This window comes from Lolium perenne, chromosome 3 (genome assembly GCF_019359855.2).
Source record: "Lolium perenne isolate Kyuss_39 chromosome 3, Kyuss_2.0, whole genome shotgun sequence".
In the NCBI taxonomy this organism is placed as follows: domain Eukaryota; kingdom Viridiplantae; phylum Streptophyta; class Magnoliopsida; order Poales; family Poaceae; genus Lolium; species Lolium perenne.
In genome coordinates, this window is record NC_067246.2 from 201,011,691 (window position 1) to 201,082,970 (window position 71,280).

Consider the following 71,280-nt stretch of genomic DNA (forward strand, 5'->3'; position numbering starts at 1 on the left):
GCCCAGTTGGGAAGCCGGTCGGACCGGGGGCAGCGCCGGGCAGGCCGGTCACGGACCGGGCCTGCGACCGGACTTGGGCCAAAAGGCCCCGGGAGGTGGCCCGGATGGCACCAGCGCCGGACCCGGTCGCGGACCGGGTGGGCCGGTTGCTGGGCCGGTCGACCGGCCGGCTCCCACCCCTTTTTCCCTTTTTCTTTTTATTCTTTTCTCATCTTTCCTATTTCTTTAATAACTAATGCTCCCGAACTCCGATTGACATGAAACCAATTTTGTTGGAAAGATAACGACGAATAGAACCCCAACAAAAACTGGAAATATGGAGACTCCTCACATAACATTTTTAGATGATTTTAGAGAGGGAGTCTCCCACCGTCAGGAAACGGTAAAGACGTCCAAACTCGAAAACGCAATAGAAGATGCATGCGGATTCCGTTTTCGATGAACTTGGGCTTGTTGTAAAGCTAGCAACAAGCTCAAGAACCTTACACAGAGAAACACCAAGAAGCAATAGGGATATGCAAAGTATGCAAAGGATTGAGCTCCCTAAGACGATGCGATCAAGTTACCCAACCGAAAGCCCCTCTTGATAGTGCGGCTATTTATCCTATAATCCGGTCTCCCAACATCCACCTTGAGACCGGTAAAAGGAAAACCTAGCAAGGCCATACCTTTGCCTTGCGCATCCCGCTTGATCTTGATGATAACTCTTCAAGCTCTACACAAGCCGGAATGCCTCACTTGATCAATGTTGCTTCATGAAGACTCACAAATACTCCCCCATACACTATGATGGGAAAGCTCCATTGATGCACATCTTCACATGTCCACTATCACCAAATGGACGGCAAGCTTCAACCATGTGATCCACTTGAGATGCTCATCTTGAACTTGCCCAACTCAATCCTTGTATCTTCTCATACTCACATAAGATAGAGCATGGCTAATATTGAGTTCCACATAAGAACTCCATCTTCATTTCTTCTTCTTGATCATATCACATATGTATCTTCATACCGATGATCTTGATGCCAATACACAAGATATACCTTTATCTTCATGGCATCCATACTTGAATCCAACACATGGAGTACAAGTAGTACCTATGGAATATTCCTTCATATAAACTTCAATGAAAACATTAGTCCATAGGGGTTGTCATTAATTACCAAAACCACACATAGGGGCAATGTACCCTTACAATCTCCACCATTTTGGTAATTGATGACAACCACAATAAGAGGGTTTATATAATGAATATTAGAAACAAGTACTCAACTTATCCGAGAATAAGTTGTATACAAGAGGTTGTATTTGATATGGTCAAGTAACACAAAGCTACTAGCCCATATCAAAACCGTTTCTACTCACACAACTACAACAAATGCAATGGATGTGAGTAGAACCAATATATATAGAGAAAACTCCCCCACAATGTATGCACGTGTGATGAACATGAATTCATTGCATATATTGTCAAGATTAACCTTTGGGATAGTTTTCACTATATATATACAACCATGCAAGACATATAAATATGGAATGCATGAGAGGCAAAACACTTAAGCACAAACCAAGCTTAAGTATAAAACCATTCTCTTAAACCCTCTAAACTTCTCCCCCATTGGCATCGATTGTCAAAATGGGTGAAAATTTTAGAAGGCCAATATAATGTGAGTTCCTCCCCAAAGTGTGCACTTCTCATAATTTGAGTGGAATCAAGTGCACATATCCAATGATGAATACTTGAAGGAAATCAAACTATATTGAGGATCAAAGATTGCATAAAGATAATATGGTGAAGTGAGCTTCAACAAATAAAGGCAAGCAATCAAGGATCCAATTGGACAAACAAAGATATCATGATAAGAGAGATATGGTGCTCTAAAAATAAGAAAGCTCCCCAAGGTTCGTGCACAATTTATAATGTTTGCGTTTGAATACAATATGCACAAACATGGAATCCTCACTCCCTATATATCATTTAGAACACAACTAAGATAAAGAGAGTATGCTTATTAAGAACAAATTTAGTCCAACAATTACGAGATATGAGTGCATGAAGAAAATAAATAAACCAAGCACTCATAAATTTTCTTTACCAACCCACTAAAAACAAAAGGGGTAAAAGATGGTCGGCAAAGATCAAGGATATCAAGGTGATGGATTAACACTCTTATGTATATGAGTTTCTAAAGTGGACAAAGTGATCCATAAAGAAACATGCACACACAAGAGGTTAACAAAATAGATAAAACAAGATATCCAAGATGAAGTCATAAAATATACCAAAGGATGTTTGCTTAAGAAGCATATATAGCCTATGGCTCCAATTTTCACTTATGGTATATATGAATGAACTTCAACCAAGTTAAACCTCAAAAACATTACAACTAACAATAAGGGAAGTAGAGCTAGTTGGAGTGTTTTGAGAAAGGCAACAAGTATCACAAATACGGATTTATTTCACAAATTCATCAATATTGCACACAAGAGCTCTTTGAGGAATTGATATGCAATAAATTGCTAGAGGGCATATTTGTGATAGGTGAATCATAAAATATGTTATATATATAACCTATCATATGCATCTTCTCAAATTACTCAAATGTTCAATAAGAAGTTTTACTTTAAAAGGGTTTTTCAAGAACCGCAATATTTTCGAAATAAATAATTTCATGCCAAGATACAACCTACAAGAGGTTGGATGCTATATGAGAGTGCATGAATAAGATACTTGTTACCGAGATGGCAATGGCTTGATGTAGTAGATAAGAGTTCATCGATCATCCTAGCTTGACTCCAATCCTCATATGGTGACAACACCTTCCTTATAGATGAGACAAGCCTCCATTGCATCTCCAATGTACCTAAAACATCATTCAAGTACATCTTGGTCCCCAAACTTATTGGGTCCAACATGGTTAGACTAACCACAATATATAGGACACACTCCATATAAACATGTGCATATTTAGATGAAATTTGAATTTCATGCACATCTTAGCCATTTAGGATTTGATGGAGTATATCCTACATAATGGATCAAAAGAAAGCAAGCATGCTACAAGTATAAACAAATTACATATAAGCATGCACCAAAACCTTTAAAGATCCAAGAAAGATATACTTTGGACAAAACACCAAAAGAATTAGATAAGGCATAGAGGTGCCGCAAAACAAATTTGTTGTCCAAGTTATATCTAAGAAGCAAATCTCAAAAGATTTGTTCAACAAAGTTCAACAAATGAACTAAGAAGAAACCATTGAGCATAAAGGATAAAATAAAGCAAACATGCTCAAGGATTTATCTCATTCAAGCAAATAAATCATGTAAGAAAGAATGAGATAGCAAACTCCCCCAAAGAGCAAGGTTCAAACAAAATAAACCAAACCCTATACACTTTTCACAATGGCACAATGTACCGTAAGGAAAAGGTTTGTCTTCCAAAACAAACACTTGATATGAATCAAGAGAATTTATCAAAAGATTTTTCAAAGGGACAAGGAAGACACATGGGAGCAACAAGGATTTGTTGGAAATAAAATAAGGCAATAAGAAACAATCCAAGGTGAAGATGATCCAAAAATTCAACCACATACAAGGTTATCAATTGTCAAAGACAATGAGTATATTGGAAATAATTTCCGGTGGAGTATTCACAATGTTAGTAAGGATCAACTTCACAATAAAAGGCATAGGATAAGTATATAGAATTAAGCACTATGCACGGATGAAGATTCCTGATAACTTCAACTAGTCACACAATCACGCACGGCAATGATTAGAATAACTTGAAGCAAACGGTGTCCCAAATAAGATATAGAGATATGTATTTGAGGAAAAACCGCACCAAGAATTTCATATTCAAACAAGAAGCCCACAAGATGAGTAATAAAATATTTTTATTAGGAATGGAGCTTGTTTGAGCAAACATGCCACCTAGGAACAAGATAATTAAGAGCATCAACTCTAAGTGGCATAACCTCATATGTTCACATTTTCTAGGTTTGTGATATGTACAAAACATATTACTCCCCCATAATGTGATAAAACATTTCTTCTAAATAAGAGGCAACTAAAATTCAACTAGAGATGATTAATGGATATTTAGAATTTGAATTTCTCATGAGTATGGCACACCACATAGTGACTAAATAATCTTGCAATATCAATACTAAGTGGTGGTACCCATGTACACACATTTTAAAGAAAGAGAGATGCACAAAGCATATCACTCCCCCAAAATGGGATGTTCCATTAATCACTTCAAAGAGAGCCAAATAAGATATCATCAAGATGCATTAGGCTCAAAGTAATACACAAGTATATGGTGAGTCCAACAAACATACTTGAATACACAAATAAGCAAGTAAGACACAACACATACATACACATATTTGGTACAAAACCAAACATGCAAAGGGGCAAGTAACTTACAATAATTATGATGAGTTGAAGTATAAGTTACCGCAAAGAGGAACATTGGATATAAGATATAGACGATAATCCATATGACTTGGCTTGGTCAAAATATAATATATGAAGATCCCTTAATTCTTCATGAAGTAGCCAAGTCTCCAATGACCTCCAAATGCACCTATTGATCAAGTTTGAGATTGTTGGTCCCCAACCAAGTTGGGTCCTAAGAGATTAGTCACAATAGGCTTGGCAACCCAAATGGTTCTTTTCTTGAAACCACTTTGAGTTCCAACAAACTTGGCAAACACATTGCCATCCTTATCCTTCCCTAGAGAATAATCATTATCAACAATTATAGGGTTAGATAAGGTACCACCTAAGCAAGAAGAAGCAAAGTGCCCCTTCTTACGACATAAGTAGCAAGTGTTCCCCTTTCTCTTCTTTATTGATTTCTTCTCTTGGGGAACAATATCTTGATTCTTCTTGGGAAGTGGCCTATCTTCAACTTGAGGTCGAGCATGAGCTTGACCTTGACCTTGTGGCCGTTTCCCTTGTTGTTTCTCACTCAAGTGCTTCTTTTTCTTCAATGGGCATGATCTAACATGATGCCCTTCAACCTTGCACTTGAAGCAAACCAACTTGGCCGGATCCTTGACTTTGTCTTGGCCCTTCTTCTTGTTGCTCTTGCTCTTGGACTTGTTCTTGTTATTGGAGTTGAATCCAAGTCCACTCTTATCATTGGGGGATTGTTGCACACTTAGCATCTTGTCAAGTGCGGATTTCCCTTCATGACGCTTTTCCAAGTCTTTCTTCAAAGAAAGGACTTGAGCCTCGAGCTCTTTTATTTCCTCTACATGGTTAGTAGAAATACAAGTACTAGAGGAAGTAGAAGCTTCATTGTTAGAGCAACAAGGCAAAGTGAGTAATCCAACACAAGGTGTATCACTAGTTTGACTAGATGGATTACAAGGACTAGCACATGGCAATATAACATTTGTAGTATAGATTGTGCTAACATCCATATGAGGCTCACAAGATGTTACCTTAGTGATACTTGCCTCATGAGCTAACTTTAGCCCATCATAGGAAATTAGAAGATCATCATGAGAGCTTGAGAGCTTTTTATGACTTTCTTCCAATTCCCTATAATTGCTAGTTAGCAACTCAAGTTGAGCCCTTAGCTCAACATTCTCCTCTAAGGTAGATGCTTCACAAGAATTAGAGTTAGTAGCACAAGCATCAACAATAGTTTTCTCATTTTCATGCATATAGGATTCAATTTTTTGTGTAAGCATAAAATTAGCATGCTTCTCATCTTTTAGCTCATGCTTGAGGAGAGTGAATCTCATTTCCCCATTTTCAACATGGGACTCCAACTCCACTATGGTTTCCCTATATTTATTCAAGGTATCCATAGAGTGTTCGAGATAAGCACGAGCTTCTTTATTACCACGAAGAGAAGCATATACCATTGCCATATCATGCACCAAGGTATTATGTTCTTCATCATTATCATCATCATCACTCTCATCATTAGAGGATGTGTTAGGAGTCAAAGTAGGAGATACCTTTGGTCCATTTGCCATAAGGCACATGTGCATACCGGAGGATGAAGATGAAGATATTCTTGAATCCTCATTTGAAATCATGTCTTGATCCATAGAGTGTTCGGTTTCCTCTACAATGTTAGTCAACAAGCAACTAGAGGAAATAGAAACATTTTGATTATGGGAGCAAGACAAGGCAAGCATATCCTCATGAGATCTATGTAAGCAATTTACACATGATATGCAAGGACTATCAACACAAGCATGTAGATTATTTTCAATGCAAGATGTGTTTAAGTCCAAAGAGGAAACATTGCAATGAGATAGAGATGAAGAGTCATCACTATTGAGCACAATATCAACATTGCAATTTCCCTCACCACTCACCATATCATTACCTTGTGTCTTGCAACACGTTGGTGAAGTGGAAGAAGATGATATATCATCACGACCGGAGGTGGAAGCAACTTGGAGCTCTTCATGATGTGAAGGGGAAGAGAGCTCCTCGGAGTCACCACCGACCAATTGAGAAGTGGATCCACCAAACATTTCCTTAAGCTTGATCCACATCTCATGAGACGATTTTCGCTTTATATATATCAAGAACCTACGAAAATCGGGTCTCAAAGAGAATAAAAGCTCATTAGATACTTGAGCTTCAAGATGTAAGTTTTTCTCATCCTCTAAAGATAGATTTTGAGAATCCATCGGAGGAGAAAAACCGACATCTAGAAATTGCTCTATATGTGGACACAAGGTCCGAAGTTTACAAAGCAAGCAATTTCGCCACAAATGATAATTTGTGCCAACAAAGATAATTGTGTCATTGTGCACTAAATTACTAGCCGACATCTTTACTCTCAAGGCGGTGAAGCCTAAAACAAGGAGAGACCTTGCTCTGATACCAATTGAAAGATCGAGATGTCGCCTAGAGGGGGGGGGTGAATAGGCAATTACAAACTCTTGCGGATTTGTCTTGTAAGAATGCGGAATTAAACTATCGTTTAGTTTACAAGCACAAACCCTAAATATGCTAAGCTCAACTAAGTGTAACAATAGCAACTAGAGCTAAGCAAGATAGGCACAAGATATATGTAGCACAAGTGGTAGCAAGATATATGTACTTCAAGCACGATGGCTATCACAAGGAAAGAGAGCTCGGGTATAGAAATAACCGAGGCACGCGAAGACGAGGATGTATTCCCGTGTTCCCTTGCTTTGCAACAAGGTACGTCACGTTTGGAGGAGTGGAGGTCCCACGAAGGATTCCCCGCGCCACGAAGGCTCACCCTATTCTCCGAACCACACCCACGAAGGATTATGGCCCTTTCCTTATGGTTAGCTTTTCCTCCGCTCCGGAGATGGCAAGCTCCACAACCACTTCACAAGCTCCACGAAGGAGAAGCCCGGGCCCCTTCACAATCTTCCACGAAGAGATCACCGGGACACCAACCAAGCCAACTAGGAGGTCACCCTCCAAGAGTAACAAGCTCACGGTCTCTCACTCGAACAAATCGTGGTGGAGAGCTCAACACTATGCAATGATGCAAAGCAAGAACACCGGAGGTGTTCAAGTCCTTCACACTCAAATCCCACCAAAGCAACGAATGCTAGGATGAGATTGGAGAGGAAGAACAAGGGGGGAAGTCAACCAAAGACTCCAAGATCTAGATCCCAAGAGATTCCCTCACTTAGAGAAGAATTGGTTTGGTGGAAGTGTAGATCTAGATCTCCTCTCTCAAATCCTCAAATATGAGCAAGAATCATGGGGGGGAACAAGAGAGAGAGCAACTTCTTCAAATGCAACAATGGAGGTGAGAGAAAGGGAAGAAGTACTTGGGCTCAAGGTGGAAGAAAGGTATTTATAGCCCAAGTGGAAAAATAACTGTTGGGGAAAAAAGACAGAAAAACGGGCAGCAAATTGGGCAGGAAAAACGCCCCAGCCGGTCACCAGGCCGGCCGACCGGAGCAGCAGCCGGACAGGCGGTCAGCAGCCCGGTCGGACCGGCCCAAAGAACCGGGCTGAGTAGCAGCAGCGGGCGGCAGGAAGCTGGGCGACGGGGGTTGCGGGCGCGGGTGGGCCGCGCGGCGGTGAGGCGGCCCGGTTGGGAAGCCGGTCGGACCGGGGCAGCGCCGGGCAGGCAGTCACGGACCGGGCCTGCGACCGGACTTGGGCCAAAAGGCCCCGGGAGGTGGCCCGGATGGCACCAGCGCCGGACCCGGTCGCGGACCGGGTGGGCCGGTTGCTGGGCCGGTCGACCGGCCGGCTCCCACCCCTTTTTCCCTTTTTCTTTTTATTCTTTTCTCATCTTTCCTATTTCTTTAATAACTAATGCTCCCGAACTCCGATTGACATGAAACCAATTTTGTTGGAAAGATAACGACGAATAGAACCCCAACAAAAACTGGAAATATGGAGACTCCTCACATAACATTTTTAGATGATTTTAGAGAGGGAGTCTCCCACCGTCAGGAAACGGTAAAGACGTCCAAACTCGAAAACGCAATAGAAGATGCATGCGGATTCCGTTTTCGATGAACTTGGGCTTGTTGTAAAGCTAGCAACAAGCTCAAGAACCTTACACAGAGAAACACCAAGAAGCAATAGGGATATGCAAAGTATGCAAAGGATTGAGCTCCCTAAGACGATGCGATCAAGTTACCCAACCGAAAGCCCCTCTTGATAGTGCGGCTATTTATCCTATAATCCGGTCTCCCAACATCCACCTTGAGACCGGTAAAAGGAAAACCTAGCAAGGCCATACCTTTGCCTTGCGCATCCCGCTTGATCTTGATGATAACTCTTCAAGCTCTACACAAGCCGGAATGCCTCACTTGATCAATGTTGCTTCGTGAAGACTCACAAATACTCCCCCATACACTATGATGGGAAAGCTCCATTGATGCACATCTTCACATGTCCACTATCACCAAATGGACGGCAAGCTTCAACCATGTGATCCACTTGAGATGCTCATCTTGAACTTGCCCAACTCAATCCTTGTATCTTCTCATACTCACATAAGATAGAGCATGGCTAATATTGAGTTCCACATAAGAACTCCATCTTCATTTCTTCTTCTTGATCATATCACATATGTATCTTCATACCGATGATCTTGATGCCAATACACAAGATATACCTTTATCTTCATGGCATCCATACTTGAATCCAACACATGGAGTACAAGTAGTACCTATGGAATATTCCTTCATATAAACTTCAATGAAAACATTAGTCCATAGGGGTTGTCATTAATTACCAAAACCACACATAGGGGCAATGTACCCTTACAACACCTCTAGTGAACTGTGGACCCCGGTCCAATTCTCTTTACTGAAATACAATCTACTGCAATACTTGTTCTACTGTTTTCTGCAAACAATCATCTTCCACACAATACGGTTAATCCTTTGTTACAGCAAGCCGGTGAGATTGACAACCTCACTGTTTCGTTGGGGCAAAGTACTTTGGTTGTGTTGTGCAGGTTCCACGTTGGCGCCGGAATCCCTGGTGTTGCGCCGCACTACATTCCGCCGCCATCAACCTTCAACGTGCTTCTTGGCTCCTCCTGGTTCGATAAACCTTGGTTTCTTTCTGAGGGAAAACTTGCTGCTGTGCGCATCATACCTTCCTCTTGGGGTTCCCAACGAACGTGTGAGTTACACGCCATCAAGCTCTTTTTCTGGCGCCGTTGCCGGGGAGATCAAGACACGCTGCAAGGGGAGTCTCCACTTCTCAATCTCTTTACTTTGTTTTTGTCTTGCTTAGTTTTATTTACTATCTTGTTTGCTATATCAAAAACACAAAAAAATTAGTTACTTGCATTTACTTTATCTAGTTTATTTACTGTTGCTAAAATGGCCAACCCTGAAAATACTAAGTTGTGTGACTTCACAACCACAAATAATAATGATTTCTTATGCACACCTATTGCTCCACCTGCTACTACAGCAGAATTCTTTGAAATTAAACCTGCTTTACTGAATCTTGTTATGCGAGAGCAATTTTCTGGTGTTAGTTCTGATGATGCTGCTGCCCATCTCAATAATTTTGTTGAACTATGTGAAATGTAAAAATATAAAGATGTAGATGGTGACATTATAAAATTAAAATTGTTCCCTTTCTCATTAAGAGGAAGAGCTAAAGATTGGTTGCTATCTCTGCCTAAGAATAGTATTGATTCATGGACTAAATGCAAGGATGCTTTTATTGGTAGATATTATCCCCCTGCTAAAATTATATCTTTGAGGAGTAGCATAATGAATTTTAAACAATTAGATACTGAACATGTTGCTCAAGCTTGGGAAAGAATGAAATCTCTGGTTAAAAATTGCCCAACCCATGGACTGACTACTTGGATGATCATCCAAACCTTCTATGCAGGACTAAATTTTTCTTCACGGAATTTATTGGATTCAGCTGCTGGAGGTACCTTTATGTCCATCACTCTTGGTGAAGCAACAAAGCTTCTTGATAATATGATGATCAACTACTCTGAATGGCACACGGAAAGAGCTCCACAAGGTAAGAAGGTAAATTCTGTCAAAGAAACCTCTTCCTTGAGTGATAAGATTGATGCTATTATGTCTATGCTTGTGAATGATAGGACTAATATTGATCCTAATAATGTTCCGTTAGCTTCATTGGTTGCACAAGAAGAACATGTTGATGTAAACTTCATTAAAAATAATAATTTCAACAACAATGCTTACCGGAACAATTCTAGTAACAACTATAGGCCATATCCTTATAATAATGGCAACGGCTATGGTAATTCTTATGGGAATTCTTACAACAATAATAGGAACACACCCCCTGGACTTGAAGCTATGCTTAAAGAATTTATTAGTACACAAACTGCTTTTAACAAATCTGTTGAAGAAAAGCTTGGGAAAATTGATATACTTGCTTCTAAAGTCGATAGTCTTGCTGTTGATGTTGATCTTTTGAATCGAAAGTTATGCCTAATGAGAATCATCATAATAAAATTGTTACTACAGCAAATGCCATCCAAGTTAGAATTAATGAGAATATAAGATTAATGGCTGAACTGCGTGCTAGGTGGGATAGAGAAGAAAATGAAAAACTAGCTAAAGAGAAGAATATAGCTAAAGTTTGGACTATTACCACCACTTGTAATGCTAATGCTACACATGTTGCTGCACCTCCTACTAATAATAATAAAAGAATTGGTGTTAGCAATGTTTCCACTTCTAATGCAAAGCGAGAAACTGCCCGAAACTGCTAAAGCGCTGAAACTGCTTGTGATAAAGCTGCTGAAATTTTTTCCAACATTGGGGATGATGATCCCATTGCTTTAGATTATAATGGTTTGAATTTTGATGATTGCCACATCTCTGAAGTTATAAAGTTCTTGCAAAAACTTGCTAAAAGTCCTAATGCTAGTGCTATAAATTTGGCTTTCACACATCATATTACAAATGCTCTCATAAAAGCTAGAGAAGAGAAACTAGAGCGCGAAGCCTCTATTCCTAGAAAGCTAGAGGATGGTTGGGAGCCCATCATTAAAATGAAGGTTAAAGATTTTGATTGTAATGCTTTATGTGATCTTGGTGCAAGTATTTCTGTTATGCCTAAGAAAATTTATGATATGCTTGACTTGCCACCGCTGAAAAATTGTTATTTGGATGTTAATCTTGCTGATCATTCTACAAAGAAACCTTTGGGGAAAGTTGATAATGTTCGCATTACCGTTAACAATAACCTTGTCCCCGTTGATTTTGTTGTCTTGGATATTGAATGCAATGCATCTTGTCCCATTATATTGGGAAGACCTTTTCTTCGAACTGTTGGTGCTATCATTGATATGAAGGAAGGTAATATAAAATATCAATTTCCTCTCAAGAAAGGTATGGAACACTTCCCTAGAAAGAGAATGAAGTTACCTTTTGATTCTATTATGAGAACAAATTATGATGTTGACACTTCGTCTCTTGATAATACTTGATACACACTTTCTGCGCCTAGTTGAAAGGCGTTAAAGAAAAGCGCTTATGGGAGACAACCCATGTTTTTACCTACAGTACTTTGTTTTTATTTTGTATCTTGGAAGTTGTTTACTACTGTAGCAACCTCTCCTTATCTTAGTTTAGTGTTTTATTGTGCCAAGTTAAGCCGTTGATAGAAAAGTAAGTACTAGATTTGGATTACTGCACAGTTCCAGATTTCTTTGCTGTCACGAATCTGGGTCTACCTCCCTGTAGGTAGCTCATAAAATTAAGCCAATTTACGTGCATGATCCTCAGATATGTACGCAACTTTCATTCAATTTGGGAATTTTCATTTGAGCAAGTCTGGTGCCATTTTAAAATTCGTCAATACGAACTGTTCTGTTTTGACAGATTCTGCCTTTTATTTCGCATTGCCTCTTTTGCTATGTTGGATGAATTTCTTTGATCCATTAATGTCCAGTAGCTTTATGCAATGTCCAGAAGTGTTAAGAATGATTGTGTCACCTCTGAATATGTTAATTTTTATTGTGCACTAACCCTCTAATGAGTTGTTCTAAGTTTGGTGTGGAGGAAGTTTTCAAGGATCAAGAGAGGAGTATGATGCAACATGATCAAGGAGAGTGAAAGCTCTAAGCTTGGGGATGCCCCGGTGGTTCACCCCTGCATATATCAAGAAGACTCAAGCGTCTAAGCTTGGGTATGCCTTGGGCATCCCCTTCTTCATCGACAACATTATCAGGTTCCTCCCCTGAAACTATATTTTTATTCCATCACATCTTATGTGCTTTGCTTGGAGCGCCGGTTTGTTTTTGTTTTTGTTTTGTTTGAATAAAATGGATCCTAGCATTCACTTTATGGGAGAGAGACACGCTCCGCTGTAGCATATGGACAAGTATGTCATTGGTTTCTACTCATAGTATTCTTGGCGAAGTTACTCCTTCGTTAAATTGTTATATGGTTGGAATTGGAAAATGATACATGTAGTAATTGCTATTAATGTCTTGGGCAATGTGATACTTGGCAATTGTTGTGCTCATGATTAAGCTCTTGCATCACATCCTTTGCACCTATTAATGAAGAAATACATAGAGCATGCTATAATTTGGTTTGCATATTTGGTTTCTCTAAGGTCTAGATAATTTCTAGTATTGAGTTTGAACAACAAGGAAGACGGTGTAGAGTCTTATAATGTTTGCAATATGTCTTTTATGTGAGTTTTGCTGCACCGGTTCATCCTTGTGTTTGTTTCAAATAAGCCTTGCTAGCCTAAACCTTGTATCGAGAGGGAATACTTCTCATGCATCCAAAATACTTGAGCCAACCACTATGCCATTTGTGTCCACCATACCTACCTACTACATGGTATTTTCCGCCATTCCAAAGTAAATTGCTTGAGTGCTACCTTTAAAATTCCATCATCACCTTTGCAATATATAGCTCATGGGACAAATAGCTTAAAAACTATTGTGGTATTGAATATGTAATTATGCACTTTATCTCTTATTAAGTTGCTTGTTGTGCGATAACCATGTTCACTGGGGACGCCATCAACTACTCTTTGTTGAATTTCATGTGAGTTGCTATGCATGTCCGTCTTGTCTGAAGTAAGAGAGATCTACCACCTTATGATTAAGCATGCATATTGTTAGAGAAGAACATTGGGCCGCTAACTAAAGCCATGATCCATGGTGGAAGTTTCAGTTTTGGACAAATATCCTCAATCTCATATGAGAAAATTATTAATTGTTGTTACATGCTTATGCATAAAAGAGGAGTCCATTATCTGTTGTCTATGTTGTCCCGGTATGGATGTCTAAGTTGAAGAATAATCAATTGCGAGAAATCCAATGCGAGCTTTCTCCTTAGACCTTTGTACAGGCGGCATAGAGGTACCCCTTTGTGACACTTGGTAAAAACATGTGCATTGTGATGATCCGGTAGTCCAAGCTGATTAGGACAAGGTGCGGGCACTATTAGTACACTATGCATGAGGCTTGCAACTTATAAGATATAATTTACATGATACATATGCTTTATTACTACCGTTGACAAAATTGTTTCATGTTTTCAAAATCAAAGCTCTAGCACAAATATAACAATCGATGCTTTTCCTCTATGGAGGACCATTCTTTTACTTTCAATGTTGAGTCAGTTCACCTATTTCTCTCCACCTCAAGAAGCAAACACTTGTGTGAACTGTGCATTGATTCCTACATATTTGCTTATTGCACTTATTATATTACTCTATGTTGACAATATCCATGAGATATACATGTTACAAGTTGAAAGCAACCGCTGAAACTTAATCTTCCTTTGTGTTGCTTCAATGCTTTTACTACGAATTATTGCTTTATGAGTTAACTCTTATGCAAGACTTATTGATGCTTGTCTTGAAGTGCTATTCATGAAAAGTCTTTGCTATATGATTCACTTATTTACTCATGTCATATACATTGTTTTGATCGCTGCATTCACTACATATGCTTTACAAATAGTATGATCAAGGTTATGATGGCATGTCACTCCAGAAATTATCTGTGTTATCGTTTTACCTGCTCGGGACGAGCAGAACTAAGCTTGGGGATGCTGATACGTCTCCAACGTATCGATAATTTCTTATGTTCCATGCCACATTATTGATGTTATCTACATGTTTTATGCACACTTTATGTCATATTCGTGCATTTTCTGGAACTAACCTATTAACAAGATGCCGAAGTGCCGATTCTTTGTTTTCTGCTGTTTTTGGTTTCAGAAATCCTAGTAACGAAATATTCTCGGAATTGGACGAAATCAACGCCCAGGGTCCTATTTTGCCACGAAGCTTCCAGAAGTCCGAAGAGGAGACGAAGTGGGGCCACGAGGCAGCCAGAGCATAGGGCGGCGCGGCCCCTGCCCTGGCCGCGCGGCCCTGTCATCTGGGGCCCTCGTGCCCCCTCCTGACTTGCCCTTCCGCCTACTTAAAGCCTCCGTGACGAAACCCCCAGTACCGAGAGCCACGATATGGAAAACCTTCCAGAGACGCCGCCGCCGCCGATCCCATCTCGGGGGATCCAGGAGATCACCTCCGGCACCCTGCCGGAGAGGGGAATCATCTCCCGGAGGACTCTACGCCGCCATGGTCGCCTCCGGTGTGATGTGTGAGTAGTCTACCCCTGGACTATGGGTCCATAGCAGTAGCTAGATGGTTGTCTTCTCCCCATTGTGCTATCATTGTCGGATCTTGTGAGCTGCCTAACATGATCAAGATCATCTATCTGTAATTCTATATGTTGCGTTTGTTGGGATCCGATGAATAGAGAATACTTGTTATGTTGATTATCAAAGTTATATCTATGTGTTGTTTATGATCTTGCATGCTCTCCGTTACTAGTAGATGCTCTGGCCAAGTAGATGCTTGTAACTCCAAGAGGGAGTATTTATGCTCGATAGTGGGTTCACGCCTGCATTGACACCTGGGACAGTGACAGAAAGTTCTAAGGTTGTGTTGTGCTGTTGCCACTAGGGATAAAACATTGATGCTATGTCTAAGGATGTAGTTGTTGATTACATTACGCACCATACTTAATGCAATTGTCTGTTGCTTTGCAACTTAATACTGGAGGGGGTTCGGATGATAACCTGAAGGTGGACTTTTTAGGCATAGATGCAGTTGGATGGCGGTCTATGTACTTTGTCGTAATGCCCAATTAAATCTCACTATACTCATCATGATATGTATGTGCATGGTCATGCCCTCTTTATTTGTCAATTGCCCAACTGTAATTTGTTCACCCAACATGCTGTTTGTCTTATGGGAGAGACACCTCTAGTGAACTGTGGACCCCGGTCCAATTCTCTTTACTGAAATACAATCTACTGCAATACTTGTTCTACTGTTTTCTGCAAACAATCATCTTCCACACAATACGGTTAATCCTTTGTTACAGCAAGCCGGTGAGATTGACAACCTCACTGTTTCGTTGGGGCAAAGTACTTTGGTTGTGTTGTGCAGGTTCCACGTTGGCGCCGGAATCCCTGGTGTTGCGCCGCACTACATTCCGCCGCCATCAACCTTCAACGTGCTTCTTGGCTCCTCCTGGTTCGATAAACCTTGGTTTCTTTCTGAGGGAAAACTTGCTGCTGTGCGCATCATACCTTCCTCTTGGGGTTCCCAACGAACGTGTGAGTTACACGCCATCAGCCCCCTAGTTTGCTCCTAGATAAACTCCTTCATGATGTAACTTTGTGATGATCCAGAGGCGGCAGGTTCCAGACGCACTTTTTTCCTTCCAGGGTACCGAAGGGGGTTGAAAGGTTTTTAATGAGGCGGCCTGCTAACCTAATATATATTTTATGTTTTCAAAAAAAACCATCCGATACAAGATTGAAATCACTGCTGGGGCAAACATCACAAAGAAAGCCTAAAAAACTTAAAAAGAAAAGAAAAGAAAATAATGCCGATATCGGTGGCTTGACGAAAACGATGATGAGTCAAAACCGATGCGCCCTCCGGAGAACTTCCACCATGCTTCTAGCGTTCCAAAGCGTCGCGTACCAAGCAACACCTCCAACAAGGAAGCGATGCCAACGACGTTGCTGCCCGGACTGATCCTAGAGTTTCCAACGATATATATGCTATAGGGGGTAGGGAAGAGGTACACCTGACATCCTTCAGGAAAGATGGAGACACCCGCGGGCGTCAGCGCGACGGTGTCAAAAAGATAGAGATTTCTCCCAGCCTCCAAACAACCACGCACCCGGACGATCTGATGCACTCCGCCAAGCTAGCCACCGACCAGCACACACCACCACGGTCTTGTAATCACCACCGCCATCTCACCTGACCCCCGTAGTGAGGCCGGAAATACCGAGAAGAAGGAACTCCAGCAAGAGGCGGTGGTACAACATCACGTGACAGGGATTGGCCTCCACCACCATTGGCGGTAGCCGACCGGATGCAGCAGTAGGAACACACCAGGCCCTCCAGCCCGGCCGCGCCTAAATTGGGCCTGTGAAGTCCCGCCGCCGCACTGCAGCAGGTACACCGGCGTAACCGCTACCCCTGGCACCAGCCTCCGCTCTTCTGTCTGCCGGAGATGCCGCCACCACGCCTGAGGCGCGCCCTAACCCAGATGGGGCCCAAAGGGTCAAAATATGGTCGGATGGGGCGCCATCGGCCACACCAGAAGATCCCATCGGTAGCACTCGAGCCACCACGACACCCCATCGCTAAGACGCAGCTCCTTCACCACCATGCCCACCCGCGCCTCGCCAAACCGATGTCTGACCTAGCTCCACCGCCGTTGGACGCCATGTGTTGCGCCACCTCGCCACGCGCGCGGGGGATGAACGGTCGTTGCCGCCGGCACCGCCCAAGCAACGCCCAGTGGCCTGCGCCAACGGCGGTAGAGAGGGGGAGGGAGAGGGAAATGCGAGGGTCGGTGCAGTGGAGGAGTGCTCATGTCTGCCCGTGCGAGGGCGAGACAAGAGCAACACGTTTTTTTCTCAAAAAGCCCATAGGCCCCGTGCTCCCATAGTAGAATTGGGTATTAGATGTGCGACTGGGGTTCTAGACATTAGTGTGAAGTTTAATGATCTAAGTGATTTGTACAATACTTTCTGTAGTAAAGCTAGAAATTTAGTAGCTAACCCCATAATTTTGTTAGCTAAAGTTGTCTTACCCTATCGCATGGGCCCCCGATCACTTCTTTTACCCCATCTCTTTCGTGCTTCCTTCCGTTGAACGAAGCTCCGCTCGCAAGTGGGCAAGGCACAAGCCATGGTGGAGGGCACCAAGGGAGGTCAATGTGCCTCTGTCATCGCCGCTCCTTGCACCAAAAGAAGTCACCGACATGGAAGACCCCCTAAGGCACCAACAAGTCATGTTGTTGTGGACGAAGCTCCTCCGCTTGCCGCCGCCACTCCCCATTAAAGCCCATTTGTGCATATCTCCCCCTTTTTTATCTCTCCTAACATCTCATGCCAACAAACAAATGAGAGTCAGATGAAGATTCTGCTTGAACGTTAACTAGACCGCCTCTACCTCATGTGTCGACATGCGCCCCCGGTGGAGTTTCTTGTGCCTCCATGCATTCTCATGGAGCTCCAATTCATAGTCCATTGCATGGTCTGACCTTGGAAACATGGTGTGGCTGGCCTGATGTGGCTACAAATGGCCTTGATAACTGCAAGTACACATATCAATTATAGCTAGTTTCAAAATAAGAGTATCGAACCATGAGGAGCTACTAGTTAATGTCTTAATGCCCCTTGCTACTATATATTAAAGGCTACTTGTAAATTGTTCTCTAATCTCAAGTTTAAGATATTTTAAAGGATGATTGTAATTGGTTGCAAGAAAGTAAACAAAGCAATAAGTAAAAGAATACGTTACGAGAAATGGGTTGAAATTTAATAAGACAAAGTGTTCTCGGGGATTATTGGATCCACCTCTATCATTATGATTCATGTTAATCAAGATAAAATATTCTTTTAATCATATTGTATGTGGGGAGAGCTCCATAACAAGATGCGTCCAGAAATCCGTCGGTCATCGCATCTCTAAATAACCACAGCAGCTAGTCTTCTGCAAGCCACATATTGACTATTGTTATTAAGGATTTTACCCCATGGTTATTGATATGAGCTTGGTGAGTCCTTCTTTACCCCCTTCATCCATGTGTTAAAGTGTCGTTACGGTAATGTCACTTCTCGCCGTTCACTTTACCACACTTTAAAGTGTAGTTCCCTCTCGAAACCATAAGATAAATATTACATGGTGCACAACATATAATATCAAGAGAGAGAACTAACACACATTAATACTTAAAACCATAGATCATCTTAGATTCATCTCATATTCATGCTAGGATTTCTCCATCTCCCCAAGAACAAAAGGAACTACTCACACATGGAAACAATCAAGAACATCAACATAATCTTATGGATGGGATGAAAGTAATGGGATGAATTCGAATACAAATCCACAATAGTAATCAAGATTACAACTATGGTTGAAGGAGAATGGGATCGATGATGCTGATGGAGATGCAGCGGTTGATGATGAAGGGGATGATGCCGTGTCCTCCTATGATCCGCTTAGCAGCCCGGATTATGTCTTCTCTAAAGTTCCTTCTCTAGATGGGCGTTGTTTCTGTGTTTTTCGAAGTTGTGTGTCTCTGATTCCCTGTCGTCTGCGCGAGATGAAAGTATTTGACGAGACGGTGCTCCTGACACATCGTACGGGTGCACGGTACGGGCGGGCTCCCCCCGTACCGATGCCCTCTAAACTTACTGGAAGTTTTCCTCGCATCCTCCTTTCACCCAGGTGCATAATTAAGTGCTAAAATGATTTTCATCACGTCAAAATACCATAAAATGATAGTTTTTATTGATATTTCATCATTGTCTTATTATTTTGAGATCCTACGTAGACAAGCATAAAAGGGCGCGATTATCGCGCGATGAAATACAAAAATCCTATTGCTACTCAATAATATATTAATGAAATAATGGTGTAAAAACATGCTAAAATGCACTCATCAGACCTCCAGCGAGTCTGGTTCGTGTCCGATGAGCTACAATCTGCCATGGCAGTGACTCCTTGGTTGTTGACAGGCTCGTATGTTTTTGTTATGTATCCACATGTAAAATTATAGTGTTATTCTAGATGTAATATTTTCTCCAATATTGCAAAAATGTTTTATTAATGTTGGATGCTTTATATTTTTTTGTTACAAACGATGATAGCTTTTTCAGAATGTTTTGTGCGACCAATGAGGATAAGATGCACACGTTGATGAGTTTTGCTACATTGATGTGTCTAAAAAATTACAATGTTTTTTGCTACATGCCGCAAGTTTTTACAAATTCACATCCAATTGTTTCAAAACTATGTTGCATTTCTGAAAATGGTACATATATAAAACAATGTTACATTTGGGATTTTATATGACAATGGACAGGTTTTTGTGGGAGATCACCCATGCATGTGGAAGTGGTATGGAAATCAAACTGGTTAATGCTAAAGCCAGGCAGACGCCTAGCACTTGCTCCTAATTTTAGGAACATAACAGTAGTTCATAGAGATACTTCAAAGAAGATCAATTATACTATGTGACCTGAACACGCTGAGAACCCATCTAAAATTTAAAACAACATCACAAATTTCAGAGATGCTTTTCTTTTCTATTTGCATGTTTCTCACATAGTTCCGCGGTGAAGGGTTGGCGCCTCACATAGTGCTCTATTGGAGTTGGTGAGGAGCCTGATAATAGTAATCAGTCGCCAGATGTTCTACTTTTTTGGAACTTTATGTATCTAGACGTATTTTCATATGTTTGTTAACTCATTTTAGTGGACGAAAATATCTATCACAATCCAAAACATGTTATAATTCAGAAGGGAGGGACTACTTGGTTAACATTGACTGAATATGGCATCCATTCTTTTTAGTTTTTGCAACGCGACAAAATGAGACACCCTTGTGATGATACAAGTTAATTAATTGTAACTTTTGAGGGTTAACTAATTGGAAATCGGATCTAGCTAGGTCGCGACAGAGCCCATGCTTATTCAACACACTTCGCTTGGCTGGCAATTTGGTGTACCGGTGATAGTAAATTATTACTAGGTGTTGTTGTCCTGAATAATTGCCATGTCATGTCCGGCAGGCAGCCGGGAACTGTCTCTGACAGGTACAAATTTAATGTTGATAATAATTCAACATGATTGTTTCCTTATTTGCCGCTTTATTTTTCTATGTTTTTGTTTGATGCAAAACCGGAATGTCCTCTTGACCAGCAAGGTGGGTCGGGAGGTTGCATAGAAAATTATAAACCACACCAAGCACCACTTTTCATAATTTTCTGGACTTGTGATGAGTGATGAAGATGAAACCACGTAAGGAACGAGAATAGTTGCATCGATTGTTGTTATTAACTTAACATGTACGTTAGGGATCTTGAAAACTACGTTTATCTGTAGAGACACTACTAGTGTACTGTGTATATTCGCTGGAGGAAATTCGTCTTAGATAACGAGGAGGTCACATAATAAAGGGAACTGCTGGGCGCCCCCTGGGGGATCTGATTTTCCAGCCCCCGGATCACCAGCCGTCGGATCGGCTATATTGGACTGTCAGATCTGGTTCTACTGAATGTAGCAAAAAAATACCGGCAGCAAAAACATAACCCGCTTTTGCTACATTGTAGCAAAAAACGGTTCAGTTACGAAATCAAATAAAAAGGTTGAGCTCGCCGGAGACCTCGCCGGAGATCTCGCCGGAGAACTCGTAGCAAATTTTTAAAATTAAAGTAGCAAAACAATAAAACAATTATAGCAAAAAAAAATAGCATCACATTGTGATAATATGTTTGCTACGTTGTCTCCGGCGATGTCTCTGACGATTTTCATCTTTGCTACATTATCACATTTTTTTGCTACGTGGTCTCCGGGGAGATCTCCAGCGAGCCCAGCCTTTTTATTTTTCTTTTTCTGAACGAACCATTTTTTGCTTCAGTCATTTGCTGCCGGGGTGATTTTTTGCTGCCGAAGGTGTTTTTTTGCTACATGCAAATCTAACCATCAAAATGATTGATCCAGCGGCTGGGGACCCGGGGCTGGGAGAGCTTATCCCCCGGGGGCAACGAATCATTTTCCCATAATAAATCCCGAATTCTGCATAGAAGTGACACTGACTAATGCATACCCCACCTACAACCAACTAATTTAGGACTAGTTTACCTGAATAAATATGAAACAGCTAAAATCATCACTGATATGTACCAGTACACTGTCAGGACTTCAAATGCTTATTAGTGCAAGAAGGCCTAAATTTTAGTCACTGTTAGTCTGTCACTTCTTGTAGGAACAAATAACAATACTATAGACTGGAGTAGGTGCCTTGGATCATCAGAACTTATTCTAGGTCGAAGAAAAGAACTAATCCAAAGTGTGGACTTGAAGACGGAATGTCACAGTCCACGTCATCATGGCTCCGTAGCAAATCTCGCTGCTACTAAATCCAGTGACGAGATCAGAGACTGCTATCAGAATCTGGCTCAAATATCTCAAAATTAAACCTTTTCATGAAGCATCAGACAAGGAATTTGTCTTTTGTTTTGTTTCCCGTAAAAAAAGGATGTGCCTTTTGTTTTCTAGGTTGTCCAAATATAAGCAGAGTTTCTGCGAAAGCTGGGAGCAAGTGTAGGCTACTGCCAGTTTGGCGGCAGGTTAGTGCTAAAGAGGCCCAAATCCCAGTAGGTGCGGTTCAATGGAATTGCTTTTGGGAAAGAAGGCACTTCGATTGGTGGGGGTTTGTGTCAGATCGCTTTGCCTTTGTTTGTACTTTTATCGTTATAGGGTGATCGTGTTGGCATGGCTTGCACACCTTAATGGTTAAGGTATCTCAACATGTAGGCCAGGGTTGTCTTTCTGTCATTCCTGCACCTCACACTGGTCCAAGATGATCACCAAATAGGTAGATTCGAGTCTTTTGGAACTACCTGCACAGCAGAATCGACTTTGGCGACACAGACCACATCAGAAGCTATGCCAAATGACCAGATGTCATTTGTGCACTCAAAGTTGCTGGAGCATCTCAAAAGGTTTGATCTCATCTTTATTTGATACCTAGCCCTCCTTGCATCAAAGCAGAAAGAACAAAAAATGCAACTTGTTTTACCAGCTAGCCAACCAAGTGTTCCCAATTTGCGACAAAACGAGAGAGATATTGATCAGAACATGGGTTACAAATCAGCACAGGTTTTAAACAGTAGGCTCGCTAGGAGCCCAGCTTTGAATTAACAAAGCCATCAACCGGCCATGAATTACACAAACCGAACCGAACACACATGCACACACAACACCACACCACACAACACAACGGCCGAACGATACAAGGGCACACCCTGAAAGGCTTACAACTCAACACTACAAGCAAGCACCAAAGGGACTTGCAAAGCGAAGACTACAACTCTCCGGCACCGAGGGCAACGAGCAGCGAAGGCGCGACGAGGCACTACCAACGAGCAGGATGGAGATTCATGAGCGAGGAAGGCCCCCTGAACTGCAAACACCAAGATACATTCCGGTTCCCACACCGAAGAGGGCCCCTACCCTCTCGCCTTGGCTCGAAGGCGTCGAACCATCGGTCATGGGAAAAGCTCACCCGAGAGCTAGGGAAGTGCTGAACTTGAGCTCCGAGGCAGCCCCAGAGCACGACCACCAGGGAAGGGAGAGCACACCACACCGGCCAAACCGACGCGGCCTAAGGACGCCCAAAGAGAAGCAGGAAAGCCACCAGGAGCAACTGCACGAGACCAAAGTTTCCGCCTTCAACCTCACCGAGCATCGCACTCCCCAGGCGACGCCTCCAAGGAGGATACGGCGTGCAGCACGTCGACGCCGCCCAATCTGACAGATTTTGGGCTTTCACCTGGGAGGTTGGTCGGGGTGGAGACAGGGGACCTCAGCCACGCCTCCAAGGAGGAAGAACGGCGCCCGCAAGCGCCGCCGCCGCTGGGCTGGGCCAGCCAACCTAGGGATTCCCCCGGTCCCGAGCCACACACCAGCTCCCTCCACGATCTAGAGCGAGCAGCAAGCCGCCACAAAGCCGAAATCAGGGAGGAGAGAGAGAGAAGAGGGGAACAACCTCGATCTGCCGGGGAGGGGGGCCCCAAGCCGCAGCCGCCACCCGCCGCGGTCCAACCTCCCAAGAGGTCACGGCCGACGGCCAGAGTCGCCCGCGCCGACGCCTGCCGCATGCGCCGTCGCCTCGCTTGAAGGGCCGCCGCCCCGGTCCTGTAGTCCTCCGCAGCGAAGCGGAGCGACGAGATCCTCGCCGCCACCGTCCTCAGCAGCCGCGCAGCTTTCCGGCGGTCACCTCAGGTGGCGGCAAGGGAGGGGGAAAGGTGGGAGGAGGGGCCTGGCGGCGCTAGGGTTTGGGCACCGCCCGAGTCGCCCTAGCGGGAGCGACGCGGGGGCAGGGCGTTTTGTCTGAATCAGCACAGGTCAACTGTTTAACACTTGCCATCCAACTGTTGAGGCCACATCAGAATATTCTCTTGACAGTCGTAAGCCTGCCTCAGGGGTCAGGGGATCATGACTTCGAAAAACGGCGCTGTTGTTTTATCCTAATTACAGGAAGATCACTGCCTTATCTTTGTGAAGTTGTTCCCAGACACCTGTTTCCCTAGTTTGTAATGACTGTACTACTTACTGCTTAGCATCATAAGGTTGCCAGAAATTTCTCGGGCACACGGAGCAACGGTAGCTGGCCAGGCTCTCCGAGCTGCCCGCACGCAGCCATCTGATCATCCCCTCTGCTTAGCCGAACCATAACGGTCAGGCCAGATTGGATTAACATGTTACGGAACTCGATAATCTTCTCATCGGGCGTGGGCTTGAATTGGGACCCACTATGAGGATTGAAAGATATGAGGTTGATCTTGCAGGGAATGTCATGAACCAGCTCTGTAAGCCTCTTCGCATCGTCCACGCTGTGAACACAGTAAATCGAAACAAATTCTCAGGATGCAAGTGGTAACTTACTCACCGTAAGATCTTTAAAACGTTACCTCCAAAATAGAAATTTTAATTTGCCTACAACAACGGAAACTATAGATTGTCATTTTGTCTGCCTATTCTGAAAAATGTATTGTTCTAAATAAAAATAAGTCTTTTTTGCATATGCTACAAGTAATGTTATCATATCTCAAGTTAATATAATATCACATGCAAGCTCTTTTATGACATTCAACAAGATAACACCAATCAAAAATTAATCAAGATTCCTGACCTATCATTCACGCCAGCAAGCATGACATACTCAAATAGCACTATGGACTTAGGTCTCAAGCGAAGTTCCTCCCTTAAAGTGCCAAGAAGCAAGTTAAGATTATACTTTCGGTTAATGGGCATTATCCAGTTCCTGACCTGGAAGGGAAAGTTAGTATACAGAACAGCAAAGTAATGCCAAAACATTCAACCACAATAGAATAATCAAATTTGGATTGCACCTCATCAGTTGTTGCATTAAGACTAACAGCCAGATCACAATTGGATTCATGGAGGAAGCGTTTTATCTGTGGAACAAGACCACTTGTGGAGACAGTAACCTTGCGAGGACTAAACTGAAGGCCCTGCTCATCGACCATTATAGACGATGCTTTTATTACATTGTCTACATTGTGCAGTGGCTCACCCATGCCCTGTATAAATTTGAGATTAATGGAGGATCATGTGGAAAAGCTGATAGCATTTTTTTACAAGGAATTTGTGGGGAAGACCCCGAAAGTAAAGTTTTATTAATAAAAAAATAAATATTTACAAAAGTGGGACAATACACAGTCGTGGAGGAACACACACAAGGGAAAGCTGTACAGGGCAGAAAAGGTGATTACATCTTGTCGACAAACGCAACAGTACTACGCTATACAAATATGACTAGCACATAATGCATACCTAGGCTTCCATAACATTGCTATGACTAGAGTCTAGACTTACTAACGTGGGACTTCAAGAGGACCAAAACTATGATAAAGGAAGCCAGAAAATTAGACCTCAAAACCGGCATTGAATACTGATTCCATTGAATATGGAATGCAGGCAGAAGCAGGGTAGTGCGATCAGAAAACAATGCTAAGCAGGAAAAAATATATATCATGCCAGTTGCAGTTTAAAATATAACATAAAGGATAAATTTGTAGCAATTCAAGGAGAGGTGGCATGCAAAAGCAAGATTACATTATCCAACATTAAACCACAAATTATATCCTCAGTTAAATAGCCAATATATAGCTCGTCTCATTAGTTACCATGAAGGAAATGCTTACCATAAATACAACATTTGTAATAGATCCAAATTCATCTGAAAATAGCCTACGAGCAAACACCGCCTGCTCAACTATCTCAGCTGTAGACAGATGCTTTCTCAAACCCATCCTTCAGTGGCCAAAGAAAAAACAAGAGAAATATACAGATTAGTTACTAGAAAAACGTCAAAATACATGCTATTCAAAGAATGTCAACAGACCTCCCAGTAAAGCAAAACTGACAATTCATGGCACAACCCACTTGACTTGAAACACAGACAGTTGTTCTGCCTCTGGCACTAGGAATGACAACTGTTTCAATCACCGAGGCATCTTCAAGAGAGAACAATATCTGTAACATCCTGCGTTTCAAAATCAATCATATTCTGAAAACATTACAGAAGATCTCAGTGACACTGACTGAGCTACCTTTCGGGTTCCGTCGGATGCAGTGATAATGTCTTTTACAGTTAATGCCTTGAGATCAGCATGCTCACTTATCATTTTCCTCAAGTCCTTGTTCAAGCCTGAACAAGATTAGAGGCAATGGACCAAGTTTATTCAAATACATACTAATAATAGAGCAAAGGAAACAAAGCATTGTATTTGAGTACGAAAAAAAGAAACATGAGCAAATTACCAAATTCACAAGTATCATTTTAAGTAACCAGAATGGGCACCAAAAATGTAACATAAATTGGAGTCAAGGTTTGTGAGAGATGGAGCCAACACCATTGTAATGCACAAAGTTAGAGCTACTTCTACTTACACAGCTACTACCATTTCTCGCTGACGAATAAAAAACTAGTTGACAGTGAAATACACTCTGCAATCTTATTCTTCTTTTCTCATCCTGAATAAAGAAAAATTGCAATGGCATTCGAAGTGGACGCATGCCATTTGTTTAGAGGTGTTGCATGGACAGATTTTTTTCCCCTTCCACAATTCTCCATTTGCATAATGAACCAAGGAGTGACGACTTGATGGGTGTTGTATATATCATGGGTTGCTCTCTTTGAGAGCAGCAAGGTGAAAATTAATGAACATAAAGTTACACAGTAACAACTAATAATTACACATGGCCAACAAAGCAAAAATAATTTAGGAGATACTAACTAACTGTATTTTTCGTACATGAACATGAACAAGCACATGCTCATCTCCTCCATCACGCCTTTTTAAATACATTGTATCCATATTAAACTATTAACCACCATCGGGTAGAACAAACTTACAAAAAGAAAATCCACACACACTAACTAGAACTTATATATGGTTGGAAGGTGGGTACTGGATAGCTAAATATACCTGGATCTCACACATTTCTATGACCCGCACCTTCACAATTACTAACTAATGACAAACGAACTACCATAATTAGAACCAAGATATACCCAGGCCCCAAAAAGTTTGAGCCCCCAATTTTCCCTATATTTTTCCTTAAACCTATTTTTCATAAGCTTTAGTAACAATAATCATGAAATTGTTATAGTAGATTGAGAATTTTATTTTTTCTAATGCATTGGAGAAAGTAAAAAATAAAATTGGACATAGAATGGATATCCTCAGAAGGAAAATTATAGCATAGGCTATGATAGCACTTGAAAATTATAATTTCAACAAGATTTCTTACGAATATCCAACTGAAGATTTTGAGCTACGTTTCAAGTACAGAATAGACTAGCAGCCATTATTCGAATATAGATTCTTTCTTATCAAGAAGTCATTCTTGGAAGAAAAAAAAACTCTGGTACAATTTGGCAAAATAAATATAGTTTTCTTCGTTTTGCAATTGTCTTTTCTTACTGTACCTAGGGGCTAATTTCAAATTCGCACCAGGCACTGAAATTCTGTTGCATATACCGACTATAACAGGGGCAGGCCCATCTCAATTCATGGGTATTCAGATGAATACCCATAATTTTTGTGAAAATATTTCATGTATATAGCATATGTATGATGTGCTTTGGGTATTCGGCTAATTTTTAGCTCATGAGCATGATATGTCTGCTCCTCACGAGCGGTACTCCTCCAATCAAAGCCAACCCCCATCTCACCACCAAACACTCAGCGGCACATGGCCCAACTTTGCAACTCAACACCCATCAGGATTCAACACTTAGCCCAACTACAAACAGAGCGAGAGGGTCGTAGCATTGAGCGAGCCAGCAAAGAAAACCCAGCGCCTTTCTCCCCCTTGATTCTACTAAAAACCTCTTGCCTTCTAGATTACCATGGTTGGCAAACAAGAAATATAAAATTTGAATACCCATTGTTGAAATCAAACGCCCACCCTTGACTATAATTCGTCGAAGGAAAACAAAAATTGCACCTACCAGCTAGCTCGTCAGGACAATGCGCCCAGACGTTGTTGCCGTATAGGCATTTCCACAGCATCATGGCCTGCCCCGGTCGGAATCCTTGCGACTGCACCCATTTCTGGGAAAACCGCGCGGCAAAGTAAGCTAAAAGCAAGGGCAGACCAATACTAACAGATGAATCTGCGAACCTTAAGGTTGAAAGGGAGCTCTTACCTCGAGTTCTGGGTAATCCATTCCCTTGAGCATGACCCTGGAGCCGGGCTCGCAGTGGGCGGCAGCGGGGGGGCGTCGGATGGCAGAGAACAGGCGCCGCGACGCGGGAGGGGAGGAGTGGGCAAGGAGGGAGGACGCTCCCCACCGGAGAAGAGGCAGCGCCGCCATCGGAATTGCTGGCTCGTATGGTCCCGCGGCCCTCCGCGGTTGTTGTTTTTTTTTCTCGCAAGCAAGGTTGGATAGAGTAAACAGTATCTGGGGCTCTGGGCTGGACTGCTAATTTCTCTGGGCTTTTGAAGCTTGTTTGCTAGGCTTTTGAAACTTGTTTGCTCGGCTTACTTTTAACTAGTTTGTTAGCCCTTTTCTCGGAACCAGGCCCAAACTCTGCCTTATGAATTGTGGACAGAGCAGCGAAGAGTATCCAGAGTATTCCTCAAAATCAAAAGGTAAAATTTATCTAGAAATACATCCGTATTTAAATGTTGAGACGCCTACTTTTAGATGGATGGAGTATTATAAATTTGGTTTATTTTGTATCTGTGAATATAGTAGTGCACTTATTTATTCATAAATATATTCTTTCAAATATAGCACTCTTACTAAAAAAAAGGTGGCGGAGCTGGGATTACTTCAACTTAAAAATCAATCATAGAAAGATGATAATAGCTTGGGGGGGGGGGGGGGGGGGGTTATGGATGTAGCTTATGAGCAAATTAACTACTCCCTCTGGTTACTAAATCCGAGTTAATTAAAAGAGACCGAATGGAGTAGAAAAACAAGTAGAAGAATAGAAGAATGAAATGCAAAATAGGAAAATGGCGGGTAGCATTCAAAAATTCCGGTTTACAGGTTAAAAAATTCCAGTTTACAGGTTTTGTCCAGATCCCAATTTTTGGCTAGTAAAGAAAGAATAAAATGCATATGCACTCGTTAAAGTATTCATGGTGGGATAGGCAGTCTTGATTCTTAAAAAATGCACGTATACACCTTACTTCTTGATAAGTTGTGTATGTCAAGACCTTACTTGGTCTAAGCACTTTTTACTGGCGCCACGAAGGCTTGAGCGCCTCATCGACAAACAGTTCGAAGATGGAGTAAAGAGGACCTTTACAATTTTCTTCTATTCCTTGGTCCCTATCTATATTCCCCATCTGAGAGCTCGCATACACGGCGATTGGTGGCGACCGACGATTGGCGTCAACCGGAGCTCGGGCTATCTCCGGTGATCCGACACCGAGGGTCATCTAGGATGGGCACCACCAGTTTACGGTAAGGTAGAAAAAATGTAGTCTCGTCCACCCAAGCATGATTTTTTTCTTTCCATTGAAGGTCCACTCGAGCTCGATTCTATCGATATTTTGTTTGGAATATTAGGCACATATTATAAGGTATCGGCTATAAAGAAAGGGTGGCCGCCTTGATTTCAAGTATATCCCGCATCAACATGAGAGGAGGCAGCCGTGTCATATGGTCCGCTGCATTGGCTTAGCTCAAGAACCTTCTCCAGCGACAACTAGGATGAGGACCGGTGGGGAGGGGAGGAGAGGAGTCAGGACCAGTATAGTTTGTTTTCTTTTTTATGTAAAAATAAAAAATATATATACTTCCTCAGTTTCATAAAAAATTCTTAATTTTATCTAAGTTTAGATGTATTTTGGGCAATTAAGTGAAGACATGGTTCGAGGGAGGGAGTACAATACTCGGTTGTCTGCACGTTTGATTGTGTGGATTGCGATGTGACAAGACTTGCAGTGGGCCCGTCTACGACACGAGTCCTCCGCCCCAGTCAGTTGAGTTCCCCGTGTCTGCCTGCCTACTTCCATGCGCTCACATGGAGCGTCGCGCCACCTCTGCCTCGCCATTCGCAAGCCTGTAGCGCAGCAACCACAACTGCCTCTCAAGTCCCAACGCGGCAGCTGCACCACCTGAGCCACCCACGCCGATCGCCCAAACCTCGCCGAGTCCCCTCCCCCCGGCGTGCTCCAACCATGAGGTTCCCCAGCGCGGGTGGCGGCGGGAGCGGGGACGCGGGGTTCGTGCGGGCGGACCAGATCGACCTCAAGAGCCTCGACGAGCAGCTAGAGCGCCACCTCAGCCGCCAGGAGCGAGGAGGGGCGGCCTCTTCCCAGCCCGGGAGCCGCCGCGGCGAGTCCCCGAGGCTGGTAGAGCCGTTTCCGCCGCCGCCGCCGCAGCAGCAGCAGCGGCGGCGCCGGGAGGACTGGGAGGTTGACCCCGCCAAGCTCGTCATCAAAGGTGTCATCGCCCGCGGCACCTTCGGCACCGTCCACCGCGGCGTCTACGACGGCCAGGACGTCGCCGGTATCGTGCCACCTCTACTTCACATTCACCACTGCTCTGAAATTTACGCGTACACTACCTCCCAGTTCCAGTGCCCGTTACCTGCTCGATGAAATTGCATTTCTGTTTACCGCGAGGAGCGCTAGACACTTCTTGGTTCTGAACTTCTGATCAATTATTTCTTTTGCGTGTTCTTCGGAAACGTTGGTTCTTTACTTCGATCCTCTGAGCCTAGCATGCAACGGTGACTAGGATGCATGAGTTGATCGATCGATGGCAATGCCATTTACTTTTCCGACTTGTTTTCTTGCGGGTCATGTCTTGTCACCAGTGCGTCTCCTTGTCAGCAAATTGCTAAAGTTGGCACCTCTGCTTTCCTGGATTCCACGGTGCATTCCGTGACTGCCGGTAGATAACCCCGCCTTTTCGCTGTAACGCTCCCTCCTCATGTGATCCGAACCAACCAACTTTAAAGTTTTATTAGTAGGCGTGATGTACGTGTTCATCTTATGATGAGCCCCTGGAAGCTGGAGTTAACAAATCAAAGCAGTTGCTCTTTTGGACTAAAAAGGTTGCAACTTGCAAAGGCCCCAGTACTTTTCAGGGGACAAATGTATGTGAGCCAGACTTGGATTTCCAAAAATGTCCGGAATTTTCTCCTAAATCAATATAAATGAGCAGTTTTGCGCTGTCACCAGTCACCGCTCACCAGGTGTAATCACATGACACGCCGGACGAACCAAATGCGGCGTGCTTGTCTTTGTCTGTCCACAACTTTATCACCTATTGCATTGTGTCACTAGGAAATTTACTTTCATTTTGAAAATAACTGTTTAATTTGTCCAGTGAAATTGCTTGACTGGGGCGAGGATGGTCATAGATCAGAGCAAGAAATTACTGCACTAAGATCAGCATTCGCACAAGAGGTTGCTGTTTGGCATAAACTTGATCACCCAAACGTTACTAAGGTACGCTTTGGCTGAAGAGGTCCATTTCCTGCCTTTTCAAATTTCATAGGTAAATTTTGCTGATAATATTCGTACTAAATCAGTTTCTATTCATGTCCAATTCATAAAACACCGAGTATAAGGGTGACAGGCTGAAATTGTTCTCCAATATCAATATAGTCCATTATAACCACATGGGAAAGCTTGTTTCTAACACAAGATATCTACAAACTACAACATTAGAATTGCGTGGGCAATTATCCTCTTGGTGTTACTTATATTTCCATGGATAGATATCTGCCATCATATTGATAAGTAGTTAAATATATCTATCTATCTATATGTTCTTAATTGTCATATAATTTAATTCAAGGCATGCCATATTTTACATAACTCTACATGATTTTCTCTTTTGGATATATGACTTATTAAATTTATATTACCCCCCCCCCCCCCCCCCCCCCCGGCAGAGAACATTAGAACATGCCAAATTTGTTTTTGGTAATATGAGTTGATGTGATCCTTTTTGGTGTAGCTTATGCTACAATGGAATATGGTAAAACAAATCTATCAAACAATTTATTGGAGGCCCTAATTTTGTAAACTATCCAACTCATTGTGGTTTATAATCGCTGGGACAATAAATCTCCGACATGGACACGGCTTACGGTATCTGACACGGACAAGGCCTCTCTGCCCCGTATCCGTGTCGGATACTGTATTTTTTTTTCATATCCTTTGCGAATGTAGATTTATTCTCTGGCTGTCCTAATATATTTTGAACTTCATCTGGCAGTTTATTGGGGCTATAATGGGTGCCAGAGATCTAAATGTACAGACAGAACATGGGCATCTTGGCATGCCGAGCAACATTTGCTGCGTCGTTGTTGAGTACCTTGCTGGTGGTGCACTGAAAAATTTCCTGATAAAGAATAGGAGAAGAAAGCTAGCCTTTAAAGTTGTTGTCCAGTTAGCTCTTGACCTTGCCAGGGGGTAAGTAATAGTTAGATTATTTTGGGTCTTTTTCTTCTAACTTTTTCTATGTTGTCCCTTGAGTTCCAGAAGATCTCACTGCTATCTTTGCATTTAAATAGATTAAGTTATCTTCACTCAGAGAAGATAGTGCATCGTGACGTCAAGACTGAAAATATGCTTCTTGACAAAACAAGAACTGTGAAAATCGCTGATTTTGGTGTTGCTCGAGTTGAGGCTTCAAATCCTAGTGATATGACGGGTGAAACAGGCACACTTGGTTACATGGCACCTGAGGTATGTTTGATCTTTAACCATTGTTTTTCACTTGTGTGTGATTACAAGGATGACACACGCACACCAACCATCAAACGTGCACACGCCAGCACTAGAAAACCTCCTAAGTACAAGCCTAAAATTGCCATTCTAGGGATAAACCACAAAGTTCATACCAAAGTGCACCGTGTGAACTTAAAGGAGAGCACCAGCATTTGAACCCATGGGCAGAATGGTGAACCAGAACTTCATTATTTCACCAAGAAGTGGTTCTCTAACTGTAAGCATTAGATTTTTTTAGTGAAGTAAAACCCAGAAGCACCGAATATAAAAAAAGGAGACACCTATCTTGAAGTTGATGTGTTGTGACCCTTGTTTTTAGCGGTTGAGGGTGTGTGCTTCTGGTACTATCCTCATTTGCTTGTACATAATGACGTCAATGTACAGGTCCTCAATGGCCATCCTTACAACAGGAAATGCGATGTTTATAGCTATGGGATCTGTTTATGGGAGATATACTGCTGCGACATGCCATATCCCGATCTCAGCTTCTCAGAAGTAACTTCTGCTGTTGTCCGACAGGTAAAAAGATGTGTTCATGTCCTGTTTCCTGTTCGTGTTGCTGGCACTTGTTTCTCTGAACCACCGAAAACATAAAAAAAAATATCTTTGATGTACAGAACCTGAGGCCTGAGATACCGCGGTGCTGCCCAAGTGCTTTGGCAAACGTGATGAAGCGCTGCTGGGACGCGAACCCTGACAAGCGGCCTGAGATGGCCGAGGTGGTGTCCATGATAGAGGCAATTGACACGTCCAAGGGTGGCGGCATGATCCCAGTAGACCACTCGCAGGGATGCTTCACCTGCTTCCGTCAGTACCGAGGACCATGACGATTTGGCCTGACGGTGTCACTGTTACCTGAACCTGATTGATGATCGATGTCGCTACATCTCAATGTAATTCTAATCACACCCGTTAATGGCTAATGGAGATAGTTCTCTGGTGTAAATGCCCGCTCCATCTCGTCCTTGAATGTTTGACATACCCTGGGATCAAGCTCCGAGTTTAGCATGAGGTCCACTGTACTATTGCAGTTTACAGTCTCATGGTCTGAAGTGGGCCCACTGTACTATTGCAGTTTATATAGTACTAATATCTTTGCAGAATGTGAATAAAGAATATGATTCCGGTTTAAGGACGCGAGATCTTTTTTTCTTTTTCTTCAGTTCTGCAGAACTGTTGTGAAAATTCTTCCTTGCAGCCGAGGAAAATGTCTGGATGCAGGAGATTTGTTTGCTGATTTTTGGTGTTGCTCGAGTGAAGGCTTCAAACCCTAGTGATATGATGGGTGAAACAGGCATACTTTTTTTTTTGAGGTAGAAACAGGCATACTTGGTTACATGGCGCCTGAGGTATGTTTGATCTTTAACTATCTGGAGATAATTATCGTAGTCCTCTATCATTTACCATTTATTGCTAAGGACTCTAATCAGACCAAATTTTGAAATCAGATGCATAGTAATGCAAGTAAATATTGTTTGGAGAGTTCAAATTGCAAGATTGCTTGCTTCCCTCCATCTCCCTCATACTTCTGATCATGTATTTTTGGATTTTTTCTGAAGTTGCTCCTACCTTGGCGCCATTGCTTCATAGCGTCACTGATTCTTGTCTTCACGGTAGCATGTCGTGGTGTTCATTATCCAGTTCTATGCAGTAGTGTCTTGGGTTGTGTGTGACTGCAAGATGCACGCACTGACTCGCAAAACCCTCACACCTTCGCTAGAACACCGGCAGTCTGGGGACAAACCATAAATCTCACAAAGTTTCTACCACCAAAACTTCATCATTTCACCAAGAGGTTGTACTCTAACTAAGCAATAGGTTTTGATAGTGAAATAAATCGACAATAATTATTTCCACAAGCCGAGAGTGCAGCACATCATGAGATACATAGATTATACATCTAGTTAGAATCTACCAGCTTAAACCCACACGATTGAAAACACCAGACTAACTGAAAGGCACCCATTACCGAGAGGGCGAGAGAGCTAACAGACCCAAACCACACACATTCTCTGCTTAATCAGTTGAGCTTAGCTCGAAAGCTAGTTCACCACACGGCAGTTGCGGCGGACCTCGCCGGCGGCGCGGCCTCCGCTCGGCGCAAGTCTCCCCATTCTCAGCATGGAGGCCGCGAAGTCGTCGAAGAAGAGCGCCGCGTCGAACGCGTAGTCGGCAACGAGCGCCGCGATGTCCTCTCCGCCGGCGGGCGAGGCCAGCGCCTGGTCGGACGGCAGCAGGCCCTCGCCGGAGAGCAGGTTGATGTAGTACTGGTTGTCGAAGGTGGCCGGCGTGGCCAGGTCCAGGTGCGCCAGCGCCGACCCCGCCGACCCCGCGCACAGCTGCTGCAGCGACTGCAGGAATCCCATGTCCTTGGCGGCCGACCCGGCCGAGACGCCGACGCTGGCGATGCGCGCGCTGAACGTCGTGCACCGGGCTTTCCCGATGGTGTGCGCGCCTATGTTTGCGCCATGCATGATTAGGGTATGTATAGATTGCATGCGTGAGTAAAGTTAATTGTGTGTTGGGAACTTGGGATAGAGAGACTGGAGGTGCCAATCGGTTACCGGAGAGGGCGACCATGTCTTTGGCGGAGAGGCCAACGTCGGTGAACTTCTGGACGAGCGTGGCGACACCGGAGGTCGGTGCAGGGAGGTTGCTGTTGGCGGCCTGGAGGCTCGCGGTGCGGCTGTCCTTCCGGCCGAGCTCCACCTGCCAGCTCGGCCCACCAGACTGCATCGGCGGCGATCGATGAGTCACACGCTTAAACCTTTGCATGAAATGTGATATGCGATCGATGAGCAAACTTACGGCCACGACGGAGTCGCGCGCGGCGATGGCGAGGACGTCGGCGCAGGAGACGGTCTCTGGGCACAGCTGCTCGAGTTGGGTCTTTATGGCGTCGATCACCTCGAACCCCCTCAGCGAGTTGGCGTTCGGTCCTGCCGTCTTCTCTCCGATGAAGAAGGGCGTGTCGTCCAGGAGCACGGAGCCGTCGCAGCCCTGGGCAGAAGAAAACAAGAAGCAAGAAGCTCACGGTCAAGGGCGCGCATGCGGTCAGCTTGCCTCGCTAGACTAGAGATCTTCTTTTTGATGATCACTTACATTGACGAAGCAGTCGTGGAAGTGGAGGCGGAGGAGGGAGGCGGCCATGCGGGGGTCGGCGGCAACGGCGTTCTCGACAGCTGAGCGGACGATCTCCTCGGCGAGGGGGCAGTCAGACTGGTACGCGTCGCCACCGAGGGACACGCCCACGCCGGCGCTGGCACCGGCCCCGCCGTATCCGATGCTCACGGAGGCGCCGGCGCCGCCGGTGACGCAGGACTTGTTGACGGGCGTGGCGTCGGCGGCAGCGGCAAGTGCTGCAAGCAGGAAGGCAACGGCCACGGTGGCGAGCTCCATGGCAGGCAGGACACGAAGGATACTGCAGTTGGATATGTTTCAGTGATGCTCCCAGTGTGTGACGCTACGTTGTGGTGATGGGGTTTGAGATGCATGGTCGGTCACCTTTATATAGATAGAGCCAGCAAGATCGGGGAGTAGATAGATGGCAGGCTTTTTGCGTGACTGTCCCGCCCGCGCCCTTGTGTTCGTCCATGCATGGTGGTGGTACTATGCACCATATGAGTGACGAGCTGGAGTTGGCAGAGCTTGGCTGCTTGGGACTTGGGAGAGAGCATGTTGTGCGCGCGCATGAAGCGGTCAAATCACGGGATCGATAGCGAAGAAGCTCATCATGAGTTCATGACATTTGTGTTGGACACTGAGTTACCAGGGAAACATTGACGAGAGATAGACTGATCACTGATGTGTGCAGCAGCAGGATGACCGAACGCCGACCGGGTCTCGCCCTTGGCCCCTTGCCGTTCAGCTTCCGCATGCACGCATTGCGCTGCTCCACAGCGTACTGTACTGCCTTGCCTAGTGTGCTGAGATGCAGGCTGACCAAAGAAAAGTTCGAGGCTAGCTGCCCGAGATTGCTGAGAATGATGCGCCAACGAGTAGGAGTAGGTGTATACGCGTAGTCGGTGAAACCGTCCAACGGCCACGTATGCTTTGCTAGCTCGATCTTGCTAGTATTTTTTTTCCCAAGTAGGAGCTCGATCTTGCTACTCCCTCCCGGCCAAGGTACTTGTTTGCAGGTTTTGACAAAATGTAGACTAAAATGTGCCTACGAAACCTGCGATAAGTATTTAGAGCAGGAGGGACTAGTATATTCTTTTGAAATAGGAGCTCAATCGAAACAAAGATTTAAAATAGAACGCTATTTCTTCGCTAATAGTGCGCTATAACATATTTCGACATTCCACACTAAATTTGCTCGCTATGACGCTATTTACGAAATAGGATATGTTATATCGCGCTAAAACATCATAGCGTTAGCTCCCTATTTTTTACAATATATTGGTACAAGGATTTGAGTTTTTCTCATTAAGAAAAGAAGAATTTTTTGTGGTGATGAACATCAATATGTTGATTCATGTTCTGAATTGGAAGATAATATCGGTGATACTGATAATTTTTAATAAATAATTTATACTATGCCGTTGTCTCGTGAAATATTGATGTTACGCTTTAAAAAATTGGAGAACTATTTTTTTAATGTGATTACAGATGTATGAATCTATCATTTTTGGACTGAAATCTTTTATTTTAGACTATATCTGGTGTTTTTTTAAAACGCTATTGGAAATATAGCACGCTATATAGCACGATATAGCATTTAGAGGATGCCACCCCTATTTCTTTTGGTACGCTATTTTAAAACTCAAAACTCCCATGTTTGAACGCAATAGAGGGAGGATGAAAATCTGAACTACATCTACAACAACAATGTAGAGGCTCTGAGCATGCTTCGGATGATAAGATTCCCTTTTAACAACTGTGTGAGCACACACATGGTTAGGGGTTGCTTCAAGATAGCATCCACATCTGTATCGAAGAGGAACAATGTTCATTCATGGTGTTAGACATAACAAGCGATTTGATCCACTGAGAGAATATCCCGGTACTTCAAGAAAACCCTATATTCTATTGGAGAGCTCGGAGAAGAGATGATCAAGCCACCATCGTCTACTCAAACTCCAATAAAGATGCAACAAATCTACTGATGGTTTTCATATTTCAAGGTGAACAACTCTATCTTGTAGTTCATGACATGATTGTATTGCACATAGGCCTAAAAATTTATTCATGGCATTGTTGCATTTCACTCAGAACTATTTATAGATGACACTCATGTGACAGCTAGACTACCCAGAAGCCAATCTGATGCAAAGATGGGGGAGGGACGAAAGCACTACACCAGCCGAAATTTTCTTGCCATTGTTGATTTCGATATGAAATTTACATATGTATTAATCTGATGCAAAGATGGGGGAAGGGCGAAAGCACTACACCAGCCGAAATTTTCTTGCCATTGTTGATTTCGATATGAAATTTACATATGTATTAGCTGGATGGGAAGGATCAATCCATGATGCAAGCACTCTTGCTGGGGGATTGGCTTGACCTAATAGGCTCAAAATCTCGAAAGATAAATTCTATCTAGGAGATGCTGGATATGCTTGTCGCATTGGTATTCTTCCACCCTCCAGGTCAACAAGGTACCATCTCAATGAGCTCGCTGCAAGGCACTATCCTAGGACCGACAAACAATTTTTCAGTCTCAAACACTCTAGCCTTAGAGTCACAATTGAGAGGACATTCATTGCTCTGAAGAATAGACTCTATATCTTTGATCAGAAGCCATTACATTATTTACCTACCAAAGTTAAGCTTGTTCTTCCATGTTTCTCCATAACTATATCTTAAGCTTTGATCTTGATCAATTTTTTCCCTGAAGAAGAGTGATGTGGCGCCTAGCGACATTAATATTGTCTATGGTGTCCCTCTATATGATAGTCGTGCTCGGAAGAATAAGAGGCAATAGTTGGCTAACCAAATGTGGGCTAACATGTGGGCTAACAATGGCTAGACCATGATCTGAATAGTAAGAAGAAGTGAAGAAGGAAAGAAGAAGATCGTGACGTCATCTTTTTCTATGAACTACCCCTATTTGTATGTATAACCAATATTTGTAGTAGCTAGGTAATATTGTGATAAAATAATATTTTCTAGTAGCTTAGGTAACATTACGATGAACGGATGCTAAAGCTAAAACGATGTTAATTTGCTGTTGCTTGATAGTTTAATAATCCCTCCATCTCACAGCTTAGGGCGTATATTTTCCGGGCGACGGACCTGAGGGAGAGCGAGGCCAGAGGTGGCTCGTGAATTTCTTCGATGGGATCTAAGAGAGGATGCGGAGAGGAAGAGGAACGAGTGGAAATCGGGAGAGAGGGTAATTTTGGAAGATTAGCCTCAAAACGCACCACACGCCTTAAGCTATGAGGAAAAATTTGGAAAAAAATTACGCCTTATGCTACGAGACGGAGGGAGTTTGTTGTTATGTTGTCTACTAGCTTCATATAATGCCTTTTAGCTCAGAGTTGTGCGTGATAGGGTCACCACTCACCACCACATGTAAAAAAAAGTTGACCACAATATTGATCCCAACCAAAGAAGGTAAATTTACATCCTACCCTTTGGAACGCTAGTTTTTTATTTTCTCAGATCTGCAGCAGAGCGTTGCAACCAAGGCAAATGTCTGGACGAACGGACGGCCGTGATCACTCGGGGCACGGCTGTCTCGCGAGGGCGACCGTGCGATCACACGTCTCCTCTCGCGCACCCACCAACCCGGTCTGCCCTGTTCCACACAAGCAGGAAAGGACAGCATACAAACACAAGGAAAACGAGCCGCCGCCGCACGCCGATTCCTCCGCCCTTTTCGTTGATCCGGCTCCCCATCGCAAGCTCCGACCTCGCGCGCTCCGATGGCCGTAAGCTCGCGGCTGCCCGCCCCTCCCGCGCGCGGCCTCCTCCGCCGCTCGCCGCCGCCGCGTATCCTCCCCGTGGAGCGCGCTCCGAGGCGCCTCGCCTCTGCGGCCCGCGCCGTCTCCGGGAGCCCCGGACCGAGCGGATCGCCCGTGCCCAGGCGGACGCCGGCGCCTCTAGACGCCGCGGCCGTCGCGCCGCCCTCCTCCAAGGCGTCCTCGGCCGCCTCCGCCATCGATTTCCTCACTCTCTGCCATAGCCTCAAGGTAAATCACGTGATCCTCGCCCACTCACCTTTTCATACGTCGCTCGGAAAGACCTTACGTGGTGTACGATCAGCCTAGTCGAGTCTTAGCCAAAACAAAATAAAAACTGTGATAGCTTTGCTCTTAAAAAGGTTTTGAAACGATAGATTGGTATGGTGAATTGTTGATTCCGTAAGTCCCACAGCGGCTGCCTTGCTATACTGTTAGGAGTGCATGGTGTGTAGTTAGTGCTTGACCACGGCCCGGTTTCAGTTCATGCCCCCATTTTTATGATGCCTAGAACCGTCACATTGCATGATTCGGAGGCTCATCGTTGCTCACACCTGTTCTCTTGTTATGCCTCAGACCACTAAAAGGAAAGGGTGGATAAACCATAGCATAAAGGGTCCCGAATCTATTGCTGATCACATGTATCGGATGGCTCTCATGGCTTTGATCGCCGATGACCTACCTGCTGTAAATCGAGAAAGGTAAGTTTCTCATCACACGAAACTCACATTTTCTCTTGTAATATTGATGTTAACAAATTGTTAACTCTAGGCTTCTATTCCCATTAATCATTACTACCCTGCTTCCTGCTGACGGAACATTTATTCTGCCCATAACAGGTGTATCAAAATAGCTATCGTCCATGACATTGCTGAAGGTAGGCCAAAGAACATCTTTGTTTTAGCAAGTCGTTTCACATAACTGGCTACTATGTGCACTCATGATTATGTATGCTGAATTTGTTCTGGTAGCAGCATAATTTTGTGTTGTTAACGTGGGACATTGTATCCCTCTACTCTTTGCATCTTTCAGTTTTCATCGAATTGCTTCTCATCTATCTCTACTTTATTTTACTATTAACAGCTATTGTTGGTGACATCACTCCATCTGATGGCATACCTAAAGCGGAAAAGAGCAGGCGTGAACAGGAAGCTCTAGATGAAATGTGTGAAGTTCTTGGCGGTGGACCAACAGGTATGTCTCCATTTGGGACATGAAATTTCAGATCATGAAGGATTACAGTGTGTAAACAGAACCGTGATTTACTATTTTGTAGCTGACGAGATTAAGGAGCTGTGGGAAGAATACGAAAACAATTCTTCTGTTGAAGCCAATATTGTAAAGGATTTTGATAAAGTAAGAATGATGTTATTTTGTGAACTGTATGCATGTCACTTCTGCTAATGGTTGGAATTTTGTTACACATGTCTAATCGACAATATATATCAGGGTTATCATTTTGTTGTCGGTAGTTTAAACGTAGTACACTATTAATACTATTTTTCAAGTTTGGTAGAGAATGCACACTTCATAAACTTGGTACAAGTTCCTCACTCAAACAGCTCACACATGTATTGGTTATTCAATACTTCTTTCACTGAGCTTGTACTGACATTGACAACACATGCAATGATTGTGTTCTTTATGATAGATAACTTATTTACTGAGTCACGGCTTAAATCGTTTGATAGGTCCTAAGGAGTGCAATATATATCACTAATATCAGGTTTATCATTTGTTGTCTACAAGCTTTTTAGTTTGAACACAGTACACTACTGATACTTTTTTTCAAGTTTGGTAGAGAATGCACTCCTGGTGAACTTGTTACAAGTTCCTAATACAAACCACTCATAGATTAGGTGGTTATTCCATACTTCTGTTTCCCGGCTTGTAATGACAACTGCACAATGATTCTGTTCTTGTGAGGAGTGGCTTATTTACAAGTGACAGCTTAATTAAGTACTCCCTCCATTAGTGACAGCTTAAGCACTCCCTCCATTTCATTTTTGGTGTATTTTTTGTACACGGTGACCAAGGTATTTATTTTTAAGGTGGAAATGCCATTGGTTACAATGATGATTAAATGTGTAATTATGTGTGGCTAATTAGTGATGCTTCCGGGAGGGATATAATCGGCCTCAACTGGGATAAAAAAGGAAATACACCTAACAAGTCACAACTCACCAAAAAACAATGCAAATGAAATCGTTTATTTTTACTGCTCGGTTGGCTGTCGATTAGCCATTAGTAGGCGAACCGGCCGATTAATCAGCGAATTAATCAGTTACTTGGTGAATCAGTCACCCACCGAGTAGCGATTAATCCGTCCGATGCACCTAATAAAAAGAAATGGAGGGAAGTAACTCAATAGCTCCTAAATAGTGCAAGATGATTACTTTGGTTTTCTTCCACATATTACCAAGTTCTACAAACTTCAAAGCACACAAGTTAGTTCATAGATATTAATACTCCCTCCAGTTCATATTACTTGAAGCTAATATAGATGTATCTAGACACATTTTAGTTGTAGATACATCTATTTTAGTATCAAGTAATATGGATCGGAGGGAGTATTATTATTATTATTATGTAGATGGTCTCTCGTGCAAGAATATTGTCCTATCTATTCTTATGGTTTACTCAGAGGCATTTATCTACTGCTTGGTCCACTGGATTTCACCTCTTGCTTTAATTATTTTTATTTCAGGTGGAAATGATCCTTCAAGCATTGGAATATGAGAAAGGTATTAATTTGCTGCCATAGTTGTTTTTTTTGTACTTTTAAATTATTATCTACTTGCTCATTTCAAATAGTTTACCTGTATGCGAACTCTTCAAGGGTGTAAAATTCTCTTTTTCCGAAACAACCCACATCTAAATTATTCATGTTTTTATTGCATTTTTTTGTAATCATTTGATATTGCTAACTGTAAAACCCAGCGAAACTCGTATCTACCTAGCTTCGGAAAGCACATACTTAGTTACTTACTAGTTGCAACTTTTTTTTTGAAACCTTACTAGTTGCTACTTTGTTCACAATAACATCAAACTACTTGCATCATGCTGCCGAACTCTTTTGCTTCAGGCACCCATCAGTGAACCATTCCTAGTTTTGCACCTGTATATGTTGCCATTGTTTCTTTCATGTATGAATGTAATGTGCTAATCGGCTTATGGGGACTCCGTCCGCCTTGAAATTTTGCAGAGCATGGCAAAGTGCTAGATGAGTTCTTCCTCTCTACCGCTGGTAATGTGATTGATCATTGTTGCAATTGCTATAGAGGCCATAGAAATGTATTTCTCTCCTTTTGTTAAATATATACTTTGCAAACATGTCATTGCAGGCAAGTTCCAGACAGAGATTGGCAAGAGCTGGGCTGCTGAAGTGAATGCAAGGAGAACCAAGACATGCGGACAGTAGGAGTGCTTGCTATCTGTTGCTTTATACAGCTACAGAAATGTGCATGACGGGGCAGGTGTGGTTAATCACAGACTCCAGATTCAAGCCAACATCGAGGCAATCTTAATCAATTGCCACGGTTACCGATCGTTGGTAGGGAATAACGGGACGGCATTGACAAAAAACAGGATCCAAGTTTGGTTAGAGCTCAGCAAGTTGAATTTGCACTAACTAGTAGTGTGTACTGAGCATACTGTTATGTGTACTGTCGGTTAGGGGTCCAGGGAATACATTGTTTTTGTTGAATCGGGAAATAAAAAAGCTTGAGGCTGTTGCTCCCTTCGTTTCAAGTTGTTTTCTCTCAGCTCTGATGCTTGGTCACTTTTGTTGTCTTGGGGTTGCTGTATTATCATAGTACTAGCCTCTATATGGGTCATCATGGCAACCGATTTTGATCATCATCTTAGTGGCATCTGGATGGTCATCATGGCGAGCTGTGCCGCTTGAGAAATCAAATAAATGAACTTTCCAAATAAAATAAATAATAAACGTTCGGCCAAAATTCAAGAGGATATTTCGTTCAAAATTTCCAGCGAACTTTCAACTTGTTAGGAAGCTTTCTACAAAATCAGTATAAACTTCCATAGCTGTTGAAGTTTAAGCTTCTTAAAACCAGGTTTTCTACAAGAACAGCTAAAACACTCTAATTTACCAAATGAACCTTTCCAAGAAATAGTTTAAAGATTTCCACTGGAGCAAATCAAATCAAAACCTCCAACCCCTCAACACCAACAAGGCACTCATTCGAAGAAATCAACAAGTATTAAGGTGTTCCCTTTTGTGGCCGGTGAAAGGGAAAATTCTGGCCAAGGTAATTTATAAGCAAAGAGGGTTAAAATGGTCCCGAGAAAATATCGATGGGCCAATGATCCATTACTTATATGTTCTTCAGCTCCTCTGGTCAGGCATGGGAAGTAATTAGTTGTGCTTTTGATCTTGGAGCTAGTCTTCTGGATGTTGACCCTATCAGTAGCTCTAAAAATTTGCTGGCAGCTCAAAAAAAAATGGTGCAAGACTGGCCAACAATGTGTAATAGGGTAGACGCTCAATTCTACCTTACATATTTTAAGGTGTGAAAAGGGAGTATTCATCCTCGCATCTGGGATAGGTAAGTATTTGTTTTACAGGCTGAACTCTGTTTTTTTTTTTTGGCTTTCTTATAACAGGATGGTTAGTCTTGATTACTATTCAAAAACCAAAAGGCGTGTAGAATGTAGATAAATACTTTTGTTTCCACAAGAGATAAACAAAGGATCAGGTTAAGCAACATTACACTTAGCAATTTTCACTTCATGGTAAAAGCCTCAAGATCTTTACTAGTAGTTCTACAATCATGACCACAAAGTTACAAGAATTACTGATCACTAACTAAACATTATCATCAGCTCAATGACGCAAAAAAGGACTATTAACAAGTCACTCGCAAGCTGCAACTTGCTAAGAAGAAGAATTGGGTTAACTGTGGAACTTCACCAAAAACATTTATATTCCTTTACATGACTACTGGTGCCATATCCATCCTACCTGAACCACCATCTCATGCCAGCGTTCATCGGGTCATGAAGAAAAGGGGTGTAACTGTGGATGTAGGGGTTAACTGTACGGCCAATTTTAAGCCAGATAGCTCTGTGATAGCCAGCGGTGAATGGGGAATGATACATGAGTTTCAGCAACTGCAATGCCAGATAATAAGAGTGAGATATGAATTTGGTGAGACATAGCATTCTGTCGATGCAGTAATAAGTTTGTCTACAATCTGAAATACAAGCAAACTATCATGCAAATTCCTCATTTGTCCTTAAAAAAAACAAAGTGATGTTTTGAATGAAGCAGATAAATACTAATACTGCTTCTATGAAATGTTAAAAAATGTAGCTGATGATAAAAGATTAGCCATGAAGAAAAAAAGTTAGTTAGACCAAATGACATTGTCCAGCTCTATTAACAAGGAGTCTTGCAGCCTACAATTCATTAAGTCAAAAACAGTGACGTACTATACTGCCATTATCGGACATACAGCACTACTGAGTGTAGAACCAACCAAATTAAGTTCAACAAAATAGCAGAAGCAACAATCCCTGCCTAGGTCCTTCTCCATATGGAAAAGGTATATAGTGGTGTTCAGTCAGTAGCTTGGCACAGCCACTGGAGCATTTGCTTGGCTGGTACTGAAAACATTAATTATTAACTTGGTCTGCTCGTCACCAACCCTGCAATATATTCCCCCTATATTTGTCATGTATGTACCCTTGCATGGGATTCACCAAGCCCAGGCTCCAGGAGCATGGGTGGCAAGAGACGTGCCTCAGAAACCAAGTAGAGACTAGCTATCTTTCAAATAACAAGTTCGTATAATAATTTCATGTTATTATGATTTCATGTAATCAATCTCCCCTATATAAATGGACCCTTTGGGGATCCCTATGTAAAAGGCTTGGCCACAAGTAATAACCAACAAGAATAAACCAATCTAATTCCAAGTGTCTTTCCTTAGGTCCTTCCTACCGCCAAGGAGTCGTTGCCCCTCTTGTGGTTCAGACCCCTCTCGCATTTATACCAATATATAGGTGGTATGCAAGTCAATGCAAACTCATTAAAAAAGCAAGTGTGATACATGTTTAATTTGATGTAGAATTCAGTGACCACTTGTTTTGATCAAAAGCTATGTGTCAATCAAGGTCAGTCATGCAGCGGGTTGAACATTTCTGGTTTGATGATAAATTTTACAGATCACAGTATTATCTGTGAAAACCCCAACACTCCACTTAACAGTAAACAAGAACTACATAATTTGAAGAAGCTAATCAATGTTTATTAGAAACTAACCTGCCAGTACATGAATGTTTGCATAACATTGCGCTGTTTCCTACACAAGAGAACAATAAGTGTTTAAAGTTAAGTGGGTACTGGGAGGGGGGAAATGAGAAATGAATAAGGAAGGTCCACTGACGAGAACAGGGCTAAGATCAAAAGAAAGCCCAACAAAATCTCTGCATTTGCAATCAGAAAGTTGACTGCAGTTGTGTTTCTGTCAACCCACGTGCAAAGCGGCTCCAGGTATGCCCTACATATTAACAAAACAATAGTTATAATCCATTTTCCCAGCATGCTGAACAGAAAATGATTCTTCTGAATTTTGCTGGTTTGTCATCATACAAATCTCATACACATAAGAAATCTCAATTTTGTGTTTGACCAAGGATGGACTGGGGCTTGCTCAAGCGTTGTGTTACCCATTGCACAAAAGGGCTACATATAGTGCTTCGAAGGGGCTCGAAGCCCAGAGATATGGGAGTGTCTTATATAGCATATAACAAAATAAAGAGCCATGATAATAACCTAATGAATATGCAGATCATGGCTAAACTGTTGTTTATTTATCTGAAAAGCTGCAATGGTAACATGCATTGTATATGCATAGAAGGCAAGGCGTTTTGTGCCTACAATTCTGCCAGGTCTATTTACCTGTACAGAGAGGAATTGGTAAAATGGCGCCGCAGAAATCTGGCAACATGCTCGAGTGCCCAACAAATTACCGGTACCAAAACAACTGCCAGAAAAGAATACTTCATCATGCACAAGGAAACTGAGACATTTGGGTACTAGTGAAAATTTTGATGTAGAATATAAATAAATACTTCATATGCTTACGCTTCAAGTGTAGTTTAGACGTAACAAACATAAGGCAGTACATGAATGGTATGAAATCCTTTGATGAAGTCACAAGGTGACCCCATGCCTGAACAGCCTGAGTGTTCCCTACTCTGGGTAGCTGATAAGAAGAGGAAAAGATACTTAAGTTGTGCAAGATATGCAAAGTGGGAAGAATGAAATAGTAACTACAACACTCGGTTTCATGTTACTGACCCCATAAAGAGCAAATAAGGCATAACCTGTGGTACAGGTTGTGCCAAGAAGTGACAATCGGTATCCCTTGTATTGGAGTTGTCGTGTTGCCAGTGGAAGGATGCCAATCAACGCAATAATAAGAACCTGTCAAAAAAATGTGTGCAACAAAGAAAATGTGACTATCTAGAGCATTTTGCACACATCAACAAAGTGATTGCTCGTGTTGGGAAACTGACACTATAAAATGGATAATCTGAGGCATTCTAGGCAAAACTATAGTAGATGCATTTATGTAGTTCATGGCGAAACTGAACTTAGAACATTGAGTTGACCTGATATAGCACATGTCTAATTGCCTATTGTTGTAATGATCCTAACCATTCATTCACTTATGAAGCATTTTGGAACTAAACTTCCATTAGGCAAATGAAAGGTCTAAATGAAGGCATTTTCATGAATGCCAGAGTGCAGACTTGGCTAAAGTGAAATATCGTAAGACAAGTAGTTCGTTCGATTGATCTAACTGACACAATTTAGCTGCCGTTTTATACTCTATTCAACTAAGCCTAAAAAAAGTTATCTGCTGTTGTAGCAAACTGAGATGGGTCATACACTATCTTAACAGATGCACCGACTGAGACAAGACTACGAATTCAGCCAGGATTGATTTCGGCGTATAAATTACATATGATAAAATAATAGCTGAAGTACATCTGTCCATTTAAGCCACTTACCCAAGCACTAACAGCAAAATGTAATGACCGCTGATCCAACTGCAATGAAAGTCTGCTTCGTGCTGGTTCAGCAGAATCCGTGCCTGTAAAATCCACGAAAATGAAATTGACACATGAAAATGGGTACAAATAATTAGCTGTTCAGTACAGAGAGATGATGTGACATGATAATATGCTTCTTCTCACCTGGGTCATGAGGTCTTGCGTTATCGTTAGCTGTTGTAGATTCTCCCTCTGCCAATGCTGGGGACTGAGAAGTGCTAGGTGAGGACATTCCTCGGGCAACAAAATCGGGACCTATGACAAAATACAGCATAAGAAACAGAGATAAGATCGAATAGAATGCATATCAAAATAAAAATAGATCACCAAAAGGAGATAGAAAACTATATAGCATGTTAAAAGGAAAGGAGGGTTGTTTCAATTTACAGCAGGTATCAGTGACTTGAGTTGATTGGAGCAAAATAGAAACACAGGAAATGGTACAGAAGTCTCATCCAAGTTCCTTAAATAAGAAATGTTGATGCAATGATTCCAACAATGTGCATAGTACTAAAACAGTACTAAAACTTCGATAGTTTGACCCTGCTCCCGATTTCGTATTACGGCAATTTAATATATTCCAACACCTTTCAGGAACGTACATACAAAAGTTCTAACTAGCTGACTGACTCAGAGCAGTCATAGAGTCCAATGGGCAATGATCAGAATCACTCGAATAGGCACTAACAGAGGCAGCAGAATCACAAATCCTACTCTGTTACTGAAACGCTTGTTTTCACAAAATCGAGCACTGAAGAGATTTGATTCTTATTCAGCATCTTTGAGGTCACCAGAAATGAACAAATTGCTTGACCAATGTGAAGCAAGGATGTAGAGTCACATCCAACTCTATGGAAAGCTGATTATATAGCTGGACCAACTATAGGAACAGACTACCCCTACTAAAGATCATAAATAGAAGTAACCAAACTTCTATAAATCGCAAGGAGCAGAATGAAACACTTGCCAGCGTCGGTTTTGTTCTAGATGAACTGAAGAGCAGGTTAGCTCTAAAAGATACCATAACCTACTTGAGCGGAAGAAGGGGGCGAATCTCTGCACCACTGCTCCGCCACAAGCTCAAAACGGGCCAAATCGCAAAGAAGCGGAGAATCTCGAGAGACCCTAACTAATCCCTCGCACAATTGAGCAGGGTTTAGCCTTACAGCACTCGACCCTAGAATCTCCCTCAAGATCCCCCTCGTGCTTCCTCATCTCCGTCACTCCCGCAAAAGAAAACTGAAACCTTTTTCGTTTATGGCAAAACAATCTTTGGATTTATGTGGCGGGGGGCGCCGGCGAGAGGTGCAGTCGTGCGCAATGCGGGGGGAGCCAAATCGGGTTTGTGGGGATTCGCAAAGTCAAAATAAGTACTGCTCCAGTACAGAACAGGAACGGAGATGAGGACTAGTGATAAGCAGCGCCAGAACGGGCAGAATCTAACCTGCGTAAAATAATCTTGGGCCGTTTGGAACGGAGCCGGGCAGTCGCGGATTCCGACGCGGCGCTGCCGGCAAGGAGAGAGAGAGGGAGAGGGAGAGGGAGCCCTCCGTGCTCGAATCTGAAGTGGGCAATCCCCGACGCAAAGGCGCACGCAGCGGCAGCACGGGGACAGAGGACGCAGGGAAGAAGACTTGACGCCCTGTCGTCTCCTTCTCTTTTTTTCTACTAGTACTAATAATCTCCTCTGATTTGTGTTTGCAATGTAGGCCATTAATTATGTCGTTATGACGAACGCACACTAGCCCACACGGCACGACAGCGACCAGCCGCGTGGTCACGGAGGGGCCCCGCGACTACGGACGGGCAGTTGAGGGGGGAGATCGCAAAATCGGCGGGTTCGATGCCAAGATGCCCCTTTTATTTTTCTGTGGCCGAGAAGAAAAGAAGAAAGGTGGAAATTCGAGTGGGGAGGAGCGGGAGGAGCGAAAGCAACCGCACCAGATCCAAGGATTAGCTTGAGAGCAGGGCATCTCCACTCTGCCTCCAGCGTGCTATATGTTGGACCGTATGGAGACCGGCGGTGCTAAAATGAGGCGATTTGCACAAAAATAACCCAAAAGTGAAAGAAAAGCACAGACTGATCCTCCGGCGAAACTATTTCACTCATCTAACCCTTTTGTGTCGCGCCCCTTCCATGGGCGCCACACATACCCATGTGGCGCCCCTGGTGCTAGCGCCACAAACCCATCCGACGTGGCCCATCGACGCTGAGCTGGTGATCCCGATCCGACGTGGCAGCATGTGTGGCGCCGCTCTCGCCGGCGCCACACTTTGAAAGTGTGGCGCCCGTGGCAGGGGCGTCACACATGCACTTAAGTTTGGCCGCGCGCGCCCAGCCCAGCCCGACCATCTTCTTTCTCCTCTCTCTGTTCTTCTTCTCTCCTCACAAGGCGCCCGGTTCTCTCTCTCCCCCCTCTCCCCCACCAAATCCACCACCAAATCATCAGATCTATCCGTGGAGATCGTTCCCAAGTCGTTGCTTGAGGTAATCTCCTCCGTTCCCCCTCTTTTCATCCATTGATTTTGTGTATTTGCTCCAATCTATATGTGAAACCCTAGATGTGGATTTGGTTGATTTGAGGGTGGAGATGGATTTGGTTGGATGTTAGGGTTGTTGAAGTAGGAGAAATGGTAGTGTGCTAGTTTGTATGGGTAGATTATGGTAACTAATGAACACATGTGCGTATGTGTTGTTCCCATTATGCTAGGGGGATGGAAAGAATTGTTCATGTTCATCATGTGGACAAGGATGCTTTCTTGAAGGGAAACATAGAGCCGGACCCGGAAGAGGTTGACTTGGTGTTTGACCTTAGCCCTAGCTTTGCGGAGGTGGTAGCACAAGTGAGGGTTGAGTTGAATTGGAATGAGCCAAATGATGGTGTTGACCTAGAGGGAAGGCATAATGTGGGGTTTGGAATGCACACCCGTTGGAAGACAATGCGTATCAACTCCGAGCAACGTTGGTCCGTTTACAAGGAGACGGTGGCCGGGTCACAAGATAAGGCTTTGGAGTTGTTTGTAACCAAGACGGTTGATGCTCGTATCGAGCTTGACCTTAACCGGCCCTCCTCCCCCGTTCGAGAGAGGAGTCCTCCACCCATGAGCCAAGAAGAGGCCACCCAATCTCCCATTGTCCAATCTCCCATTGCCCAACAACCTCCGTTGGATAATGAGTATGACGAGCATGACGATGGTGATGATGGTTTCGAGATGAATTGCAACAATATCGGTGATTTGGATAAATATTGGACGCAAGAGGAGATGGACCACTCCATTCCTTATTCCCGATGCTATGCGTCGGACTCGGATGATGATGGACCCGAAGAGGAGGTTGACGAGGATGGCTTGACGGCTAAGGAAGCCGAAAGAGCCGAGATCTTCAAGAAGGTAACCGGACGGGATATCCGGGTACCATTGTTCCGTGATGTTAGTCTTGCGGATGGAGCCGTGGTTGATGGTGGCAAAAGTTTACTTCTTGGAGCTAGGCCACTATCCAAGAGAGATGTGGATGGTAGGACGGCTATGATCTCTAAAGGGCTCACGTTTGATACCTTCTTGGAATTGACGATCATCTCGCCGTCCCCCTCGTACAGGAAGGTGAGCTGGCAGCCGGGCTCGAGGTCGAGGTCACGGGCGAACTTGTCCCACCCCGTGTGCAGGTACATCTTGCCCTGCCCGTCGAACAGGACCTCCACGGGCCAGCGGCAGAAGTTGCAGCTAGCCTCCCGTAGCTGCAACTGCGCTGGCTCGACACCATCGACGAACTCGGCGAACTTGTTCGGTAGCCGCTTGATGCCGAGTGGGTCGTCGTCGATGCGGAGGAGGAACTCGGAGCAGCGTTCCTCATGCGAAGACGAGGAGGGTGCAGGTGACGGTGACCGTGGGGCCGTTGCTGCTCCACCGCGGCGGCCCCTTCCCCGGCCCCGGGGGCGCCCAGGACCGCGGCCTCGACCGCCTCGCCGGCCACCGGGACCGGCCATCCTACATGTTTACATGTTTGAACCATATTATGACCCATTCCACTAACAAATATGAGTTACTCTATCACAAATACTAGGCATACATGTGGGTTCATACACATACATACATACATAGGGTTCATACACATACATGTGAAATTTCATATCTAGGTTTCAACAAATCTATGGTTCAAACACATGCATACATGAGGCTACCATCTCCAACACAAACAATACAATATAGAGTGCACAAAAAAATCCATGTCTAGGGTTCATGTCCAAATCTAGCAAGATCTATGAAATTAGTGGATGAATGGAGAAGATTCGAAGGGGATTACCTTGAGAAATGGATGGGGAACGATCTCCACGGACAGATCTGGTGATTTGGTGGTGGATTTGGTGGGGGGAGGGGGAGAGAGAGAGCCGGCCGCCTCCCTGTGAGAGAAGAAGAAGAGAGGGAGAAAGAAAGAAGATGGTCGGGCTGGGCTGGGCGCGCGCGGCCAAACTTAAGTGCATGTGTGGCGCCCCTGCCACGGGCCCACACTTTCAAAGTGTGGCGCCGGCGAGAGCGGCGCCACACATGCTGCCACGTCGGATCGGGATCACCAGCTCAGCGTCGATGGGCCACGTCGGATGGGTTTGTGGCGCTAGCACCAGGGGCGCCACATGGGCATGTGTGGCGCCCATGGGAGGGGCGCCACACAAAAGGGTTAGATGAATGAAATAGTTTCGCCGGAGGGTCAGTCTGTGCTTTTCTATTTTTGTGCAAATCGCCCTAAAATGAAGATAGGGCCGGTTGCCTTCTAGCCGTGCTTAAAAAAAATTAACTGCTTCAGCGATACATCGTCCCATCGTTGTGGTGGTGCTCCGCCACCAACCACGCCTCGAAGAACTCGTCCGTCTCCTCGATCTGATGGCCCGGAAATTCTTTCGGGTCCTCCTCCACCTTCAGTTGGAGGCCCCCCCTGACTTGTACTTCGGTGGCGGTGTCCACTCCTTCGCCTCGCGCTTCGGCTTCACGAGCTGGAAGCAGCTGCGGGAAGGAGAAGATGTGTGGCGGTCACGGATAACGATGTTAATGCATATAAAACGCATACATGAACTTTATAATTTATTATGCTAAAATCATTATTATTTTACAATTTTATTATATTTATTAGTACTAACCTAATAATAGTTGCAAAAGTGCACAAATTAATGTTTTACACTTTGTTGTGTAGGAGACACACAAATATGAGAGGGGACTCCTTATTATGGCAAGATTTATAGTTTCCTGAAATCTGTCATTGCAGAACTATTTTAAAAGATTCAAATAAATATGCACGAATATGAAATCAAATGGAAAAATGCGAAACAACACAGTTGTGGGGATTTTTACCTGATGCTTCTTGACATAAAGTTCGTAAAAAAGCGAAGTCCAAACGTTGACTTCCAGAACCTAATTAGTGACTTTATGGGTTGGACTCTCAGAGGGAAGTTCTAGGAATGTTCTAGAGGTGCCCAATAGCCCTTGGATCAAATGAGCATCCATCCCATGATCTAGATTGCATCTCCACCTCTATATATTGAGGGGAAATCCTATTTTTTTGGAGGCTCCCATCCATTGTGACGAAAATCCTCCCTCTAGAGGTGTATTTTCACATGTTATATTAATTCATGATTAATTAACAGGGGATATTATTATGGGGACCTTGAAACTTACAGCGGTAACTCTAGATCTTAATAATTCCTTTGTTTCCTCGTACCAATGGTCTTAGGATCAATCACTAGAGGTGTATTTTCACATGTCTATGGATGCACTTATTTATGGCTCCTCTCTAAAAGAAACACGAAAAATACTATCACACAACTTCACTGATTGTGACAGCCAAACAAATAAAATAATAATTTCCCCGAACACTTGTGTCCTTGAGTTACTTCACCTTACTTTACTTTACTTGTTTTACTTTACTTACACTAGTTTTACTTTCTGCATTTATTTTGAGCACTTTACAGTTTTCTAGTTGATAGTAAAAGGTACCTTGCACACTCTAGTTCATTGTTTTGCACGAAGGGCCATATAAGTGGGTCATAGGGTTTTAGAGAATAGATAGTTTACCTTCCGCTCTTCCTAGGTTCGACACTTAAATACTAATCAAATTGTACTACGGTGATCCCCAGACTTGGGGGTTATCAAGATACTTTTCTGGAGCCGTTACCGCAGAGCATATCTCTAAGATTTGGTTCTTTTTTGCATTGCATTTAATTTTACTTTCAGCAACTAAGACATAAAAAATAAAATAAAATAAAATGTTTAATAAGGAGATGGAGAATTACTTTTTAAATATGTTGAAAGCTTGAATATTCCTCATTGTAATAATGCTTTAAATGTAAGAAATCATGTTGAGAGTGTCAAGGAAGAACAAAAGAAGGATGAAGAGGATTATAAAAGCATAATATTGGGGATGAACTGCCCCAAGAAGAGAATAAAGAAGAACAAGTGGACAGAGAATGGAGTAGCAACCCATCTCCTACTCCCAACAATGGTAACACACAAATTTCCATGAACATCCCTTCTTATATTATTAAAAAATGATGAATATCCTTACTACCTTATAGTACTCTACGTGATACAATTATGTCTAATTTATGGGAGGATTATGATATAAAAGAAATAGGTGATGTCATAAGTTCATTAGATGATTTATCTTTATGTGGTGATTCATATCAAACCTGTCGTTATTTGTTCATATATAAAATATATGACATAATTAACTTTTAACTCTAACTCATATCAAAAGTAAATTCTACCACATATCAAAAGTAAATTCTACCACATTATATGCATTGGATCCCAAAAACTTGCTGTTATTTATTCATATATAAAATTCTAATGCATATGAAGTGAGCTAGAGTTAAAAGTTAATTATTTTACGTTTTATGGTTGATGTTTGGGTTCCTGTGATCAACAACAGAGTTACTGCAGTACTTGTAGCTGCAAATATTTTATTTATATAATCCGTCTCGTCGAAGCTTAAATGGCAATCACACAACTCCGCAACTAAGTTGCCACAGGCGCAACCACGTTCACAACCAAACCGTGGTTTGGAAATAGCATATTTTATAAGTTACTAAAATGGTAATGGTTTGAGAGTTTGAAGTAGCTAAAAGCAAAGTGAATAATGAAAGTAACTAAAGCAAGAGAGTGTGTTTTTGATATGGTTAAGAGGTTCTCGAGGAGTGTAGGTTCCACCCCTAGCATTGGTATTACTTATGATTAGAATGAACCCATATCTGTGTTCATGTTGTGTGTGGGAAAGACTCGATAATGGGATGCGCGTTTGATAATACATCTATAAATAGCCACTGTAATGACCTTCGGCAAATCACTTATTGATCCATCACAATTATGGGATTCCCCATGGTTATTTGTCAAAGCGTATTGAATCCTTTCTTATCCCCTTATTCCATACAATAGTGCACCGATCACGGTATGTCACCTCCCACCGTATGCCCTACCATACTTCCAAAGGTAGTTTCCTCTCATGTCCAAAGGAAAATATTACACGGCTGACTTCATATAATATCACGAGAGAAAACTAAGACACAATCAATAAATCAAAGTTATAATTCATCTTTATTTCACATCATAATATTATATTTCCCCAAAGACAAAGGAACTACTCATACATGAAGGGGATCAACATCATGACAATACTATGGATTGAATACGAAGGTACAATTGTATACAAGTGCAAATCCTAATAGAGTTTGGATCACAACCAAGTATACAAAGGAGATCGGCGATGAAGAGGTTGTTGTTGATGATGATGGAGATTGATGTGTTGCCTTTCAAGATACTAGTCTCCTCCTCCTCTTCTGTGTTGGTGGAGATGGTGATGGAGTGGCGGCGGCGGAGCGGCAGGGGTCCGCCTCTAGGGCGTGGATGGATGGCCTCCTCCTTGGCTCCTCCCCTCTTTAAATAGGCATTCTGTAGGTCTGCTCGTACCGATGGTCGCTATTCCCTCTGATGCTTTCATATTTTGTTTGACAGTTCTTTATACAGACTCCGATTTAGGTGTTCTTTGGATCGTTGAACTCGTATGGAAGAGGGCTATAATATCATGGACTTAGATATTAAATATAAAATATTGTAAAAATATCATTTTTCCCACACCTCATATGGCTAAGTCTGGTGCTTGTAACTATCCCATATTGTATCCTCTTGGTCCCTTTGCCTTCCTGTATCCATGATTGTCCATAACACCAACACACATGTCAAAGACAAGGAAAAAATAATAAAATCCTAGTAAAACTACTAAATGTGCAAATCTTATATGAGTGAACCAGAACTCGTACACAAAATAGGCATGGTTGTAGCTAGATGGAGCATGAAATGAGTGACAATATAAGTAATTATATGCTTAAAAGTCTCAGTATAAAGTATAAAATTTCGAGCTATCAATGGTATGTTCCTTATGGTTCATCTATTGTCAGTTTGAGCACACCTTTGTATCAGTATAATATGTAAAATGAGTTTAGCTACTGGTACTTAATAATTATTTTATAAGTATGAATAAGAATAAAATTTGGGAAAGTAAATGAGAAGGATGAGCAATGGAGAAGTTGGAGTCGACCTTGAGCATGTGTTGTCATGCCAATGGAACCATTGCAAAGTATATATGATTAAAAAACTCCCGCAATAAAACAAAAAAAGTGTGTTTTATTTTGTATATATTTGCTTCTTGAATACCTTGGTTTTTCAATTATTACTAAAGTTTGCATCTTGGTAGAAACTATTATCTGTTCTGGAGAGCTAACAATTTTGTAGGCATTGGAGTATCATGGAGATGAAAATATTACTTTGTTTGAGATATGAGAGCATCTCCAGCTGCGTCCCCCAAACGGCGCCGGATCGAGCGTTTGGGGGACGTGTTTTGTTCATGCCGCGTTTGGGGGACGTTGTGTGGTGACCCGGCATACCACTGCATGGTGTAGTATGCAAGTCTGATATAACACCAATGAAACACCGTTCCACTAGTATTATATCGCTCAGAGTGGTACAACAGAAACATATGCGGGTCCAAGGCATGTCTATAGAATTACAACATTGACTCTGTTACATAAGATCATCATAGCCTCCTACTTTACAGTGAGGTAAAACTGCAAATAACTCCAGAAGAACGACTCGTAGTCTAATTCTATCATGAACTCTATTTGTAGAGTATTTGACTAGCTATAGGGGCTATGAATAGATTCTAGCTAAATAGGAGCTAGGTTTAGGAAGCTAGTTCCCTTCTATGGCTAAACTAGGTTTTCTCCTTGTTGGATGTGGTATCGAACTCCTCTGACAGGGTCCTGTCTCTTGAAGTAATTGTTGACTCCTCGGCCTTCGAGTTGCACTGTAGATCCTCTTTCGATGCCTTCATATCTAAGCATGGGATTTAAGAGTGGGATGAGTACGAGCGTACTCAACAAGTTCATTATAGGAAAGAGGTGTTTAATGCACTAGCTACGGTATTAGACCAGAAAGTCCAATACCAATGCAGGTTTTCATAACCATTTCTTCAAAAGGTTGCTTTTATTCAGAAGAACTATGTCCGTCAGCCTTCACCGGTTTACTAGAACTTCATGGAGCTCCTTTCCGGCCGCGTTCGCAGTTCCATATCCCGGAACAGGGAGTGACAGGTCACGATTCATTACACTCTGCAGAGGTGTGTTGCTTTACCCATAAGAGATCTTATCCTTGGTGCCAACCGAGCCGCGAGCTCGTCCACACTTCCTTTGGTGTGAGGCCCGGTATAAGGTCATAGCCAATCATATTCCTCCGCTACCTCATACACCCACCCTTTGCTGCAAACTCCGACCCTGGGTCCTCGCCGGTGCTCTTATACCAATTAAGGACGGTCCCCGACCACGACAACAGTTCAGGTCTCTACCATGAACTCCTTCGCCGGCAGCTGCAACCCATCATAGACCGCAATAACCGTGGGGACTTCAACGGGACCCCCACCCTACCGCTTGTCCTCTCTTGGATCAAGGGTCTACGGTAAAGCGCATCCGTTGATGTACAAGAGGTGGAAATACAATTGACTATTCCGTCCCACTCCAGATCTTATGGTTAACACGGGTATTACGGCACAAGAATCACTGGACGACATTTGTTGCTCAATCCTAGATGGATATAAACCCTTGCAATGGAACCTCCACCATATCAACACAATCCATGGTTCCATTGCCAACCACATAGTCATATTCATAGTTATGAAAATAGTGGTTTTGGTTTTTATGCAATAGTGATAATCATAGTACTTTGCAAGTAATTTGATAAAGATACTCAAATGACATGAGCAAGTGATGAACTTGCCTTTCTTGACTGCAAGATTATGCAGGCAAGGTCTTCGATACGCAATAACTCCAAATTCTGAAATAGCATCATCGTCCGGTAAGGACGATGTTTAAAAGATTGGCAAGGATGCAATAATGCATAAGTATGAGATGCAATCGCTCTAAGCGTGACCTAACCCCGATGATTTAGGATTAGTTAGTTGAAATGATTTGCTTAGGATGAGTTGCACTTTTAGAGTGATTCACAAACAAGGTTCTTATTCAGGGTTGTGTGGTTTTATAATCATAAGCAAGTGGTAAAATGCATAGTAACAATCATACATACCAAAAAATTGTAGTTGTATAATAAGTAAAGAGTAGTTGTCAATTTTAATACTATATGGCATGGTTAATGATTACTTTTATATTCTTCAAAAGAATAACTTTTGAAGAACATGTTCTTGAATGAAGAACAAGTATGATAATTAGGTTTGTGGGGTTCTATGGTTTTCTATGGTTCTAATTGGTTTCTGGAGTAAGTAGTAGATGGATCCCAACAGAGTTGGATTTTATCAGCTACTAGGACTTGTATGGTCTTAATTAAGCATAATCATCTTAGTTATAAATGGTTGCTATTAAGGTGGTATATTTTACTAGTGATAGCTGGCTAGGGTTTATAGATCCAATTAAACAGGTTGATGATGATTCTTTATTTACTTAAAAAGAATAAATTTTAAAGAACATACCTCTTAAGTAATAAGAAGTATCTCACTTAGAGTTGAGGTTGTCTAGGGTTTGCGCTATTGAATTCACTAAGTAAAGAATGGTTAGTTCCTAAATAGGATGGTTCATAAATATCTAATGCTAGTAGGGTTTAGAGTATGAGCATGTAAGGCAAAATATTGGGCATAGTTGCCATTGGATATCATCACAAGGGTGTGATGCTAGATAAGGATAGTTAAGGATGATGGCTTTGGTACTAGGAACTAGGGTTTATATTTAATTGATTCCACTAAATCATCTAGGTTTTATTAGTATGAACACATGAAATGTCAACTTATTAGTGATAGCTCCTATATTTTATGTGGACATGGACATGCATTCAGTTGTTAATTATGGATCTAGGAATGAAAAGAAGGTAACATGATTACATTTTATAACCTAGGGTTTAGGGTTTTAAATAGTAGTTGAAATAAGGGTATATATTTTAGTTATTTCCTAGATTTTGGAATTATGTGTTGAAATAAGGATGAATCAGGGCTTTCCTATGGTTAACATAACTATAAAGAAACAATTTTTGTATTTTAATACAAAGCAAGATCTAATCTTTTCTTGATATGAAAAATAGAAATTATATTTTTAATATTTAGATCTTAATAGTTTAGGATTTAAAGTTACTTTTCTGAAATTTAGAAGAAAATTTGTATTATTTTCCCTTAGACTTAAATTGTTTGTTCTGGTGTATTCTGTTTAGGAATTTTCTTTTTGTCCATAATACTTCTATTTAAATTCTGTTATATCTTTATTTTAAAAAAATATTTCCAAAAAATACTAATGAACCAATTTGTCTTAAAGGACTGAGATCAAAGGTTCAATTGGACCTGGCCTGGTCGTTTGGCCCATTGGTCGGCCCACCTTGGTCGGACCGAGTCGGTTTGGGTCCAGTTGACCAGACCCGACCGGTCGCACACGCTCTCGCTCCCTTCTCTCTCAATCGCTCACAGCACACGCACGAACTCTCTCTCCCGTGACCTGCATGGCTCCGCCGCGCCGTTGCCTTTCCCCGGCCGACTCCGGCTCTCCCTGGCGCCGGCGATATGGTTTCCTGGTTCTCCTCGACGTTCTCTACCTCTTTGTCCTGCTCGATTTGACTCTCGAGTCCTGTCTTGTCCATCCCCACTCGAGAACCCTAGCCTGATGTCGGCTTGATTCAGCCGTTTGCCGGCCGTCTCTGGTGCCGCCGCGGCCTGGATTAGCTCTATCGCCCTCTACTCCACCCCGCTGCCGCGCTCTACTGCGCCCCCTACTCGCGCCCGACTTGACCATGGAGATCCCTGCTCGTCTCCATCGTCTGCTTCTACTCCTCAACGGCGACCTCCAGTTCTTTGTCGTCGACCTTGAGCCCCAGCTCGAGTTCTTGCTCTACTACTACTATGTGCTCCTGCTCCTCTACCTTTACCCCGACGCCGGCGGGACGGTACTGCAGGTCTGCAACCCTATCGTCCGTGTACTGGTGCTGGTGGTGCTGCGATGTCGCTCTGGTGGTGGTGTGGTTGAGGTGATGCTGGTGGGGGTGGCATGGTGATGGTGCCCTGCTGCTGCTACTACCCCGTCGACCTTGACGCCGGTGGGACGGTGCCGCGGACGCAACCCCGGCGTCGACTTCTTCTTCTACTGCTGCAATTGCAATGTGAGCTATATCCCACTCCTCTCGCACTCTGTCTATGACCTTGTGTTAATCCGGATGGTGCCAGTGGCTTGGTTATAATCTTGCTGATATGTTGGTTATGACATTTCTGGTATATATCCCCTGATAAGACATGGAGTGTGGTTGGCCTATGCATATGTGGTTTCAGATTGTGCTGATGAACTTGGGCTGGTCTGTTACTAGTATTTATATCTCTGTTTGGATGACTAGATCATCCCCGACATATGTGTCTTGCTGTAATATCACTACTGCCAAAACAGAATGCTTTTATTCAGTGAACTGTGGGTATTCAGTTATGGTTCTACTTAATTCGTATTGGATTTACATATACAAGAAGCAAGTATCGTTGCTTGCATATGCAGGATTTATTTGATGGCTTGGCGGTGAGCTTGTATGAATATTTATGATAGCTTTGCTACAAATTCGAGATGATCCATTGATCATCTGAAATTTACTATGTGTTGTGCAGAGTTGATTGTCTAGCATTTACATGATGGGTTAACTACTGCTGCTACTTGGGTTACTTGGTTGGCCTGGGAATAACTTCTGGACCCCAAATAGAATTCTGGAGCTTATTGATTAATACTTGCTCCTTATGGTGATGACTAAATTATGTGTACAAATGATATGGGACTGTAGATGTGTTAGAATACACAAACTGATGCCCTGCTAATGTCTTGAGTATGATCTAGTTGCTCATTAGCAACTAAGAAATGATTTCTGGCGTTGTTGGATTTTACTTGTGGATCTTGGTGTCCCCTGTCTAATTATAAACTGATAAGAACAGATATGGCTTGCTTTCTTGGCTTAGCCTGTGATGCATAGGCTGAGGCAAAAATATTGGATAAGAACAGATACTGCTTGTGCCTTTTTATTCTCTAGGATGATTTTGCATAGCACCTCTATGCAAGGCTGAGAGAAGAATCCTTCTAATCCTCCTATGTGAAAATTTAGTTGAAGGGTAGATGGATCTGCTTTCTTTGCATATTACCCTTTTATTTTTCCCGAGATGCAAAGGCTAAGAACACATGCTTTGATTAAGTTGATGGATCAACCTGCTGTTTGTAGAGATCTTGGCCTTCTGGACTGTTAATTGATCTTCTTCTTGTGGTATTCCTGCTCCTCCTTGCTAGCTTCTTGATTGCTCCTAAAGATCTAGCTAGTGATATATGGCTGCTGAACTAATTCTTGATGTTGTGCTAATGGAGAGATGTATCATGTCTGGTAGATCTTGCAACTAGCTATTCGATGGCTGTTATACTGTTTTGGTGAAACCTGAGCCAAATGGTTTGGCTGGTTGTGATGCCCTTGCTTTTATAGTACTGGGCTAACTACTGTGGTGATGACAACACAGAGATTGCATGTGTGTGTGAGCTGTTAAGTAGGCTGCTTCCCCTCCATGTGCATGTTGCCAACTTGACTTTCCTTGCCTCACGTGCAAGCCATTGCTCAACCTTGTACTTATCCTATTATGTCTATCTTTGGTACTATTAAGTGAAAATACTCCTGTTGGCTGCTGTCTCTATATGGCTTTAGTTAATGGCCATTTTGCTTAACTAAGTGTGGATTTAAATTCAGTCCTGCTTATGTACATGTGGTTATTAACTAGTGGCTTAGGATCATACTGACTTTTCCATGTCAGTAATGATCCATTAAAACAACTTTGTGGTGCCTCACAGATTCTAGCTAGATTAGAGGGAAAATATATTGCATGTATTTAGTGGAGCATCATGTGTTGCCTTATCCCTCAGAGATGGATCATATAATGATGCCTTGTGTCCCTGGTTGCCTTCTTGATCACTGGTTTTTCTATGATAATGCCTCGTTGATGCTGAATTCTGATTTACTCCCTCTAATCACCATTTGGGGATCAAGACTAATTCTTGACTCCCAATAGCTAGTTTCCAAAACTAAAATGTCTCCCAAAATGCGGAGACAAACATTTTAACCTTAACACAACATTTCTTTGTCTATTGTTTATTTTTCTTATTGCAGGAAAAGAAGAATAAGAAACGTTGAGAAGATTTAGATTAGATTTAGAATTTCTTTTAGTTCCATTTTGTAATCTCATAATTCTTGTGTAACTTGTAATATTTCAACAAGTGTTGTAATAATACTTATGTGAATTGTTATTAGTAATATTTTATTCTCATTTATGTTTTTTTGTATTTATATAATTGTTTAGAATTCCAATTCCATTTCAAAATCTTATTTGAATTTCTGTCTTTCATATTTGAATTTGAATTCAAAGAATTTCCCTCGAAAACATAATAAATCAATAAAGGTTATGTCAAAATTTATCGCACTTGTGTCAATGACCTACATCAATACCATCGACACAAGAGAAACCTCGATCTCTTTGTTTTAAATGAACGCGCGAAAATTCCCTGGATTTTCTATGCATGAATGCAATGCACACATCTCTGTTCTCTCTTTTTGTAGCCTCTAAACCTGGGATATTACAGTCTCTCCCCCTTAAACTAAACTTCGTCCTCGAAGTTTGAACTCTCTCACGTTTTCGAAGTGTGGATCTGACTTGTGCAGACTACATCTTTTCTCAAACTCCGTGGTGATCTCACTAGATATAATTGAGTATATCCCTTTTCGAGATTCTTCCTGGAATCCAATAGTGTCTGTCTCTGAGTCATGACTTCTTACTTCAATCTCCTGATTTCTTTTAATATCATAATCTTGTTTCTTTTCTCATTGAAGATTCAATGATTGAGACTTCTTCTGCTGCTGCTAGTCTTAACTGAAGACTAGTTTGATAACATACTCCTTATTGGTAAATAGGTCTTTGTTTTCCCTTACTACCAAAACTGCAATAATGGTACTTGGTAAGGTACTTACCATGGAAACGGTCGTGATGGTTTATTTCCCTAAGAATGGATTAGACTCATTTAGTCCATCCAATCATGGTTTATAGTTGATACATATAATTATTTTGGGTTATTTAGGTTCCATGAAAGGGATCATTCTATTAGTCTTTGATTTTGGTATTGTTAAACTCTTTCAGTGTTTGACCTTCTTGAGCTATATTTGGTCTCCGGTATTTCCTTCGTCCAACTTCATTAACCTTAGTTTACTTGAGCTATCGTACTTCTGAGTAAATATTTATAACTTTCTCAAGTTATAGTCCACTTCTTACTTCCTCAAGGTATAAACCTCGGCTTCTAGTCTGACATCCTTCTGAAAGTAGTGTCAAACAATCTTATGAAAATAAGATCGAACTTCCTCTCAGTTCAGACCTTCTTCATCTATCTTGCTCAAAATATTGAGTTATTGTACATCCAACTCAATCTTTACTCTACCCCTTAGAGTTTTCTTATGGTCTTCAACTCCTTTTCTTCCAACCATTGGACTTATGGTTAGAATATTGGTCTGGGTCTAGCTTATGGTTTGTACTTCTTCTAAGGTCTCGCGAAGAATGTTTGTGGTGTATCCACTCAATTGTGGACATCCAATGTGAATCCTTCGACTAAATGATTATAAGTCATTGTTATTTGGCTGGCAAAATTTTATTTGTTTACAACTTTTTGGTACAACTAATCCAATGATGGACTACTTGGTACCAATTATGGCTATTTGTTATCTAAAAATGGATTATATTATAGGTTTTGATCAATTGGACGAGACATCTTCTACTTTACCTCTCCTTATTGATTCTATACCAACTGTGGTCTTCTGATACCAATTGTGGTCTTCTTATATCTGCTATGATTTCATATATCATCTTCCTTCATTCATGGTTTCTTTTGCAGAAGAACCACTAGCTGACACTATGAATATAGTATCCTAAGTGACTTCCCATGCATTCCCTCTTCTATGTTGACTATGGATCTGCTTCAGCTTCACCATAATCACCATATTTCTTACCTTCATGCTTCTCATGTACTAAAGTACTCCTCTGTTGAGGCAAAGCATGAGTTTTGATTGGTACTATCTTCAGAGTATTGTGGTTACTTCCCACAACTTTGCTTCCTTTCTTTGATGAACCTTCATCTTATCTTCAGAAGCTTCACAATTCGTCACTTCCTCACACGAATACCATTACCCTCTAGATCTATAGCATCAAGTAAGGACTTGATATTGCAACATGTATTTGCATATCAAAGTCAAACTTCATGTATGGATCTAGTCAAACAATGAAAATCCAATAAAATCCAAGAAGATTCAGCTTTGTGTTTATAGTACACACCATCATAAGCCTGAATATAAAAGTTGAGTAAGACATCTCTAAACATCAGGCTGAGATGTGTAGTATATAACACCACATAAGATAGGTTTATCTCGTGATACTTAGCACGCGTATATGGGATTCTACTATTTGTCTCAACATTTACCTTAATTGCACAATTGCAATGAGATAAACTTGACACAAAGTGGTCTAGGATAGTTAAGGTTAACCTAATTTTTTTTGGTAGTGCTAACTTAGCTTCCATTTTGTTGAGGACTATTTCACATGGTATATCTGGGTTCTAACATTGCTACTCTAAACACATAACAATTGGAATATTGCTCCGATACTTCCAAGTGTTTCTACCATAAACATTGGTCATGATGTGCTTGTCACACTTCCCATTGTTTTGGAACACAATTCTTGCACTATTGTTTGGCACTTGGTTTCTTATTGTACTCCTCTTAATTAATTATGAGGTTCTAGTCCATCACATAATGATTCCCAGGTGAATCATAGATGATTAACAACTCTACCATGTAAGTAGACATATATTATTCCTATCACTCTTCCTTATTTCCCATGATTGACTCATCATGGTCAATACTATCTCATATCACTAGTTTTTATCACTTACTATAATTGTTTCACAAGTTTAGATAAATTTTACCTTCCCATTACTTGTCTTGGTATACCTATTCTAGTAGGATATCTTACTTATCTTTGTTACTTGATATTACTTCTATTACAGGTCTGAATAACTTTTACTTAACCATAACATGTGTTGGTACACTTCTTCCAATAGGATATCTTCCTTATGGTTGTATCCTCTCTTTGGACTACCATGTATTGTATACCAATTGTGATCTACTCATCTATGGTTTTAAGGACTTAATGGGGTAATATATATTTGGGATTAGCTAGCTAACTCTACTTAGGAAAGATAGGTAAGGAATGTTGACTCAAGTGTGTCAGGATTATTCTCATGTGAATATCCATCTCAAGTCATAAGAACTATTTGGTTTAACTAAAACAACTTCCTATAGACACTACCAATCCTATAGGTCTCCTTTAAAGGGTTTTAATCCTAGGGTCAAAGCATTTGCTCTGATACCAGTTGTGGTGACCCGGCATACCACTGCATGGTGTAGTATGCAAGTCTGATATAACACCAATGAAACACCGTTCCACTAGTATTATATCACTCAGAGTGGTACAACAGAAACATATGCGGGTCCAAGGCATGTCTATAGAATTACAACATTGACTCTGTTACATAAGATCATCATAGCCTCCTACTTTATAGTGAGGTAAAACTGCAAATAACTCCAGAAGAACGAATCGTAGTCTAATTCTATCACGAACTCTATTTGTAGAGTATTTGACTAGCTATAGGGGCTATGAATAGATTCTAGCTAAATAGGAGCTAGGTTTAGGAAGCTAGTTCCCTTCTATGGCTAAACTAGGTTTTCTCCTTGTTGGATGTGGTATCGAACTCCTCTGACAGGGTCCTGTCTCTTGAAGTAGTTGTTGACTCCTCGGCCTTCGAGTTGCACTGTAGATCCTCCTTCGATGCCTTCATATCTAAGCAGGGGATTTAAGAGTGGGATGAGTACGAGCGTACTCAACAAGTTCATTATAGGAAAGAGGTATTTAATGCACTAGCTACGGTATTAGACCAGAAAGTCCAATACCAATGCAGGTTTTCATAACCATTTCTTCAAAAGGTTGCTTTTATTCAGAAGAACTATGTCTGTCAGCCTTCACCGGTTTACTAGAACTTCATGGAGCTCCTTTCCGGCCGCGTTCGCAGTTCCATATCCCGGAACAGGGAGTGACAGGTCACGATTCATTACACTCTGCAGAGGTGTGTTGCTTTACCCATAAGAGATCTTATCCTTGGTGCCAACCGAGCCGCGAGCTCGTCCACACTTCCTTTGGTGTGAGGCCCGGTATAAGGTCATAGCCAATCATATTCCTCCGCTACCTCATACACCCACCCTTTGCTGCAAACTCTGACCCTGGGTCCTCGCCGGTGCTCTTATACCAATTAAGGACGGCCCCCGACCACGACAACAGTTCAGGTCTCTACCATGAACTCCTTCGCCGGCAGCTGCAACCCATCATAGACCGCAATAACCGTGGGGACTTCAACGGGACCCCCACCCTACCGCTTGTCCTCTCTTGGATCAAGGGTCTACGGTAAAGCGCATCCGTTGATGTACAAGAGGTGGAAATACAATTGACTATTCCGTCCCACTCCAGATCTTATGGTTAACACGGGTATTACGGCACAAGAATCACTGGACGACATTTGTTGTTTAATCCTAGATGGATATAAACCCTTGCAATGGAACCTCCACCATATCAACACAATCCATGGTTCCATTGCCAACCACATAGTCATATTCATAGTTATGAAAATAGTGGTTTTGGTTTTTATGCAATAGTGATAATCATAGTACTTTGCAAGTAATTTGATAAAGATACTCAAATGACATGAGCAAGTGATGAACTTGCCTTTCTTGACTGCAAGATTATGCAGGCAAGGTCTTCGATACGCAATAACTCCAAATTCTGAAATAGCATCATCGTCCGGTAAGGACGATGTTTAAAAGATTGGCAAGGATGCAATAATGCATAAGTATGAGATGCAATCGCTTGATACGCGTACAGCACGCGACCGTTGGGAACCCCAAGAGGAAGGTGTGATGCGTACAGCGGCAAGTTTTCCCTCAGTATGAAACCAAGGTTTAATCGAACCAGTAGGAGCCAAGAAGCACGTTGAAGGTTGATGGCGGCGAGATGTAGTGCGGCGCAACACCAGGGATTCCGGCGCCAACGTGGAACCTGCACAACACAAACCAAGTACTTTGCCCCAACGAAACAGTGAGGTTGTCAATCTCACCGGAAACTGTGCTTTGTAACAAAGGATTAGATGTATAGTGTGGATGATGATTGTTTGCAGAAAACAGTAGAACAAGTATTGCAGTAGATTGTATTTCAGTATAAAGAATGGACCGGGGTCCACAGTTCACTAGAGGTGTCTCTCCCATAAGATAAATAGCATGTTGGGTGAACAAATTACAGTTGGGCAATTGACAAATAGAGAGGGCATGACCATGCACATACATATAATGATGAGTATAGTGAGATTTAGTTGGGCATTACGACAAAGTACATAGACCGCTATCCAGCATGCATCTATGCCTAAAAAGTCCACCTTCAGGTTATCGTCCGAACCCCTTCCAGTATTAAGTTGCTAACAACAGACAATTGCATTAAGTATTGCGCGTAATGTAATCAATAACTACATCCTCGGACATAGCATCAATGTTTTATCCCTAGTGGCAACAACACATCCATAACCTTAGGGGTTCTTGTCACTCCCCCAGATTCACGGAGACATGAACCCACTATCGAGCATAAATACTCCCTCTTGGAGTTACAAGCATCAACTTGGCCAGAGCATCTACTAGTAACGGAGAGCATGCAAGATCATAAACAACACATAGATATAATTTGATAATCAACATAACATGGTATTCTCTATTCATCGGATCCCAACAAACACAACATATAGCATTACAGATAGATGATCTTGATCATGTTCGGCAGCTCACAAGACCCGACAATGAAGCATAATGAGGAGAAGACAACCATCTAGCTACTGCTATGGACCCATAGTCCAGGGGTGAACTACTCACTCATCACTCCGGAGGCGACCATGGCGGCGTAGAGTCCTCCGGGAGATGAATCCCCTCTCCAGCAGGGTGCCGGAGGCGATCTCCTGAATCCCCCGAGATGGGATTGGCGGCGGCGGTGTCTCTGGAAGGTTTTCCGTATCGTGGCTTGATACGTCTCCGACGTATCGATAATTTCTTGTGTTCCATGCCACATTATTGATGATATCTACATGTTTTATGCACACTTTATGTCATATTCGTGCATTTTCTGGAACTAACCTATTAACAAGATGCCGAAGTGCCGATTCTGTTTCATTGCTGTTTTTGGTTTCAGAAATCCTAGTAAGGAAATATTCTCGGAATTGAACGAAATCAACGCCCAGGGTCCTATTTTGCCACGAAGCTTCCAGAAGACCGAAGAGGAGACGAAGTGGGGCCACGAGGTGGCCACACCCTAGGGCGGCGCGGCCCAAGCCCTGGCCGCGCCGACCTATGGTGTGGGCCCCTCGTGCCGCCTCTTTACCTGCCCTTCCGCCTACAAATAGCCTTCATCGCGAAACCCCCAGTACCGAGAGCCACGATACGGAAAACCTTCCAGAGACGCCGCCGCCGCCAATCCCATCTCGGGGGATTCAGGAGATCGCCTCCGGCACCCTGCCGGAGAGGGGAATCATCTCCCGGAGGACTCTACGCCGCCATGGTCTCCTCCGGAGTGATGAGTGAGTAGTCTACCCCTGGACTATGGGTCCATAGCAGTAGCTAGATGGTTGTCTTCTCCTCATTGTGCTTAATTGTCGGGTCTTGTGAGCTGCCGAACATGATCAAGATCATCTATCTGTAATTCTATATGTTGTGTTTGTTGGGATCCGATGAATAGAGAATACTATGTTATGCTGATTATCAATTTATATCTATGTGTTGTTTATGATCTTGCATGCTCTCCGTTACTAGTAGATGCTCTGGCCAAGTAGATGCTTGTAACTCCAAGAGGGAGTATTTATGCTCGATAGTGGGTTCATGTCTCCGTGAGATACGGGAAGTGACCAATCTCTAAGATTATGGATGTGCTATTGCCACTAGGGATAAAACATTGGTGCTATGTTCGAGGATGTAGTTACTGATTACATTACGCGCAATACTTAATGCAATTGTCTGTTGTTTTCAACTTAATACTGGAGGGGGTTCGGATGATAACTTTGAAGGTGGACTTTTTAGGCATAGATGCATCTTTGGATAGCGGTCTATGTACTTTGTCGTAATGCCCAATTAAATCTCACTATACTCATCATAATATGTATGTGCATGGTCATGCCCTCTCTATTTGTCAATTGCCCAACTGTAATTTGTTCACCCAACATGCTGTTTATCTTATGGGAGAGACACCTCTAGTGAACTGTGGACCCCGGTCCTATTCTTTACATCGCATACAATCTCTTGTAATACTTGTTTTACTGTTTTCTGCAAACAATCATCTTCCACACAATACGGTTAATCCTTTGTTACAGCAAGCCGGTGAGATTGACAACCTCACTGTTTCGTTGGGGCAAAGTACTTTGGTTGTGTTGTGCAGGTTCCACGTTGGCGCCGGAATCCCTGGTGTTGCGCCGCACTACATCCCGCCGCCATCAACCTTCAACGTGCTTCTTGACTCCTACTGGTTCGATTAAACCTTGGTTTCTTACCGAGGGAAACTTGCCGCTGTGCGCATCACACCTTCCTCTTGGGGTTCCCAACGGACGTGTCAACTACACGCATCAAGCAAATTTCTGGCGCCGTTGCCGGGGAGATCAAGACACGCTGCAAGGGGAGTCTCCACATCCCAATCTCTTTACTTTGTTTTTGTCTTGCTTAGTTTTATTTACTACTTTGTTTGCTGCACTAAACCAAAATACAAAAAATTAGTTGCTAGTTTTACTTTATTTGCTATCTTGTTTACTATATCAAAAACACAAAAAAATTAGTTACTCGCATTTACTTTATCTAGTTTGCTTTATTTACTACTGCTTAAATGGCCACTCCTGAAAATACTAAATTGTGTGACTTCACAACCACAAATAATAATGATTTCTTATGCACACCTATTGCTCCACCTGCTACTACAGCAGAATTCTTTGAAATTAAACCTGCTTTATTGAATCTTGTTATGCGAGAGCAATTTTCTGGTGTTAGTTCTGATGATGCTGCTGCCCATCTCAATAATTTTGTTGAATTGTGTGAAATGCAAAAATATAAAGATGTAGATGGTGACATTATAAAATTAAAATTGTTCCCTTTCTCATTAAGAGGAAGAGCTAAAGATTGGTTGCTATCTCTGCCTAAGAATAGTATTGATTCATGGACTAAATGCAAGGATGCTTTTATTGGTAGATATTATCCCCCTGCTAAGATTATATCTTTGAGGAGTAGCATAATGAATTTTAAACAATTAGATACTGAGCATGTTGCACAAGCATGGGAAAGAATGAAATCTTTGGTTAAAAATTGCCCAACCCATGGACTGACTAATTGGATGATCATCCAAACCTTTTATGCAGGACTGAATTTTTCTTCGCGGAACCTATTGGATTCAGCTGCTGGAGGTACCTTTATGTCCATCACTCTTGGTGAAGCAACAAAGCTTCTTGATAATATGATGATCAACTACTCTGAATGGCACACGGAAAGAGCTCCACAAGGTAAGAAGGTAAATTCTGTCGAAGAAACCTCTTCCTTGAGTGATAAGATTGATGCTATTATGTCTATGCTTGTGAATGATAGGACTAATATTGATCCTAATAATGTTCCATTAGCTTCATTGGTTGCACAAGAAGAACATGTTGATGTAAACTTCATTAAAAATAATAATTTCAACAACAATGCTTATCGGAACAATTCTAGTAATAACTATAGGCCATAT

At 42.5% G+C, this 71,280-nt stretch overlaps 5 protein-coding genes across 5 annotated transcripts; 2 read left to right on the forward strand and 3 right to left on the reverse strand.

The window, feature by feature from the left end:
• Positions 1-23,942: 23,942 nt before the first annotated feature.
• Positions 23,943-28,496, reverse strand: LOC127343086 (uncharacterized). The gene is made up of 8 exons (XM_051369168.2): positions 28,274-28,496; positions 28,076-28,178; positions 26,169-26,266; positions 25,961-26,091; positions 25,761-25,869; positions 24,945-25,136; positions 24,725-24,861; positions 23,943-24,425 (listed from the first exon to the last, which is right to left on the reverse strand). Exons 1-8 carry the CDS (start codon positions 28,439-28,441, stop codon positions 24,155-24,157), a joined length of 1,209 nt encoding a protein of 402 aa, XP_051225128.1. The 5' UTR covers positions 28,442-28,496; the 3' UTR covers positions 23,943-24,154.
• A 1,604-nt stretch (positions 28,497-30,100) lies between these two features.
• LOC127343087 (serine/threonine-protein kinase 52) lies at positions 30,101-33,961 on the forward strand. Its single transcript, XM_051369169.2, has 6 exons — positions 30,101-30,592; positions 31,418-31,539; positions 32,315-32,511; positions 32,613-32,787; positions 33,214-33,348; positions 33,447-33,961. Exons 1-6 carry the CDS (start codon positions 30,262-30,264, stop codon positions 33,654-33,656), a joined length of 1,170 nt encoding a protein of 389 aa, XP_051225129.1. The 5' UTR covers positions 30,101-30,261; the 3' UTR covers positions 33,657-33,961.
• A 910-nt stretch (positions 33,962-34,871) lies between these two features.
• LOC127339765 (peroxidase 40-like) lies at positions 34,872-36,228 on the reverse strand. The gene is made up of 4 exons (XM_051365579.2): positions 35,932-36,228; positions 35,638-35,829; positions 35,394-35,559; positions 34,872-35,284 (listed from the first exon to the last, which is right to left on the reverse strand). The coding sequence occupies exons 1-4, from the start codon at positions 36,226-36,228 to the stop codon at positions 34,872-34,874; spliced, it is 1,068 nt and encodes a 355-aa protein (XP_051221539.1).
• A 3,395-nt stretch (positions 36,229-39,623) lies between these two features.
• On the forward strand, positions 39,624-43,490 carry LOC127343088 (uncharacterized). Its single transcript, XM_051369170.2, has 8 exons — positions 39,624-39,971; positions 40,317-40,441; positions 40,580-40,617; positions 40,824-40,934; positions 41,017-41,096; positions 42,448-42,484; positions 42,946-42,987; positions 43,085-43,490. Exons 1-8 carry the CDS (start codon positions 39,705-39,707, stop codon positions 43,159-43,161), a joined length of 777 nt encoding a protein of 258 aa, XP_051225130.1. The 5' UTR covers positions 39,624-39,704; the 3' UTR covers positions 43,162-43,490.
• A 969-nt stretch (positions 43,491-44,459) lies between these two features.
• On the reverse strand, positions 44,460-49,504 carry LOC127343089 (uncharacterized). Its single transcript, XM_051369171.2, has 9 exons — positions 49,270-49,504; positions 47,970-48,080; positions 47,784-47,866; positions 47,068-47,193; positions 46,852-46,972; positions 46,666-46,750; positions 46,151-46,264; positions 46,027-46,066; positions 44,460-44,873 (listed from the first exon to the last, which is right to left on the reverse strand). The coding sequence occupies exons 2-9, from the start codon at positions 48,055-48,057 to the stop codon at positions 44,721-44,723; spliced, it is 810 nt and encodes a 269-aa protein (XP_051225131.1). The 5' UTR covers positions 48,058-48,080; positions 49,270-49,504; the 3' UTR covers positions 44,460-44,720.
• Between the last annotated feature and the right edge of the window lie 21,776 nt (positions 49,505-71,280).

What these genes read in the sequence shown, in the direction of transcription:
- LOC127343088 (XM_051369170.2), top strand. Translation starts at nt 39,705, where the DNA reads ATGGCCGTAAGCTCGCGGCTGCCCGCCCCTCCCGCGCGCGGCCTCCTC. An exon ending in TCTTGGCGGTGGACCAACAG is followed by an intron (nt 40,935 to 41,016) that starts GTATGTCTCCAT and finishes ACTATTTTGTAG; the next exon opens with CTGACGAGATTAAGGAGCTG. An exon ending in TTGTAAAGGATTTTGATAAA is followed by an intron (nt 41,097 to 42,447) that starts GTAAGAATGATG and finishes TTTTTATTTCAG; the next exon opens with GTGGAAATGATCCTTCAAGC.
- LOC127339765 (XM_051365579.2), bottom strand. Translation starts at nt 36,228, where the DNA reads ATGGAGCTCGCCACCGTGGCCGTTGCCTTCCTGCTTGCAGCACTTGCC. An exon ending in TCCACGACTGCTTCGTCAAT is followed by an intron (nt 35,830 to 35,931) that starts GTAAGTGATCAT and finishes TCTTCTGCCCAG; the next exon opens with GGCTGCGACGGCTCCGTGCT. An exon ending in CGCGCGACTCCGTCGTGGCC is followed by an intron (nt 35,560 to 35,637) that starts GTAAGTTTGCTC and finishes CCGCCGATGCAG; the next exon opens with TCTGGTGGGCCGAGCTGGCA.
- LOC127343087 (XM_051369169.2), top strand. Translation starts at nt 30,262, where the DNA reads ATGAGGTTCCCCAGCGCGGGTGGCGGCGGGAGCGGGGACGCGGGGTTC. An exon ending in CGACGGCCAGGACGTCGCCG is followed by an intron (nt 30,593 to 31,417) that starts GTATCGTGCCAC and finishes TAATTTGTCCAG; the next exon opens with TGAAATTGCTTGACTGGGGC. An exon ending in CTTCTGCTGTTGTCCGACAG is followed by an intron (nt 33,349 to 33,446) that starts GTAAAAAGATGT and finishes TTTGATGTACAG; the next exon opens with AACCTGAGGCCTGAGATACC.
- LOC127343089 (XM_051369171.2), bottom strand. Translation starts at nt 48,057, where the DNA reads ATGTCCTCACCTAGCACTTCTCAGTCCCCAGCATTGGCAGAGGGAGAA. An exon ending in CGCAAGACCTCATGACCCAG is followed by an intron (nt 47,867 to 47,969) that starts GTGAGAAGAAGC and finishes TGGATTTTACAG; the next exon opens with GCACGGATTCTGCTGAACCA. An exon ending in TTGATCTTAGCCCTGTTCTC is followed by an intron (nt 46,067 to 46,150) that starts GTCAGTGGACCT and finishes TCTCTTGTGTAG; the next exon opens with GAAACAGCGCAATGTTATGC.
- LOC127343086 (XM_051369168.2), bottom strand. Translation starts at nt 28,441, where the DNA reads ATGGCGGCGCTGCCTCTTCTCCGGTGGGGAGCGTCCTCCCTCCTTGCC. An exon ending in CAGTTTTGCTTTACTGGGAG is followed by an intron (nt 25,870 to 25,960) that starts GTCTGTTGACAT and finishes TGGCCACTGAAG; the next exon opens with GATGGGTTTGAGAAAGCATC. An exon ending in TTACAAATGTTGTATTTATG is followed by an intron (nt 25,137 to 25,760) that starts GTAAGCATTTCC and finishes AAATTTATACAG; the next exon opens with GGCATGGGTGAGCCACTGCA.